The following is a 71512-nucleotide window of genomic DNA, read 5'->3' as shown; positions in this document are numbered from 1 at the left end:
AGATGTTTCCACCATGCTCCACCATGGAGGTACAGATATACTTCTTGCTGCTCTTCTCTCATGCCAATCTGGTAACTCACCACCTCTTATTTTCCTGCAAATCCTTTTAGAAATTCATTTTTAGGCAGGATTTGAACATTAAAGGGACTTTGTAAGCCGGAGAAGAGCAGGGGCCATAGCAAGGCTTTCAGCTAGGAACAGTAAGGGAGAACAATTATAACCAACAGTTAAGTGAGGCAGCAGTGGACATGGATTGAGAGCAGAGGATACAGGGTGATGGGAACAAGGGGGAGCTCCAGAACAATGAGAAAGGATGAACAGATACCCACCTCAAGGGTACAGGTACAAATGTGTGCAGCCTGAGGGACAACCAGAGTTTCTTGTGCTGTTACTACAGCACTGTTGGAATAGCAGACATGGTGGGAGCACTGTGATGGATGGATACAACCTCCTCAGGACAGACAAGGAAGGAAGGAAGACTGGAGGGGCTCTTTACATGAAGGAGCAGCTTGTATATTTGTGATGGTCATCTGATTGGGAGTGTGAGTCAGGATCAGAAAAGAAGCCACTAAGAGTGGCAAGGATGTGGCAGTGTATTGGCAGACCTGCCCACCAGGGTGATAAGGACAGTCAAGCACTTGAGCAGGTTGTGCAGAGAGGTTGTGCAGTCTCCATTCCTGGAGATTTTCAAGGCCCGACTAGATAAAGCCCTGAGAAACCTGGCCTAATCTCAGACCTGACACCACTTGCAGAGGAGGCTGGACTAGGTTTAGAGGTCTCTCCCAACCTGAATTATACCATGATCCAAAACCTAAAGGACAGAAGCCCAGGCAGGAACCGTAATTTTGAAACTGAGCCAGAGGAATAGAGCATCTGCTACCAGCCAAGAAGTCTCAGTTTTGTGACTGTGTTTTAGCCGCAAGCATCACAAACAGATGCTCATCCAGCAGTTGACTGTAGACCAAGGCTGCAGATGCCCAGGAATCTGCAGAGGAAAGATGGAGCAGAGGCAGTTGCAGCAGAACCTATTCCTGCAACTCCTGTGAGCACCAAACATCTAGGAAAAAAAAAACCAACCCTGTCAACAAATGTTAACTTGAAGTTAATGTCCCAGAGAACATTTTCTCAGGGCAAAGGAACTGTTAGATATTTTCAGCTTCCCTAACTAGTAAGAGCCAGGGAATGTGAGACTGCACTAAAAAGTATTCCCAGCAAGGGGAAGGGGCAGAGGGGCAAAAATGTGTTTAATTCACTTACGTTCCTTATATGTGGCCTCCCCAACAGTCCTAACCTACAATATAGCATATCAGCGCCAAGTTTTGAGAACTAAAACTTACTGCCTCCCTCTCGCCAAGACATTGTTTACATATCTTCAGACCATATGGACAAGTTCTCAAATCCAGACCATCACCATAGTCTTTTCTTGACAAATAGCCAACCCTTGTTTTTACTGACAGAACCATATTGATTGCTTCTAGCCATCTTCCATGCAATAAGACTGCTGCCCTCAGGAAATTATAATCACGCCATCTCTCTTGATTCGCTAAGTACACTCCCTCAAATGTTGGTCCTCTGCTGTCTGGTTCTCTCTCCCCAGGTAGCTCCAATTCCACCAGTGTCACACAGCTCTTCTCGCAGTCATAGCTCACACTATAGGGAAGCTTGCGGTCCGCTCTCCCTCCCAGCTACCAGCCTTCCCTACAAAAGCTGCCGGTCAGGCTTATTTGGATCACTAGAGCAGCTGCTCCTCCAAGTCTCCAGGCTTCGCCCCACAGCTGGCCTCCAGCTCCCTGGACTTGCAGACATCTGAAACGATCACCTGTCTATTTCCATTGCTGCAATGCTGCTTTTGGCTTCTTTCTGTTCTTTTCAGAAACGGGCCTGCAGCCATGGCAAAAGTTCAGAATTATTCCCAAAAGCGACTGGCAGTCTAAACAGAGAAGTGATGCTGAAAGGTGCTGCACGGACAGGACCCATGTTCTGCTCAGCCTTTGAAGGACTAGGCAGCTTGAACGCCTGCACACATTTACAAATGAAGCGTGTGCTTCAGCACAGCTCAACTGTATAAGCAAAATGCAAAGTTTATTGCTATTTGACTAAAAGCATCCTGTGTATACGTGCTGAAATTCTTATAAAATCTTTCCTACCTGTGATGGAGTGAACCGCTGTGAATATAATGCAAGTAGGAATACACTGCCACAGTTTTGCTGTGTGCTTCTGGCTCCAATAAGCCATTTCCTTATTATTGCTCTGCAGTATTGCCCATTTTGTTTAGCTGGAAAAGAAGAAAACTGAGAAATACTCAAGTACTGCCCTGATTTAGGTAGAATCCTGCCCAGGACTTAGGTAGAAAATAAAGTTTGAAATTCAAGGCTCAATCTCAAAGCAGTTAATACAAGAATTAATTCCTGTGACCCAGATAATGACTATGTTAATCATTATTTGAGAAAACATTTATGACTCAGAAATGGACACGTATTATTTTAAACTCCAAATAAACCAATACGGAATCGATCTGTAAGGTCTTTCTGCCACTCAAGTCTCACCCTTTAGTTAGAAAGTGCTTTTCCTTGCCCAGTTTTTACGAGTACTTTGGAAGCATGCATTAAAGCCCACAGTATCTCCAACAAATAATACCTCAGGGAAAAGAGAAAACACACTTTTAAACTGTTTGGACTAAACCATTAGAAAGTCTACACATAATCATAGACCCCTGCAACATTAAAGAATCTACAAATCCTGAAAATGAAACAGTAATCATAAACATCGATGCTGCATCTGTATGATAATCTCTCTGAGTTAACGGAAATTCTGTACAAGAAATTACTGTAATAATAAAGACTACAGCATGTAGAGTGGTTATCACTGTTGCCATTTAATTTTAATGCATGAGCGGCTTTCGGGTAGAATACTCACAATTTTACCCGGAAAATCTATCTGACATTTGCATGCTCTCCATTTCCCTTCTGACTTCCTTCCTGCCCTCCCCTCGCCCTCTTCCTCTCAAAACACTCTTTTGTGGCAGATGGATAGGGAACTCAATGCTTTAAGTCAACAAGAAGCATTGACTCTCACTGGTCCAACTGATCTTGAAGGGGAACAGCCATCATTCTGCTGAATAACTGAAGAACACGGCAAGAATGGGAACAGGACTCCAGTACGATATATGATTTCTTAAGGATCTCTGCAGATGAAAGATCTCTCTGCAAGGGATAGCATGAGGAGGGCTTTGGTGTCACCTAGTACACAGCAACTTTGAGGAAAGTGATGACGCAAGAAGAGCACGCAAAAAGCCCTGCCTGAACCTGAAATACAGGTCTAAAGTGAAGGCTAAATGAAGAACACGAGTGCACAGGCAAGCGTGGGTGGGAACCAGTCCTATAGGTACAGAAAACAAAGGAGAGTTGACTGAAGAAACCTGAGATCAGGTGGCAAACAAAAGAGCAAAACCACTTTTACAACACAAAACAGTTGCACTACCCTTGGAGAGAGATACTTTATGAAACTGCAAACCCTACTATCTACTTCCATTCTCTTTATTTTGTCTTGGCACTATCTACATGAATGGAAAACAACTGCAAAAATAGATCATGCACTTAGGTTTTATGGGCTTCCAGAACATGATTGGAATGGAAGCAATGGTTCTAACACATTCATCTTATTTCAAACTGTGGTTCCACTGAAAGCTGGTTGTTTCTTGAGCTTTTATTTAGCATATCACTTGTATTTTAGCCAACAGAATTCCCAAAGGCTTTTTCCCATGCTGCTTCTGTCTTCCCATGTCCAACTGAAGGCTACTTCCAAAACGCACCTGTAAAACTTGCATTTGAATGCTCTTCATTCATAATACAGATGGAAAAATGAAGAGCAAGGAGAAAAACGTACAGAAAGAATGCAGACCTGTACAAAAAGCATCACGATGGAAAACAGAGGTCATTTATCTCTCCATTTCACCATAATAGAAATACTAAAAGTAATGTTCTTCGTAATGTGTGTCACATTCAATTCCTAAAACAGAATATTGTGTTTCTGTGCTGAAAAGTCACTTTCCCACTGCTTTTTGTAGACTGTTCGCACTGTTTAACTTTAAAGAGTCCAAGAGGCTTCTGATTGTTTCACTTCCTATTCCTTTCATCCTATTCTTCATCTTGCTGGCATTACTTTTTCCAAATGGTATCAGTAGAGCTGCCAGTCCCCAAGGCTCTTTCTTGATCGTTTGCTGAGTTTTATCTTCATTCTGTAAAATCCAGGCACTTTCTCTGGCCACAGCTACAAATTTCTCCAGCTGTGGCTGATTAACATTCTTGCTGATATTAAGGTCTTGTTCAAAGGGATTCCAGATATAAAGAGGAGACGACTCAGGTTTATTTACTTCCTTTCCCTGCAGACAGTGCAAAGAAAAAGCCAAAGTTGCATACATGCATTATAGGGTGAGGAAATAACAAATCATTTGAGTTATTACATTAGCATTAAAAGTATTTTGACCTAGTAGAGAACTTTTTGCAAAAACAACAGTCATTATCAATCAAGTTAATTTTCCTGTCAACCTGACTGTATGACTCCTGTTCGCTGCGGTGGTTTGCCTTACCACATTCAGCTTACATTTTCTTCAAGGCAGAGAACACACAACTACAGCTTAGCCTGTCTTTTTGGCCCTTTTCCCATTTGCTTTTCCACAAACCTCAGACCTCACTCATTGCAACCTCCTACTCCTATCTCCATTTGTGTATGGCCAGAACAAGCATGTCATATTAACCTGCATGTAAGCCCAGTTTGATAAACTACTACATGCACTTAAACTGTTCAAACCATTCCCCTCACAGTGCTCATTAAGAGGTAGCATAACAAAACAAGATTACTGCCTTGGCTGAAATTCCTCCCAGTTCAGTCTGTCTTTTCAGTACATAGCTATTGAGGTCATGGTCCACTTTCGGGCACTTGCTCCAGTATAACGCAAGCTGTTGACAACTGTGTATTTACTATTTAAATGCACTTCCACGTCAGTCCTTATCAGTGGCACTTAGCTGAGCTGCTTTGTATCACAGAACCTCTTCACATCTTCCACCGCAAGCTCTAGCAGGAACCTACCAGCTACTGCTGGTCCAGGAAGTGTCCACACACATGCTACATGCGCTTGCCCCATGGCCAGAGGACTCACTGATTAAACAGGAAAACACCAGCAGCACAGACACTTCCTCTGACTAGCTCAGGCTCCAGCACGTGCATTATTTTTGCTTGTCTTTTGTAAGGCTTAATGGCAAACAAAAGTTCTCCAGCTTAATGAATCAGTTTCTAGGATGAACCCACAGCAGCAAAAAGAGCTCCTATGTCAGTAATCCATGGTGCCAAGTAGGAAACAGAACACAAACGAGAGTGCCCGCACAGCAACACAGCACTGACACCCCCCACCCTGTCAACAGTCCAGCAGGAACAGGTGTGAGTTAAGGTAGTTACATTTATATATATTTTTCTATTATACTTGCATACAGACACACATAGCAATAAATAGCATGACTTAAACATATAAAGTAAAACAAAGTGATAGCACAGAACAATCACGTTATCTGTCACGCTTACTGAGTTGTAAGTACGCTTGCTGTGGGCTGATACGAACTGCAGTAGGACACTCAAGTGCCAAAAGCAAGTTTCAGAACTCAGCTGGAAGTTTTAATGCAGACACTGTTTGGGTCTGCACTCCCAACTTTCATGCAAAGCCTGTTCATATAGAAGGTTTGTCACAGACTTTTGCTATGCCATATATCATGACATTTTAAGTTTTCCTCTCACAGAAGCAAAACAGCTTCTACTTTTAAAAACTGCCACTTTTTTTTTTTTACAGGATTTTCAAGAAAAACATACAGACTTAACATCAGAGTTTGTGCTTTCCATCATATCCAAGTAATGACACTGTAAATGTTCTTAACAGTGCTGTAAGTGATTAGGCTGTGAGAGGAAAACTCTCTTCCTTAACAGAAATGAGTCAGTTTCTGGATGCAACCAATTTACGTGTACATCATATGTACAATTAAAAACGACAGAAATTGTTGCTTAGCATTTGCAGTTTGTCAAAAAGCAAACAGATAAATTCAATGGATAATGATGAGAGATTAAAACTCATTTACCTTTCGAAGGTTTAAGGAATTCCTTCTGAAATCAAAGTTTCCAAAAAATTCAAAAAAATCACCCAACAATACATCTAAGGGAAAGGAAAACAACAGCCATCAGTAACATTAAGGAAAAGTTTATATTCAATACGCTCGTGAAAATATAAAAGAAAAAAAGTTGATTAAGATTTACCTACCAAGTGTTTCTGTATTTTTTGTAGGTTTAATCTTGCTTAAATCAGTAACAAATGAGCAATCATATCCTCCAATTACATGTTTGTCCTTTTCATCTGGAATAAAAATCGCAGGCATATTTTGAAGTGATAAACAACAAAACACCACTGCATATAATAAAATTCAGATAACAGACATGACTGAATTCAATAATGCTATCATATTAAGTAAATCAAATTAGGAGTTCACAACTGAACTTTCAGGTTAAGACTCAAATTAAGTGGCTAAAGGTTTTAAAAAAAAAAGGTCTATGGACAGGTAAAGCAAAAGAGCATGAGTAAATGGTGTATTTTCAAAAGCCTACAGGAATAAGGTATATGACATCTTTGTATCTCTGAAGTTACTTATTTTCAATAACAAGCCAGATATCTCTGCATACAGAGCTTTATTATACGCAAAACAACACAAATCTCTGAGGTTAATACCTACAAGAAGGTTTCCAAAAAATTAGACTCAGGGTCCACTGTCTTTTTCTGAAAAACTTAAAGAGAATTAAGAATACTCTTGTAAAATTTCAGGGCAGATGTTTTGTTTACTGTATAAAAATTCTGTAGAATTCTGATAGAAATGTTTAAAAGGATATTAAAGTAACCGAGCACAGACCTTTTTCTCCACTCAAAGCACTCAAAGCTTCCAAGGATGCATATCAATAAGCAGAAGGCATGAGTGAGGAATCAAGAACTTGGGGTGTCAGTTTCTACGCTTTTGTAAGATTTACTGAAGATAATACACCCTGAAAGCTATGTATGAAAGAGCCAGAACAGCTTGTTTGCAAAGATAAAAGAATTACTTGCAGATGGCCTGAACCGTCTGTCTCAAGGATATTACAAATCGTAAGGAAAAAATAAAGCCTTTCTTTTAAACATTTGGTATCTATAAAACAATACACACATCGCATCAATCCGCACGAAATCCTTAACCACTGCAGACATTTAAGACCCTACAAGTCTTCTAAAAAAACCAAAAAACAAAACAAAAACAAAAAACGGTCGAGCAAATAAATGACTTTTAATTACCTGAGGCATAGAACAAGCCTAACTCCTCTAAATAGAATTTAGTATTGTATTGAAAATGCATTATTTTCACAAATAAACTCCAACAAGTAAAACCCGTATATTCCATCAAACTTAAGGTACACATAATATGCATTGGTATTGGAGACCATAAAGAAATTTCTTGGGTTTATTCATCATTTTAGAGGAAACAAATGTGAAAGTCACTTCAATAAACACATAAAGAGCTGCCCTTACCTGCCAGTTCTTTAAGCTGGTCTAGTGTTGGAATGATGGGTGGTGATCTCCTTTGCAGAAAGAACATGACCATCATAGTCAGAGAGAAATTTGTAATCCAGGTACCAGGAACACTATTTGTAAGCCCATGAACACGGGCCCAACATCGTACACTGAACACCAGTGCCCTTACACGGGGATCCAGACAGCCATAGATATACAAGAGTTCTGAACTTTTTATAGCAATGCTGAAGAAGAAATGAAAAGTGAAAGACATGTAAATGCAGTGCTTGTTGTTCAGCCCTAAATCATCAGTTTTAAGAGAAAATGGTATAAAAAAACCCCCAAAACAACAAAACCCAAACAACTTCTGTGCATTTTAAAAAGTAGAAGAGAATGCCTTAAATTGTCCAGGATGAAATCCCTGGTGGTCTTCCATACTAAGAAGGATGCAGTTAAACAATAATACTGCATTTGCACTGTTTCCTTGTTCCACTTCACAGTGGGAGGAAAAACAATCAACCAGCCAAAGCACCGCCATCACTCAGGTGTGAGGCTGTGCAGAATCAAAGTGAAAAACATCATTTAGCCACAACTTCCTGAGGTACTTTAGATAATATCCCTATCCTAGTATATAACAACAACAACAACAAAATCTAGAACTTCTTTTGCAACTTTAAAAAGTAATAAAATACACGAAGTACAGACACATAATGAAATCTACAAAACAAGTCAGTTTGGTAACTTTCAAATTACTAATGTTTGGTCCTGCTGAAAAAAACCACACAATCTGGAAGGTTAAAGGTTTTCAGATGGATCAGTTCTTGATCTGCATCACCATATAGTTGTGTAAATATCCATGTCATGTACAAATGAGAGGGCAAAAAAAAAAGCTGAAAAAAAAATGGAAGCATAGTGTGAGAGCAAAACTTATATTGGTGTCAGTTTTAGTCTAATGTGCTTGTTGAACTACAGCTGCAGGAGTTTTTACTCTCACTCTTGCACTGAATTCTTCTAAAAATCCACCATAGCATTTCAGGGAAGTTTACCACGTCAAAGTTTTGTAACACCTGGACTTCTAAAATTTCAGCTGTGAAGTGCTTCCTTGTGTGCAGAGGTTTGTTATTACACCAAATGACAACAAAACAACACACACAGTCCCAAACAGCCAAACCATCAGCAGAGAATTACAAGGAATTTTGCACAGAACTGCATGCTGACTTTCAGTGTGGCTGCATATACAAAATAACTTTATGTTCAGTACTGCTTTAACAACTGCTGATTATTCTGAAAGAGAACTTTGGGTAATTTACAAAATTCAGTCTAGGATCTGATGTTATTTGATGTAGACAAATCAGAAAATCTGCTCTAAAAGTTGTATCAAAAGTATTCTGAAATAATAATTCATATTTTACTATTCCCTAACAGCAATGAAAAGGGTTAGTAAATCATTTTCGATTATGTATCCTTATGGCAGGGCTACGGATGTATACTGGATTGACGTAGGTATTTCTTAATGAAGTGACAATAAAAAAAAGCATATGCTTTACTATTAACTAAATGACAGCAAGCTGGAAGTGGAAAAGCAGTTGCAAAGAGAGGTATTTCTAAGAAGCTTGCTCCCTCTATTGGGCACTGCTGCTAAAGGTCCTAAGCGACGGGAACACTTCAGATTCTGTTTTCTGATGCAGTGAGTTAATTCAGTATTCAAGATACCTTGCCAGTAAACAGGTGTACACAGGCTCTTAAGAATTAAAAATGACTCCAAAACTCCTAGAAGCTCAGTCACTAAGAATTAACACAGTGGAGCTGCTTAATCTGAAAAGCAATCAAAAGAAGGCTGTGCATGCCCATATACAGAAACGGAAGTAATGACTAACGAACGCTGCCTTCTTTCAATTCCTTATAAGCCAAACTTATTGTATAGAGTGGTTTTCAAGTCTTCAGTTTCAGCTAGCAAGTATTTCTTATGCTGGAGAAAGACATCTTAAGCACATTAAAACCTAAGCTCTAGAAGTAAAAACCATCAATTGTTAAGAACATAGAAAGGAGCAGATGAAACAGTTTTCATCACAGGTTTTCAGAACATAAGTACATTAGCATTCTTCCTAAGGTTTTTAAAACCAGGTCTCACCTGTTGCTGACTGACAGATCACACTGGAATCCTGTTGCTTGATGGGAAAATTTCACCAGCGGGCAGCGAGCATTGAGTATCTTCTGTATGCCTATACATCCAGGACCAAAATTATCAAGGCAATCACCAATCACAGAAAGAATTTTCTGAGTTGCTAATCTTTCAGATGGTAATCTTTTCATCTGATATTCCATTTCAAAGGGACCTTTTTTCTAACAGAAAATTTTAAAAGTAAACTGTTAGTTCTGTAACTAAAGAGATATTTAAGAATACTTCTGAAAGACTACAGCAATTTGCAAAGGAGTTCGTACAATTAGAGACTGAAAGACAAGAATGATTCAAGTCAGCCCGCAGAACTTGAAAGAGGTAAAAACATATTGCTTTCTCTTTTATATTATTTTTCAGTGATTCAGTTCTTACAGGTTAATAGTGATCAACTTACTGTAAAGTTACTTGTTCAGATGAGGGTATAATACTACACCTCACCATTGCCTAAAACAAGTAATTCTGGAATCCCCAAGAGAGCATACATGCTCTGACTGAAAAAAGGAGCATACAATTAAATAAAGAAGGGGCAAAACACAACCAAACCACCATTAATATAAAAAATCAGTAATTCCATTTCGAATCTTCAAAGAACAATGTGTTATTAGTGAATCAAGTATCAATGTAAAGGAAAATGTCTTTTTCACTTAAAAAAAATAGCATGCAAATTACTTAACCCTTCAAAATGAAGATAAAAAAATGTAAACTTAAAATCATCCTTAAAATCACATACAGTTTTTCTGGCAAATAAAAAAAAAATGTGAGGATGTATTCTGACATCAGAAGTTAATTTTCTTGTAGGTCTTTGTATTTTGAATTGTCATATTTGTAGTTTATACCTCAATAAAATAACTTCATACCTATGATATCTCTTTTTAGTCTTTCTCTGTCTTTAAGCCTCAGCTAATTCTACTTGCCAATCCAACACTTGGCACTAACTTATCCTCCCCCTTGGAACATGTCATAGGTGAACGCATACTATACACACAGCATTACACAGTGACCTAACTAGTCCTCTAAAACACACAGACAGGTGAAACAATTCAGAAGTTATGGACCTTGCAACCTTTCCCAGAAACCCACTTTGGGTGCTGAATTTGAGTCACTCTGGCAATCCCTGAGGTGACTGTTCCTGCTCTCCTCTTGCCAACAGTTTTCCAGCCAGCACATGTGTTTGGACATACCAGGATAGAGGTCCCTGATGCCCTGTGTAGCTGCATATTACAACAGAGCTGGCTCAAAGTGGAAGGAGCCTCTAACTATCAACATTGAGACAGGTAACACAAAGGAAAAAAATGCAGCCTCGGCCAACACATAGGCGTGCTGGTGTTCAGACCTTTGTGACAAAAATCACAACATGCCTTCTCAGACAGCATCTCAATATCTCTCAAAAGCTGAATGAAGACTTTTTTGTAATGATAAAACAGACACTTAATAATTGGTAGGATCTTCATTCATAGCTTTGGTGCCAGCTGAGCGGGATGAAGTACTGATACGCTTGAACCAACCCTGTGGTTCTCCCCCTATTCTTGCCATGTTACTGAAAACAGCAAATGTACATAAACTAGTACTTTGAGGTAAACTGACATATTACCCTAAGCAAGAAGCAAAACTGGTTTAATGCAAAACCTGTTATTCTAAAAATATCACAGAACACTGTTTTAAGTCATTTACTAATCTCCCAAAGTGCCCGCATGTCAAAAACCACCGCATTTGTCATCAAACTCCACTCTTGGTAAAGAATGCTCCCACTTTCGCTACTTTTAGAATTCACTATTAGTAATCAGTTTACGATAAGACTCAAAAAATGTTATTTAATGTAAATAGGTGCTGAAATGCCTGGTCCTCCTCCATTGCTGGTAACTTCTGAAAAGCTGCAACAGAGAAGAAATCAGAAGATAGCTTTCCTACTTCTGCTGTATCTATCACCTTACAACTACAGCTACCTCTCCTTGTCTTCCCTTGTTCTAAGGTAGTTAACTTAGGTACACTAGTAATACAATTTGCCTGGGAGAATATCATTATCCCTATCAATTACACTGTCAACTATATAAGACTTTTGCCTTCCTCAGCAGCATTGTCTGTTACCTACCACAGGAGATACACCCAACATCTTATTTTCCTACTGTACTGGGTTTACGTGGCAAGGTTTTAGTAGTGGGGGGGGATGCAGAGGTAGCTTCTGCAAGACAACATCAAAAGCTGGTCCTCACGCTGGACAATTTCAGCTGGTACCCCGTGGGACGCACCCACATAGAAGCAGCTCTTGAAGAGCTGCAGCCCATAGCAGGGACCCCATGCTGGAGCAGGGGAACAGCATCAGGAGGAAGAAGCAGCAGAGATAAAGTGTTATGAACTGACCACAACCCCCATTCCTCAACCCCCTGTGCCTCTTCGGGGGAGGAGGTAGAAGCGATGGGAGTGGAGTTGAGCTTGGGAAGAGGGGGCAGTGCTGGGAAGGTGCCTTTTTTTTTTGAAAAAAATTCTCACTATCCCACTGTGTTATTCACTGGCAATAAATTATCTTAATCTTCCCCAGGTTGAGTCTGTTTTGCCTGTGATGGTAATTGGTAAGTGATCTCCCTGTCTTTATCCACAAGCTTTTTCACCTTATTTTATCCCCTTATCCTGCTGAAGAGGGGGGAGTCAGAGAGCAACTGAGCAGGCAGCTGGAGGCCAGCCAGTGTTAATCCACCACACCTACAAAGCACAAAGCTTTCTAGGTGCTGGCACCTCAGTCTCCCGTTTTGACAATGCCTGAACACAGACACAAGAGTTGCACTAATGGTTTTTATACTCTTTACAGGCCCATACTCTAACATACCTTATTGTTGTAAATACCTTCACGACAATGCTGATTTGCCCATGTTTTAATACTACAAAATTTCAACAAAACCAAGATGATCATCATCTTTAGTGCATGAAGACTGCTTGCATGCAAGACAAAAGCCTCGTTGCACCATACAGAGTATAAGTGTGCCACACCGCCTATTAACCTATCATGTAACCTAAAGACACACACATCAGACAGCATCCCTGATGGCTTTTGCTGCAGCATCCCCACGATTATAAGTCTGTCAACCATCTACAAGTAATGACAACTGCTAGTAATCCCATCAATCACCAAATAGCTCTTCAGTTCAAAATAGAACTTCTGTTTCTACACAGTCTGAATATCAGAGAAAACAGCTAGTTACAAGGCATGCTATGAAAATAGACATATTTGAAAGATTTTTCCCTCAAAATTTAAGACACTACTTTACTGTTTAAATGTAAAGGGTTCCTACATGATCCTACTCTTCAGCTGACATATTTGCTTCCATTGTGTTTGATCACTGCAATACTAAAAACTGTGTAAGTTTGAAGGGATATTTCTTTAAAAATAAAGCATATGGAAATATAAAAATTGTACAGAAAAGCTGAGCAAACTTCAATCTTCAAAAGCTTAAGCCCATTGTAATTTTATGTTTTTTAATGGAAAACAAAGCTAGTTTTCCCCACACTATCTGTTGTCATACAAATAAAAAGTTTTCAAAACTCCAGAATCACCTAACTTAAGGTCTGACATTGCTGAAGTCAATTTCAGAGGATGAGGGTTTTTTTCACAGTGAAACTCACCATGACAGTACAAAGTCTACATAAACCCAAATAATTTTCTTCCTATTGGAAGAAAGATCTCTTTTATTTAGGCTTTTGAAAGTCTTCAAGTCCAAACACTCAAACTTGTCCACAATCTATAGTATGAACTCATGTCAAGCTTAAATATAAAAAACCTGATTCCTGTATGTGAAACAGCACACGGGTGCTCTGGTGAAGAAATCCAACAGACTGAAGATGCACAGCATAATCTTACCATTTTTGTAGCATGCTTTTGTGTATCATAGAAGTCCAGAAACATGTCCACATCACATCCCAGTTTGCCAAAGGTGTTGACTGAAGAGCCAAATGGCTTAACCGTGCTGTCTGGAAAATATGCACGTGCAAAATCCCGAACCAGAGAACAAGCCAGATATCGGAGCTTGATATTTTCTTCTGTAAGCTGATACTCATTCAGTAGCATGTACATCTGACTGCTTATCTAATTAAGAAAATAAACATTGTAAAAATACAGTGATCCATCTTCTATCCACTAACATATTTTCATTTACTTAACATCACTGCAACTAGAAGGTTTTTTTTCAATCTCAGGCGGGTTTACTTCATACAGAAAAAATATTTTGACAATTAAAATGAGTAATTTTTTGTTTCAATGTAGGAGAATCATTCACACAAAATTCTAACAGGAGTTACTTTTTTTTTAAAAAAGTGCTTTATAAGTTGTGCATGACCACTTGCAAATCTGAAATGGATATGGTTCATTCTTAATTGAGAGAGATCTAGAAACCTCTACTTACACTGTCTGCATGACAAAGCTTTGGAATAAGGTCTTTCACTGGAATGTGAAACTGAGGAGAGAGGTGAACTGGTGTGCCTCCAGCAGCTTGACTCACTGGGTTTTTCAGCGTGAAAGTAAAAAGTCTAGATTTAAATGGGACAACATGATGCTCTGCAGCACTTGGGACTCCAACAGCATCCTGCAGTGAGTCTATACTGTTCTTTTCTGAAAATTCTATTAAAGCATGGATACCCTAAAACATTAAGAATGGAAACAGAAAGCGTTAGATAAATGCATACAAGCCCTGAACTGATTGCACTGATATTATTCAGATGTTCTTGGGAATACTGAGACAGTTTAATATGACAGTCCTGAAACTGAATGCCAGCTTCTGTACCTCAACACTTTTTAGATACTTTTTCACAAGAGGTCAAAAATATTTAAGATATGCTATTCTTGGCAGTAAGCACTAAACATAAAAGTTGTAAAATCTATCTTCATAAAAGCAATGCTCAATTTAGCTCTATTGTTAGAACAACTAACAATGCTATAAAAGTTTCAAAGATATACTGCAAATCTAGTTGCCAGCTATCTCTTAGATGAGGTGTTTTTTAGCTGACTTATGAATAAAATTCTGTTGCTCAGCAGCTTGTAAACATTAACAAAGATAAAAAGTAATTTAATATACTAATTATATATAATTTGCTAAACTTGCATTTATAAGGCCTCGACCAAATATTGCTACTTTTTTTTGTCTAAGTCTAGATTTTAGTTTACCTTGTTAATTACTTACACGATTTTCAAAAAAGAAATGACTCTTAATGTTTCCATGACTGGATAAATACTGCAATAGCTTTTTTTCGTTGAGTTTTTGTGGGCACTTAATTAAAACGGTCCGTTCTGCTTGCTCTGATCGTTCTGTTTGAACCTCGGTGAATGTCTTCTTTCTGGTACTGACTTCAGCATCTGTGAGAAGAAATGAACATCAAGGTTTTTCTTTATTAACAGAAAGATTTAAAACTGATTTTAGTACACTTAATCTCTTCCTCTGGATTAAATAATTGAACAAAGGTTTGCCCTCACTCTCTAAAAGGGTTACAGCAAAAAAAAAAAACAATCAAGAATGAATGAAAGACACAAACATAAGTGTATTTCACTCACAAATCCACACATTTGTAAGAACAAAGAATAGGAAATGTAGGAAGAAAACAATACTGATTTCCCCTGATGCTACAGGAGGCTTGATACAATCTTTGCTTTTCTTTGATTTGCTGTTCACCATCAAAAAACATCACACAGAGTCAGACTCTACATACAAGTCTGGAAATACCAGCTAAGGTATGAGGCAGCGCTAGACCTGTGACAAGCTGCAGATAAAAAAAAAATACGCTCTCGGCTACCACAAAACCAGCACTTTCACCTTCGGAACAATTTGACACTTGCTTATTTTTACAACTCATCACCTTCTTTTACAGTAAACGCCTACTCAAAATTTTCATTTAATACTATACTTTCAGCTACTCTACTACAATAAACCCACAGATCAGTCACATATCATCACACTACTGGCAATCTATATTGTTGCTGACACCCACAGAACTGACATGGAAATGAGACATGCTGGAACATCCAGAAACACAGAAACTTTCTTCTTGATTATGTAGAGCCAAAGGGACCATGTCCCGAATTTGAAATCGTAATCACCTCCCTGCACAACTCTCAAACTAATCCACTGACCGCATCACCACAGCCTGTGAAGCTGCTCCCTGTTAATATTGCCATTCTCAATTCAGACTGCGAAGCTGAAGAACAAAGAGTTATTTCTCTGCAGCTACTATCTGCTACAGAAGGATTCAACATAGAGCTCTTTATTCTATGGTTTTGATTTTGAGGAACCCAAGGCATACAGTGGTCTGAAGAAAAAATTAACTATTATCTAAAGACACTTTTTAGCATTTATTATTTTCAAAAAATCTTTCATTTTACAAATTTACTGTACTCTCACACAGGCTTGTAAGTAATAAATACCCATAGCTTTATTTTATTTTAACACTGCCCTCTGCATGCTGATGGTAATGTGTTTACACTGTCATGAAGCAAACCAGGTGAGACTAACGACCCAATTTATACAGCAAAACAGGAATGACTAAATGAAATCTGGAATAATTCCTTAATATGGCTGCATATTTATTAGTACAAGAGTGTGAACAGCAGAAGACTGTTGGTTTTGTGAAACTGTGACAATATAGCCTGATCTTCTCCTCAAGAAAAGCTTGCTACCTAATGTTCTTCAAGCTCTGAAGCACAAACATATGCAGCAGCACAGACCTCAGGCTCACAAATGCTTTAGCTGTGAGTTACACGGCACACCCAGATCACAGCACATGGGTGATGGACCATGCTCACCAGTTCCCGGCTTCTGCCGAAAACACGGCATCAATCTAACAGCTTTTTATAGGGGTCCCTCAGCATAACCACAGAATCACAGAATGTCAGGGATTGGAAGGGGCCTCGAAAGATCATCTAGTCCAATCCCCCTGCTGGAGCAGGAACACCCAGATGAGGTTACACAGGAAGGCGTGGGTTTTGAATGTCTCCAGAGAAGGAGACTCCACAACCTCCCTGGGCAGCCTGTTCCAGTGTCTGTCACCGTCACTGAGAATAAGTTTCTTCTCATATTTAAGTGGAACCTCCTGTATTCCAGTTTGTATCCATTGCCCCATGTCCTATCATTGGTTGTCCCTGAGAAGAGCCTGGCTCCATCCTCCTGACACTCACCCTTTACATATTTATAAACATTAATGAGGTCACTCCTCAGTCTCCTACAAGCTAAAGAGACCCAGCTCCCTCAGCCTTTCCTCATAACGGAGATGCTCCACTCCACATAATTACTGTCACTTCGTTTGCCTCTGGCTGATCTCTACCTTACCGGTCCCCTGGGCTGCCCGCGGGCGCTGTGCCCGTCGGTGTCCTCGGCAGGGGCTCCCCGGGCCCTGAGGGACCCTCACGCCCAGGACGCCAGTAAGGCCCAGGCGGCTCTCCCGGAGCAGAACCGCGGGCGGCAAGCGCGACAGGCGGCCGCTCCGCTCCCCAGGCCCCCGCCTGACCTCACCGCCCCGGGAGAAACAGCCGGGCCGAACCGGCCCCACGCGGCAGCCAGGCCACGAGGGAAACCCCCTACCTTCACCCGCCTCCTCGGCGCCGGCTACCTGCGGCGCCCTCTGCACCGCGGCGCCGGAGAAGCCGAGCTGGGCCTGCCCGCGGGCCGCGCAGCCGCCCCCCGCCGCCGCCGGGCCGGGGAGGGGCAGGCGGCCCCGCAGCAGAGACAGCGCCCGCCCGCCCGTGCGGTGCGCCATTGCCGGGCCGCGCAGCGCCGGCCACAGCCTCTGCGCAGGCGCCGTGCGCCGCGTTCGACGGCAGCCGGTGAGGCTCAGGCTTCCTCTGCCTGGCGCGGAAGGTCGGCAGCACGGCGTTTGCCGGGCTGGGAAGGGCCGCTGGTGCCCCTGGGGCACGTGAGAGCGGGCAAATCCAACCGGCCATCCCAGCCCGGGATGCGGGTGCAGGCGGCCGTCTGTTCTGGGCAGAGGGAACAAACCGAGCTGCCCAGGTGAGGCCCCAAGTGTGCGGGGCCGGCAGCTGCCTGCCCGGTGTGAGGGAGTGCGGAGCGGCCTGGCCCTGCTGCATGGCCGCCTCCCAGGCCTGCGGCTGCCCCGCTGTGAGCCCCGCCGGCTGCGGGCAGGAGGGGCAGGGTGCGTGCGGAACATGGACCGTAATAAAACGGGTGGCAGGTCCCACGCCAGGGAGGCACAAGCAGGGTCACTGTGGAGACCACGTTCTGCAGCGGCTGGGCACAGAGCTGCAGGGCACCCAGCAAGTTGTCATTGTCCTGCTGTGTGGTTCCCTGGATGGGGAGTGGAGAAGGCATCATTTTCTTTAGTATTTAAAACCAGTAATTCACGTAAAAATTGTGAGTACATCTGTAGGGTATGTTAGGGGCCATGTGGCTGCTTGGTGTGTTAGTATGTCTTCACTGCCAAGCTGCACACTTGGTAGCCTCTGGGTGAGTCAGGGTTTGTAGGCAATTATTGTAACTTTATTATCCTTGTATTGTATCCCAGAATGATCTGGAAGACAGAGAGTAGATTCCTTTTACAATACTACATTTCAGTTTATGTTGTATGTACACATGCCAGGGAGCAGAAACGTGTTTTCTCTGTCTCTTCACGGTAAGTACGCAAGTTTCCTGTGGAATCCTATGATCTATCCTTCTTAAATTCATTGATGTGGGGAGAAACTCCTCTTTTTCCCTTTGAAGCTGGTCTAAAAGAGGAAAATGGTTTCATTAAAATTAGTTGTGGGTTTAGGAAAACTAATAACCCAAGCCAGTTCCTGAAAGAGGATACCTAAGGTATCCTGGCATGAGAGCTGCTAATGCATTAAGGGTGTGTTACTCAGCCTTAACCTCCCACTTTCAAGGTGCTGCCAATTCCACCCTCTCCTAGGCCTGGACTCTCTCCTTTTTACCTCTTCTCCCGTAGCCTACCTTCTTCCTAAATCCCTTTTGCCTTCCTCATTTTTTTCTTCCTTTAATCATCTTAAACTTTTTTGCATTTTTTTACAGGTGTTTCTTAGCAAATGAACCAAATAGTGCAATTGAACAAGGTGAAGCTCAGTGAAGAAGACACATATTTCTTTATGAAGGTTTTCTAATGTCATCTGTGTATTTTTGAGAAGAAGTCATGTGTGATCAGAGGTTAACCCTCCTAGCAGAGTTCCATGTACTGAGTTACAATGCTAAGGAAAACAAAATCAGGTAGTGAGTCTTTCTGAATCCCTGCACGTTTCACGCTGTCATTTGTGCCATGCTTTGGACAATTTTGCTACATAGGTAGCAAACATGTAACTTTTAACATGTAACATGTAAGTCAACAGCTAAGTCAATGTGTTTGGATAAGGTAAACATGAGAGGAATTGTGTGTTCTGGTAATGAACACTGAGGCCTAAGGCAAGTCCTGAAACTTCATAATGAAAGTTTTACCATTGACTTCAGTAAGCAAATAGTTATTATAGAGAAGATAATACAACAGACAATACAACTTGTGTCTCTTGAGATATGGAGACAGGCTGGAGCCATCAGCTCTTAGTGCCGCAGGAAATGGTTTTGGTTATCAAGAGGTGCCGTTTCTCTTCTTAAAAACTAATTCACTGAAGTGGAGCTATTGGGCAGCACAGTCCTGCAGAAGTTACTGCCTTTTGGATGAGAAATAAAATGTAATCCTGCCCAATTTTAGTGCTTAGCAAACTCATGCTACTGTAACGCAGAGTATTTTGATCCTACTGCCACTAACAAATCCTTCACATTGTTGTCCTAAATTCCTCCGGAGTTTCAGCTGAACTTCTGTTCTGATAATGTTCAAACTACGAGTGTGCAGGAGGCTGCTGGGCTCCCCTCTGGATGCGGATGCTGCCCACGGAGACACGAAGGGGTTCACCGACGCCACGAGCCAGCGACACGCAGTTGCCGTCGGGAGGTGCCACGGCCGGAGAGGTGCCAGGTCCGAGGAGAGAGGCAGAGCTGGGGCTGCGCTTGGCCCGGGGCAGCCCGGCACCGGCTCCCACCTTCCGGGAAACCGAAACAGAAACCTCGGCCGGAGCCGCCCCGGTCCCCCGCCCCCGGCGAGGGGCGGGCGGCGCCACCTGCGCCCTTCCCCGCCTCCGGGAGTTTCCCGCAGCTCCCGGCCGGGCGGCCCCGGTGCTGGTTGCATGCGGACGGACGGACGGACGGACGCGCTGCACGGCCTCTCCCGGCGCCCTGCGGGTAAGCGGGGCCGGGCGGTGAGGGGAGCGGGCAGGGTGGGCGCTGGGGGCAGCACGGCTGCCCGACGGGGCGGCGAGGGACGGAGGTACCGGGGCTGCAGCTGAGGGGGCTCCGGCCGCCCTTGCCCCCGCCCCGTCTATCTCCAGCACCTGCGCTGGCCCCGTGGGGCTTGCGGGGCAGAGTGGGCACGGAACACCCCTCAGCTGCGCTCTGGGGTGGCTTGTTGTGTTCCCCAAGTGGAAATCTGACGTGATGGAGAGATTGAAATTGTTGCAGTTTCTTGTCCCTTAACAGCAGAACTTTATTTTTCAGAGCGACTGTGCTTTTCAAGATCTGGCAATAACTTTTGTTCAAAGCACATAAGGATTTATATATGTATATATATATATTTGTTTATTTTTTTTTTAAATCACGGTTGGACAATTACTTTCCACTTAGACCCAGAAAATTATTCCCTAAAAGCAGCACAAGGAATCTTTATTATGGGGGTGTGATTGTGTTGAGCCATTCTGTGCAGTTTTTGGTTAGTTTTGTTCTTTTTTAAAAAAAATTATATTGTATTTTTGTTTGGTTGTTTTGATTTGTTGATCCTTGACACAACAAAATCCCACAGGGGCTCACAAGTCTGCTATCCAGTTGCTCTTATTTTGATAAGGTGGATATAAGGATGCTCTCCAGCAGCACACCTCTCAGAAAAAGAAGTTTAAAGAAAAGCTATTCGTGATGAATAGAGAAATAAACTCTTGGCTTGCAAATTACTCATGTGATGATGTTGAAATAATGGCAGAACTGGAGAGTCTTGTGCTTTAGCAGCTGTTTTAAGTGCTTACATTTAGTTTTACTTTTCCACCATAGGTAACCAGTTTTTTAACTGAGAATATAAGTAAAACATACTTAGTGATGTAATTTCTTCATTTAACTGAATTGTATACTATGATTTAGAACATTACTTAGGTGCTCACCACAGATACTATTAGAGGTTTTTAGGGGAAAAAAAAGGGATTCCCTGTTGTTAACTGGACACCTTTTTGCCAGTGGTGGAAATAAAATATATAATTTGCTGTGTAATTTTAAAAATCAGCTTTAAAGAGACTAGACACTGCTCATTATGTGAACATTTAGTGTTTAGAATTTGCTAGATGTACGGAAAAATGAAGGGTCTGCAGCTTTCCTCAAGCACTAACAGCACAGAACTGAGAATATACAGGTTATTGGCACTTTTTCTTGTCATTCAGAGCTTTTTGATAGTAGTGAAACTGTTGAGGGCGTTATTGGTATTGTCCTGTAGTTTCAGAACATTTTGAGGAACAGAGCAGAGCTGGTACTTACAGAAAGCTGCATTTGGTCTAAACTGTACAGTTGCTTTATGCATTGAAACATTAGCAGAGAGCGAATTAGTTTAATCATGGTACGAACTTGTCTCTATCCACAGAAGACTAGAGCATCTGGAGGCTTGTGTTTTTCTTCAGAAAGTCCCTGAGGACTAGTTTCTGACTTTACCTGGCTTCTCACATACAGTCTCTCAGTTCCTTTTATGACTGGACTGTTTCTTTTCTCTCTACCCCCCTTAATTCAGCACCAGAAAAAGCAACAAATAAAAGTCTTGCTGTGGGGAAACATAGACGTTTCCTTTATAATAAAGAGTAAACAATTTTAGCGGCCTTTAGCTTGGGCATAGAACAGGAAGGTGGGATGATAGGGGTTAGAAAACACCCTCAGCATCTTGTAAATCTTGTGTAGGTTGGGAAAACCTGACCTCTCAGCACCTGGGTACAGAGTCTGGGTGCTCCCTGCTCGAGTAGTGCTGGCGACCACAGCATTCCTACTTGCCTGCTCTAATGCTAGGGGTCCTCTCAGGTTGGTTGAGGCTGGGTGAACTGGTGTAGAATGCTGGTGAAAGTCACTGTGTCCATCCTGTGGGGGTGGAGGGACATGGTGCTGCTCCGCCACTGTCACCCAGGGTTTGAAAAGGGCACTGCAGTCTGTCCCCTTGCCTTTTCCTGTGCTGTGGCTGCTGAGCTGTCCTGTCCTGCCTTTCGAATTCGCAGCACGTGGGCTGAGTTTCTTTGCCCAGTGAGCCACGTCATTTTACTCGGTTTTGTTCAGCGCTAGAGCTGACGTAAATACTCCAGCCCATGAGAAATATGTGCTGTAAAGCTTCCACGTCCGTGTGGGGAGGGTAAGAAAGATTATGATCATAACCAAAAACTGTACCTGGGTAAACGGCATTGCTTCATGGCCTCAGGGAACTGCTGCTTGTCCTTGAGACAGATCATGCTTGCTTCTTTTCTTCTTTCTTTTTTATGTATCTTTTGGTCTGGTTGTTATCTTTTGCCCAAAATAGATAGTTGCAGTGGATTATGGAAAAGGGAAGTGAGAGCTCTCTAAATAAGGGCATACTCAGTTCTGCGAGGGGCAAAGGAGATCCTTCTACCTTCTTTGCTATTAAAAAGTATGAGGCAGAAGCAACAAAACCTGAGACCTAATCATGGAAAACTTATTTTTCGCTACTGCTTGAAAGTCTGAATGATCATATAGTAGCTTGATTCTTTTTTGGTCTGTCATCTTTTTTTCTTTGCAAAAAAACCCCTGTTATCTCAGCCTTGTGGTTAATAGTGGTTTGGTTTTTTGTTTTTTGGTTTTTGTTTTTTGGTTTTTTTTTCCATGAAGCCTGTGAAGCAAATGATCATATGAGTATAAACCAGTCTTTCTGCTTGAGCTGGTCTGCCACGGCTTTATTTGTTTTGCTTTTTTAATAGACTGCTACAGAACGGTGTGAAATTGTCATCAGTGGTAAATACGGGTTCAAGAAACATGACGTCTTTAGGGATTATACTGAGACGTTTTTGATGGTTTTGTGTGATGCAACTAGGATAAATACAAGGTAAGTGCTCCTAGACATTTACATGTTGAAAACTATTTGTGTGAGTATTTTAGTGACTGACCATGCACATGCGTTAACTTGAATAGAGTAACTCTCTGGCTTAAAGTAGGAACCTGGGATGGGAAAGGGCTGCTTGGGATGTCAAATCCAGTTTCTAGTAGTGAAAGTCCATTTCAGCAAAATGGTCAAGATTGATCTTAAAAAGTGTTTGTTAGGAATAGTGAGGGTAGAACAAATTGCTGAAAACTGCTTGAAAAGCTCATTGCTTTTATGATAGCTCAGTTTCTGACTTTCTTCTGAAACTGGTGACAATTTCAGTTCAAATTTAGTTCTGGTCAGTTATTTGCAAAAAACAGATGGGTTGTGTATCTCATGTGGTGACTTACTTGTGCTTTATGCAATGATACTAACAGATGCTTATTAGTAGTGGAATGATCTTGCTCCATGACCTTCTTTCTGGACACATCACATAAATTGCTCATAAAAACTTGGGGATAAAGTAATTTAGTATGTTTATAGCTCTTTGTAATTTATTTCCAGATAATGAATTCCTTCATTTGTCTTGAGGGTGCTCCTTTGTTTTTACATATCCAGCAAAATATAACTAGTTTGTGCTTCCATACTGTGCCCGTTCCTCTAACAAAAACCACTGTCAAAGTAAAGTCCATGAATGAATGACAGGGGAGGTTTCTCTTCACCCAGTCTTCCAATTATGATCATAATACAAATTAATGATTTAAAATGTAACTGTACAATCATGAATTGTCTATCACCCTGATCACTTCTTTTCATTCTTAGTTTGCTAAAACAAATTTAGGTGAAAAGATTTTTCAGGTTTGTTTGTCTCTTTTTTTTTTCAGGAGTGGTTTTGCAAAGTGGACAGTAATGGAGTATATGAGCACGGGTAGTGATAGCAAAGAGGAGATTGACTTGTTGCTAACTAATTTAAATATGTCGGAGGTGATAGACATAATGGAAAACCTTTATCCAGGTGGAGACCTTGAAGTCTATGAAGACAGCTTAATTACAATGTGTGAAGAGGCAAATCAAAATGAAGAACGTGCGGAATCTTTACTGTTTTGTGAAAGGGAGGTTTCTTTTATGTCCTCTGTCAAATATGGGACCGTCGAAGACCTTCTTGCTTTTGCAAATCAGGTGTCTAACACTGCAAAACCATTTAAAGGATGCAGACAGCAAGAATCTGGAATCCTCTTGAATATGGTATGTCTCTTTTATTTTTACTTGAAAATTAGTAGACCTTAGTAGTTGAAAGTTATTAATGATTTTAATCAAAGAAGATCACCCCCAGTCCCAGGAGTAACAGCCAGGCTGTTGTTCCCTGTGCAAACCTGGGACTGGAGGGGTTCTCTGAGGTCATCAAGTCTAGTCCTTGCAGTATCCAGCAGCTATGGAGAAAGGGCTTTTGTTCAGAAAGATCCACTCTATGTTGCCTGTTGGTATCCCTGGAGATTAGAAAACATTTCCCAGCACTGAATACAAACCTAAGACATGGAGTAAAAAACAAAAGGCACAACTATGATGGCTTACAGGTTTGGGAGACAGGGTTTTCCAGTGCCTTGTGTTCAGGCAGTAAAAAGAGTTTATCATGCAAAATTCACAAATAAAGGTCTAGGATCTATTTTGCTATAGTTACTGAATTCACTGTAATGGCATGAAATGTGAAAAGTAGTAATGTAAGGAGAAGAAAAATATAGTATCAACTGTGACTTTCAGAATTGCAATATTTTGTAATATCACACTGCTAAATTCAAGTATAGATGTGTTGTTCTGAGATACATTTATTGGTGTTCTACAAGCATCTGTAGGTATTAGTTTTATTTGACTTGTATTTAAAATCAGTTGCTCTGGAAACAACCAGATGTGAAATGGAAGTTTGTTCATATATGTTTGTGTCGCTGCTTTATTTTCTTAAGACGTGCCACATCTATCATCTTAAATATCTTGCATGTAATAGGTTTTATACGTGAACATTGATTGCTTGAGGCTTAACTGGTTACTCGGGTGTGAAATAGCACAGGGTATTGTTTTATTCTGATTTGGGGGGAGCATTGCAGTATTGCAAAAGTCACTTTTTAAACTCTGACATTGAAATTACATTTACTAATATTAAATGTTTCCTATACTTAGGGTAGACACTGTTCTTACATACTCACGGCTGTTTTGCTTGCGTATTATTTCTATAGATGCATACAATTGGTATGAACCAGGTACTATTAGGTACATGTGATCCTATTAAGCAACTGAGGATTGGAGTTGGGCCTTACCTATACATGCATTTCAGCATGTGCAACTACACTGTAAATATCTACAGCATTTTAGTTTGGAGCAGGAGTGTTTCTGATTGCCTGTTGACCCCCTCTGATTGCACCGTGGCTTATGTCACGAAGGGTCTTGGAGTGCTGGATCTGCAAGCCTTGTTTCTTTCCTTGAAACTAAACTGGAAGGATGCATTGCAGCCACAAAAGAGGATTCACGGCACAGGACCAGGCTAGGAACTAGTCCCAAAAGCCTCCTGAAAACGTGAATAGCATGGCGATTGTTGCTCTCTTGCTCTGCAAATCCATTCCACTTGAGTCTGCGTTACTCTCCAGGACAGGTACAACCCACGTGGATTAGTTAGTCTCAACCCCTTGACATGCTGAAGTGCGTAGGTGAGATGTAGGGATTGCTACAGGCTTTATTTTGGTTCTGATAAGTAAAGGGGAGGCTCATTCTGCATATTTTAAGCAAAATACTTTTTATTAAAAGACACACACCCCCAACAGTGAAGAACTTATTCTCCTCAAAATTAAGAACTTTGAATAATTAACTTTATTTCATGTAGATACTAGTCAAAAATGACAGTTTTAGCAGTCAAGAAGGTACTTTCCTAATTGAAAAACATGTAGTTAAAGTACAGAAAGACTACGTGCATTACATCTTAAAAAGAAATATAAACCAAATAATCTTCCTAATATGCTGTTATCTTAAAAAGGGTAGCTGAAGAACTGGGTACGTGAGGCCATGTGACAGTCATGAAGTGATAAATATCCTTGATCTGCTTTTATTTATCTTCAAAAGTAGCAGTAAACAGGCTAATGATATTCCAGATGCTGAGAATAGTGTATATCCCTGAATTAATTAGAAGCATGTTCACAGGAAACATAACTTAGTCTTTAGCTGAGAGAATATTAAGAGACTGAAGACATAAAATCAAACCTCAAGCAGTACTCACGTGGCTGTAGTTAGGAGCTTGGTGTCACTCTGTCGTGTGCAGAGTTGGGGAGCTGTTCCGCAGGTAGATTTAGAGCAAGATACTGACTTAGATGTTCTGAATTGCTTCTTGGAGGACCTCTCCTCACTTTGTTGACAGTATAGAGAACCAAAGCTCCCAACGTTACCACCTAAAGCAGACAGCGTGACTCACGCTTTTTTTTTGAACTAGAAGAATGTGGCTGATAAAATCACGGCAGACTTCTTCGGCCTTTTACTAAGCAGCAGAAACTCCGATACAAGATAAAAAAAAAATCAAAACGTGTTCCTCTAGCAGTACATGTGATATTAGGAAATGCTGAAACTCTTGCTCACGTTGTATAAGATAGCATGTGAGTAACAGGTATGTGGCATAACAAGTTAGCAGATTACAGGAAGGGCAAACGTGCAGGTGAATTTAATAAGAAGAGGTGGGTAACTTCATTAACCCAGCTGCTGTTGTTGTTGTTTCAAGACAGTTAATTGCAACTTACACTTCATAAGTTAGTCACTGGAGAGAAATGTGAATGCCTGGGCTGTGAATGAATGCCACGCCTCGCATGCTGTTCCCATTTGGTGTTTCTAAATAAAGACTGCTGAACAGATCACGTGTATTGGGCACATATATAAGCAATGTATTTTTTTTTTTTTGGCTTGAAGTACCTTTAACTTCATTGTGATTTTTTTTTTTTTTTAATTAACTCCACAGATCACACCCAAGAATGGGCGCTATCAAATTGACTCGGATGTGCTCCTGTTTCCATGGAAGCTGACTTACAGGAACATTGGGTCTGATTTTATTCCTCGTGGAGCTTTTGGGAAGGTGTACCTAGCGCAAGATAGAGAAACCAAGAAACGAATGGCATGCAAACTGGTATGTTAGTTCAGTAGTTTAATCTCTGAGCAAATATTGTATGACATAATACATACACTGTACTTTCAAATATGACTGCATCAAATTCCACTGTTAGGCTGGTGATGGTCTTGGTTTTCTCAGCTTACACAAGGCAGGAAAAATGCATGGTTTTAACTGTTAACTTGTTTTAATTTTTTGGCTCTGGGACTTCAAAAGTTTCTGCATTTTGAAAGTATCTGGAAGTGTGTGTAACTGCCATGTGGGCAGGCCTGTGGTGGAGCGGGGGTAGAAGAGTTTCTACTTCTCCTGATGTGCTTGAGGTGGTAAGATATCAGCATGAGGTCACATCCCTGCTGAAGGCGAGAGCAAAACTCTGTGGCTGCAGATGACTTTAGCATCTCGTCCTTTAACTGGGGTCCTTAGACTTAAGTTTTCTTTACTCCAGTGCCATTAATGTCCAACTCTAATTGTGTTTTGGGCACTGACAGAGTTTAAGGTTGTGATGTCTTAAGAAAACTGCTGAGCATTGCCCTATTTCTATGCAAGCCAACATTTTCTTTCAACTTCACCATTCAGCATGCTATTCTGAATTGAGCAGTAAATATTTAGGGCCAGTTAAAGCTCAACTGAGGCATTGCTCGATGTCCCTCAGCTCGTGAATACTGGGGGACACCGGTAATACTTCTGTTTGAGAAAGAGTTGGGGAGGCAGCTGTATGTCCTTCCCTTGCAGCCAGTGTATCCACATGGGGATAGATTTAGTTTACTGTTTCTGCATAAACCACTGTAGAATTAAAGCATCCTAATGTCTCTGAAAATGCAAACAGTATGTCTCATTGCAGTAAAAATATTAGTCTCTTATTTGGTTCACAGCCACAAGTCTGAGGGAAAGAGAGTAAAAAGAGTGGTAGTAGCCTTTCCATGTGTAAGCAAACACTGCTTTTATTGTCTTAGCAGTCTGCTGTCAGTACTTTTTAAAGAAATAGTGCTGCCAGGTGCTCACTTTAAAGCAAGCTTCATTTCTTGTAAGCCATAAAACAGTGCTGATAAGGATTGAATTGAGGTCAGTAATGGTCCTGAGCATGGTTAGTCTGCAGAGTGTGCTGTGTGCTGCAAGCACTGATCCACATGTGAAACGGCTGTGTAGTTCTGGTAGAGCTGAGGAGACTGCACAAAGCTAGTGGAAGAAGCAGAGGGATTTTTATGTCCTTCACCAGGAAGTTTGCATAGAGCTTTTGCGTAACTACTGGATTTTGACGGGAATAGCTCTTGCTACATTGCTTTTTCTGGAAGATTGTGCTTTTTATTTGGGCATGATTCCAAAAACTCTCTCAAGTTTAAACAAGTTGTGTCTCAAGTGGAAACAAAGAACAAGTTATAGAATCAAAATAAAGCTCTGTATTTTAACAAGTGGATAGGAGTGCTTTGTTTCCTTCTTCCATTTAAATCTATAAGATAACTAATGTTAGTACGGATAACCTGTTTTTTTAACTGCTTTTCTGTGATCTTGTTTCAATGTCTTAGGTCCCAGTGGAGCAGTTCAAACCATCGGATGTTGAAATACAGGCATGTTTCCGTCATGAAAACATTGCTGAATTATACGGTGCTATTCTGTGGGATGAAACAATCCATCTTTTTATGGAAGCTGGAGAGGGAGGATCTGTCATGGAAAAGCTGGAGAGTTGTGGTCCAATGAGAGAATTTGAAATAATTTGGGTGACAAAGCATATTCTGAAAGGACTTGACTTTCTCCACTCCAAGAGGATTATCCACCACGATATCAAACGTATGTGTGTGTGATACCTTGGGGTGGTTTCTGGTCCAGGCTGGGCTGGGGTTCTGGTGGGGAGCCTGGGGCTTACCTGGGGCGTGTGGCCTCACATCTCTGGGAGGGAGGGATGGATAATGCTCGGCAAGGTCAGGTTCTGGAGGTAAGAGATATTTACCCAATTTATTAATTCACTTCAGTGGAGAGGATGATTCGAAAGTCATAGTTCATTTGGCTTTCTTGAGTAATTCAATTTGAAATAAAAGGCTAAAGAAAATAGGTAAAACTATGAGTCTGTGTTAAGCCAGAATTTTCCTTCTTTCTATGTAAATTCATCCTAAGTGCTTCCGTGCCCACCTTATGCTTGCACCTTCTTTTAGGTTTTATGTCTCTGCATGGCTGTTCCTCAGTTTGAGCCACTTTGGAACTAAATACGTAATTTGTACTGGTTTTTTTTCTTTCAACAGTTACGGCAAATTTTAGTACGTATTTGCTTTTAAAAAGTCCTAGGTATTGGCATATATAAATAATCAAGACATTTTGATATTAAACCTAACTTTACTACATTAATATTAAATGGTTTAACATGTTAATGCATTACATTAAGTTTAATATTAAATAATGTTTTCCCCAGCACCTCCTCCCGCTGCAGACAGATAAATTTTGCCTTTCTAGTAACAGTGCTTCTAATGAAGACATTTATCTTCTATGAGTTAATTTTTGCTAAACTTGAGGGTTTGAAATAGAAATATTCAAACTGAAGTGTTATAATAAATAGTTGACAGAAGATGATTATCAGGAGTTGCTAAATTTTTATCTCAGTTTGGCTTTTTTGTTTGTTTTTTTTTTTACTAAATGTGGATCAGTACTTTAGTTGTAAGTCTTTGAGATTCTTACAACTATTAAACTGCTTAATTTTCCCTTGTGCTTTCTTGCTTGTAGTGTCTTGCCCATGGATTTGTTGTAATTGACAGTAACAATGACATTAATTAAGAGGTTTAAAAACCAAGCCAGTCAAAACCCAGCCCACTACATCTAGATAGCAGATAGGAGAACCAGCTCATTGTGAATGTGGTGGCTGTGAGTGTGTTTTGCTTTTTCCAGCATTTTTCTATGTTACTAGATGCAGGGCAGGAGCTGAGGTGGCTTCCTGGGGCTGCTGGCCTCCAGGGCTGATATTTTCCCTTGCCAGGCAGAATCTATAGAAAAGACTGTTTCCAAAACATGTCCGATTTCTTCCTCACTGCACCAGCCACTGTTGAGCCTCTGTCCATCTGATGCAGGAGGAGAAGGGGATTTTACTGAAAGACTCCCCTGAGTCAAGAAAGGGAGGAGGAGGATTTTCTGTTGGCTTTTAGGAGCAGTTCAGTGCTGCCACTCATTTTAAACCCTGTTTGGAAATCGGTTAAATCATAAGGTGGGAGGAACACTAGTCCAAACCCAGCCAAAGCTGGGCCTTGGTGCAGTCCCAAACAGGCAGCAGAGCTTGCTGTGCTGTGGCAATGTGGCCCTCTGCACTGTCCTTTATGTAGTGTTTAAAATCTATATCTTCAAAGATATCCTGAAATTACAGATTTATTTACGTAGTTTTGTAGCACTGGTAAGAAGGTGGCTGTGTGCAGGTTTGCCTCAGGAACTGGTACTGTGGAAATCAAACCTGTATCTTCCCACTGGATAGTCATGATTGGCACTGTCAAGACTGAAAATGACCCACAGTTTCCTTTGGGAGAAAATGTGTTTCTGTTGTCTGAGTTGGAGACTTCATTTGTCCATGTCTTCTGAAACAGCAAACAAGAATTTGTTCTGAAACAGCAAACAGAGTCCTACCTTCATAAATACAACTGCAAAGACAGCCTTTGAGTACCAAGTTGTGCCTTGGACAGAATTTTATGAAGGAAAGTGAATTAAGCTCCTAGATACTTCTGCAATCCTGTGGGAGTTTGAAGCTCTTCACCTTTTATTACTTTTGCAGCCATAGTCTGCCTGTTGTCATCACGCTGAGCCACTCTTGCTGACCAGTGCAGGACACTGGTGCAACTGCTGTGGAGGGGCCTCAGTTACACTCTACTTCTGTCTTCATTTAAATCATTAGTGTAGAGAAACCTCTTGGTGACCAACAGTTATGTTGTTTGCAGACAGACCTGCACAGCAGGCCCTTCACCTTGGAGACCATTAATCTTCAAGCCTCGCTGTACTAGAGGTGCCTGCCAGTCTTCTACCTTCCTCCCTTACCCTCAGACATTTTCTCTCATATTTTTTTTTTTAAGCTAGGAAAATGACCAAACGTTGACTCTTATTTTGTGTCAACCACTCTAGTTTTATTTTTAAGATAAGTTTTAAAATTGGACCTAATCACTAGCAGACCTGTTTTGGCTAGGAGAAGGACTGTGTCAGCTATAGGGACTGGTTGTGCTAATCCGTTTCAGGCTAACAGCCAAATGAAACAGGCATTGTAAAAGAAATGCCCCCAGCATGATAGAAACTTAAATGCTGTCGTTTGTGTTTTTCTTTTAGCAAGCAACATTGTCTTTATGTCAACTAAGGCTGTTCTGGTGGATTTTGGCCTAAGTGTTCAAATGACTGAAGACATTTACTATCCCAAAGACCTTAGAGGAACTGAGGTAAGAAGCTGAAGTGACAAAAGCCCTCAGTGTTATTCTGATGGTTGTGATGCTTAGGCTGAAATTTGGAGCTTGAGGGTAGAACCTTGAGCAAAAAAGTATTATAAAAACTTATCAAAAAGTTGCAAACAAGCATTAATATAATCTCAATTAGATTTTTATTTTCAACTTGTTGAATGGAGAATCAGATGTTACACTTCAAAAGCTGTGTCACCTCCTCTGCAGTCCTGTTTGTTAGTGACTGTTAAATCCAAAGTCAGAGAAACTGGGATTCACTGAAGTCAAGAAACAGTGCTCTGAGGAGGGCTGTTTGCAGTGAATCAGCTGCTGGTCAGGGACACTTCAGACTGGAATTTGGTTCTTTGCTCTAGCAAAGATTTTTTCTGAGATATCAGCTAGAGACTGGGGTGACCTGCTCAACACAGCAGTTTGATTCCTCCTGTGAAACTGCAGAAACTACAGACCTTTGGGTTTTGTCCCTTAGTATTTCTAAGCTCTGTTCCCCATCCCCACGTAACCCTCTTGTCCTTTGGAGGTTATGTATGGCATGGCTGATGATTATCTGGTAAACTACTTAGGCATTACAGGGACGGAGGTGAGTGTCTTCAGTGACTTTGGCTCTGAACATGCACAGAGGTCCTGCATGCCACTTGGGCTACACCCACGCTGAGGTGTTTCCAGGGCTGGAGCTTTAGCAAACAGCCAAGCAGCAACAATTAGCTTGGGTAGCTGCTGCCAATGTGGCTTTGCAGGCTCTCTGTTGCTGGAGGAGGTTCTTTACAGGAAACGCTTCAGCCAAAATGTCGGTGCTTACCATTTGGATAGTCTTCTGCAGCATAGGCATGTGTTTAGAGGACATACTTGTATAACTGACAAAGAGCATTTCACTCCTTGGAGGGGTACGGTAAACCAAGATTTCACAGAAAGTCAGACTTGTTTATTTGTTTTCAAGATATTTGGGAAAATACTTGAAGATTTGTTTGCACTGTCTTTCTAGTCAGGGGAATTAAGAGCTTAAAATGCTTACTGTACTGGAGGCAACATGCTTTCTGGCATATGATGTACCTGATTTGTGGGTTTATTTATTTTGGTTTGGGTTGTTTGAGGGATTTTTGTGTGCTGTGTTAATGAGAATAACAAAAATGGTGGAAATGGGCTAGAAGCCCTTGTAGGGTATTTCCTAAGAATGGAGATGTGTGTAAACAGGAAATTTCCAGGTTTGTGGACCGGACTAGTGCTGATTTGCTCCTGGCTGTTGGAGAACAGGCCAAGTTCATGTTAGTAAGAACAACTGCAAAAAACACTTAGTTCTTCATTTAGTAGGAAGAAAGTTGTCCCACACTACTGAGCACCTGCAGTCATGTCCTCAGAAAAACGATAATCCCCACAGCCCTGAAACACTGCGGTGCTTGGTGTTTGCTGTCTCAGGGAACACGTAGCCTGTCCTTGGAACTGGCAATCCTGCCATTCTGCTGCAGCATTGCAGGCCAGAAGTAAGGTTGCAGAGGGAGTGCTGGAAAAGAAGGCTTTCAAATAGCAGTCAAAGACTTATAGGAACATCGTGAATGCTGGTCTATAGATTTTCCTGCACACAGTCTTCTTCCAAGGCATATTCTTCTCCACCCTGCCCATGTTTAGCCTTGTGGGGTGCATAGTTCAGTCACCCACAGGTGCCCTCCGTAGTCTTTGATAGCACTGGCTTTCTTGATGTTTTTCAAAGTAAGATCTTGACCCTTCAGAGTCTGAAAGTACTGAATCTTATTTGTTTGAATAATCACAATTCTGGGCAGAATGATTGAAAGATATAGCTAAATTTTGTTTAGTTGGTGTAGCATGAAAAGTCTGGGGTTTCTGAAGAGTGTGTGTATGACACATGCAGCACAATATACCATGGTTGTGATGAAACTACTCTGCAGGAAATACTCTTTCTAGGCATTTGCTACATTTTCTGTTAGCCTTCTGTCACCTGGTTAAAATGTTATCTTCAGTTAAAACCATTTGAGGGGAGGAAAAAGTTACCTGCTAAGGTTTATGGAATGTGGAAGGTGTGATTCATTTGTAGTAATGCTAAACTAAAACTAGCACAGCACAAAGAAGGGGACTGGTTTTAACTGGGTTGTGTCTCTCGTCTGACTGGCAGACAAGTGCCAGCCCAGTAGCAGGAAAGAGTGGGAATGGAAAGGTAACTGGGGCTTTAGCTGCCTCATTTGGTGGCAACAGAGACTTAGGCCAGTCTAAATCAGTTTGAAATCACAGCTTTGGTGCACATCTCATTTTTAATGTTTTGTCCCTGTGCAATCAAGATGCACCTTGACCATTTTCATACTTTCATGACTTTAACTGCAGACAGGTTCTTGCTCCAGCATCCTTTTTTTTTCTCAAGAATGTAGCTGCTTTTTGTTTATATAGATCTCACTCAAGTTGCACTGTATTTCCTAATGACAGTTTTTTAACAAAAGTAGAAATTCTGTTCTTTGCTCCTAATGAGACTTAGAGGTGGCGGGTGCAGGCACACTTACTCTATCTTAGCCCCGAGGAAGTCAATGGATGGGAGTATGTAGCAACTGTAGACACCTGCTGAACCTTTGCACACACTTCTGATCTGAAGCACTGTTTGCAAATATGGTATGTGATTTACTGGGAAATATTCCTTGGAATTTGTATGAGCCCTACAGTTGTTCTCAGTGTGTGGTAATAAGTCGTCAAACTATGCAGAGATTACTTAACTTCCTGCTCCTGTGTCAGTTCATGGCTTTTAATGTGATTCTTTGTGGCAGGATGACTTGAAATAATTGAATTCTGCTTGGCTACTTTAGAGGGAAGTTGGATGAGGGAAAAGTAGAAACAAGAAGCAAGCAGGGTAGCTTGTTAACTAAGTGTGTTGTGTGTTGTGTGCTGTGCCCACGTTGTGTTGAAAGCAGCTCCCTCGGTCGGTGGTGGCAGAGCCGTGTGGGCAGCTCCTGTCTGGCGCAGGTTGTGGCTCCTGAGCCCTGCCCCTCCGAGTCTCCTCCAGCTGCATTCGGAGCTGGCAGGAGCTTCCCACCAGATCCTTCTTCAGAATCTTGCCAAATCCAAATGTGAAGTGTTTGGATGGATACTATATTTTAGATTAGAAGATATTAGAATTTTTGGTTTAAAGAAAGGATGGAAGAGGGATGCTTGCCTTAATAGCTGCTCTGGGGGTAACCTGGTGGAAAGGGCACCCAGCAGGACTTAAGAAACCTGCCTTGTTAATTTGTGCATTGCCTTAGACCTGGCTTGTTATTCAGCATGCCATTTCTTAGGGTAATGCCCCAACATGCAGATTATCGGATAAGGGGGTGAGAGGAGAAGAGTAAGGAAGACAGGAGGGTGTATATCTCCCGGTTCTGCCCAGTGGAGCATCCATTGTAAGAAGGTCTGAGGACTGGACCCCCAGCCAAGTGGCTGGCAGTGGGCTCGCCCTCTCTCCGTAGTCTGGTGCACACCCATGTTACTCAAGCAGAATGGAGCAGTCCCAGCAGCACCCAGCAAAGCAAACTGGCAATTGAGGCACCTCCTTTTGCTGTGGAGGGAAGAGGTTCCTGCTACCCAGCTGAACAAAGCAGAGCCATGACTTGAAGCTCAGCTTCTCACAGCTCAACCAAGTCCCCTAGCCACTGAGCTGTGGCTGTCTGGTGAGGGCAAACCTGGAGTATGAGGTGCCAGACTAGAAAATCCCTGTGGTTGTGGGAATGTACAGAACAAAAAGTATGTTCCCCAGCTGGTGCTTGATCTTTAGGCTGCAGGTACTAGTGGGATGCATCCTTTTAGAGAGAAGTTTCCCAGATCACAAAATGTCACAATTGGTCTTTGCTTGTTTTATTCCTCTATTGATTAATCTTTTTTTGACTGTTCTTCACAGATTTACATGAGCCCTGAAGTTATCCTCTGCAGAGGCCACACAACAAAAGCAGACATCTACAGCATGGGAGCTACTATTATTCATATGCAAACTGGCATCCCACCCTGGGTGAACCGATATCCTCGTTCTGCATATCCGTCCTACCTCTATATTGTAAGTGTCCTTCCTTAGCAAAGCCTTAGTTCGGTTTCAGTTGAAAGGTTTCTTGTACTTCTGTTGGGAAAGCTCCAGTCATATAAAAACTATCATAATATTTGTCAGAGAGATGGTATCATCCTTTTTGCTGCAGTGAAGGGAGGGAAGAAGTGGGTTTTGATCACTTAGGGGAGGACAGAGGCTGAGATGGAGTCCTCTGTGGTTTGTGTTACAACTTACAGGCCTTGGATTTACTGCAAGGGTGGAGTTCAACAGTCTGAAACTTGATTGAAGCAAGCCCATCTGTGTTCAGCTATTCTCTTCTGCTTAGAAGTTGCAGCTAAACTGGAGCCTGGCAAATATGATTCTCTGGTTCATCCCCATGTAGTACAGAAACCTGGTGAATTTGCATTGCATCAGATTTTAGGGTTGCTTGGAGTTGCTTTGAGTTTTTAAATTTATTATAAAATCTGATTTTTAAAAGAGGTAGATTTTGTGCAGTTACATCATCTGTTCTAATTGATCAGCCCAGCTTAGGGAGGTGATGAGCTGTAAGTGGGGAATTCCCTGACCACTCATGTGGTTATTTGTGACTTCCTCTTCCATGGTTTCTGGAATAACTGTTTCAATTGTCTTTTTTATTTCAACAGATACATAAGCAAGCTCCTCCCTTAGAGGACATTGCTGAAGACTGCAGCACTTCCATGCGAGAATTGCTAGAAGCAGCTCTAGAAAGGAATCCTAATCATAGGCTGTCTGCAGCAGACTTACTGAAACATGAAGCGTTACACCCACCCCCAGAGGAGCAGCCACGGTGCCAGAGTTTGGACTCTGCATTGTTTGAAAGGAAAAGACTCCTCGCAAGGAAGGAGCTGCAGTTGCCAGAAAACATTACAGGTAACGCTCTCAAGTTTACTTACTTTGCACTGTGCAGACTTGGTGTCAAAACTGAGTGTTTAGAAACAAATGAAACTCAAGAAGCTTCTGGAAAGAGACCAATAAAAATCCCAATCAGATGAGATCAGGCCCAGAGCTCATTAAGTGTTATGTAAAACACCCATTGACTTCAACAGGGGAGGAACTTAGCCTGAATTCTGCAGCTCTGGGAGGGCTCATGAAAAAGCCCTGGCAGTCATTCAGGGCAGTTCCTCATGAAGTATAGGTTGCTGTCCAAAATTGCCTTAATTTACCACAGCACTAGAGGTGTTTTATTGATACTAGTAATTTGTTAAAAACAACAAATCCAACAACCACCACCACCAAATCCAACACTTTTTGCCTCCTTAAAGCAAAAGACACAAAAAAAATAAATGTAATGTTGCTGAGTGTCAACAGTACAAGCCCTTTGTTTTAAAACCATAAATGACTGTACGATAGAACATGGCTCCCATTGTGCATTAATAAGTGCTTTATGAAGGATAACACATGAACCAGTTAGAAAACTCAATGTGTCCTCAGATAATATTAAGCGCAAGGGAGATATAGTGCCAGCAACCTGCTAGGAGACTTTAAAATGCTTTTCTTCTGTCTCTAAAATATGTGAGGTGGATCCTGCCAAAGGCATTTAAAAACTGATCCCAGACAAGTGATGATTGTGGTAGATATTTGAAAAGATATCTGTGCAAAGTCTTGGGTGCTATAATGCATAATTGTTGCAACAAATCCACTTAACATTTAAATCAGTCACAGCCTTTGCATCCCGAATGGCATTGCTCCTTCTGAATTTTGCCTTGTGGGTGTATAATACTTTGACCAGCCCAGGCCATCTGAATCAATTCTTTTGAAGATGAAAAAATATTGGACCATTAAAGAGGAACTTTAGTTTAGGTGCTTGAGATTCCATGACAATCATTATACAAGTACTCACGGGAGTTCTGCTGTTGCACACCAGGTCTGGTTTCTTCAGACCTTGATTGAAAATAAAAAAGTCCGAGAGTGATGGTCCCATATTTGTTCTGTATTTTCACACCCAGTGACACAAAGAGGATGTCATCTGTTTAGATTAAAATTCCCCTGTAATGAGGGGAATTCTCAGCTGGCAGAAAGCAGCTCTTTGGTTGGGTTTTTTCTTGCACTAAACTCTCTTTTGGTACTGTGGCTCAGGGGATGAGGAAGCTCTGCCTAGCTGTCCCAGCTGATGGAGGTTGAACACACTTGCTGTTTGCAGTAGCAAACTGCTTACTGTTCTTTTCCCTAGAGTTGTGGTTTGATTTAGTATATTTTATTTTATATGCGGTTGATGTTATACTGTCCTTAAAAATGAAGCTTTCTAAACCACAGATAAATACAATCAAATATTAGGCAAATTATTCCAGTAATGTCTGCAACTGTGAAACTGAACTAATGTAGCAATTTGTGCAATAAGGACATGTTTTGTCTCTTTCCTCTTTAGATTCCTCATTGTGTACTGGGAGCATGGAAGAGTCAGACCTGCTGAAGAGGCAAAGATCGCTCTACATAGACTTCGGAGCTCTAGCTGGTTACTTCAATATAGTTAGGGGACCACCAGCCTTAGAATACGACTGACTCAGTAACATTGTGTTTCAGCAGGCCAGAAATGGACCTCTACCTCTTAAAACTTGATTTTTAAGACGATTTTCAAATTTGTACATAAAAATATTGCCATTGTAGGCTGTAAAATGTGAATAGTGTTTCACTGTACAGATGATTAAGCTAAACCCTTAGGGGCTCTGATAAGCTGATCCCAAGCAACGATATTCATGTGTCTGCTGGTTGACCAACAAGAAGATGGCAAAAAGAACACTGCTGGGAACATCTTAATCCAGGATATCTTCCTGTGCTGGGTCTTGCACTTTTATAAAACTTGTAATATATGCTTGCAAATACTGCCATAAAAAAAAAAAAGAAGTTGAGTATGTGGGCTGTAAGAGTTAAGTCTCTCTGAGCTGTCCTTAAAAAACCCTTCCAAAAAAAGAAGTCTTTGATTTAACTGAAGACTGGTTCAGTCTTGTTCTGTCTTTGAGACCTGGCGAGACTGTGGTCATTCTTAACAGAAATCAGGGCCTCCCTTAAGCTGAGCTAATTTCTATCAGCTATCTCTGGAGCATCCCTTGGTTTCAGATGTGTTTTAACTTTGCATCTTCCCTGGGCTGTCAGAGCTAAGCAGCGTGCTGTTACCCTTCTCTGTGGGCGTAGGGACTCCTTTACTAGCCGTATTGGTGACCTTTGGGAACAGCTCAGCAAGCCTGCCCTGACAAAGCACAGCAGTGACTGCTACCTATGTTGCAGCTACTGCAAGGGTATCTTGGGTGGTTTTCAAGGGCAGAACCAATGTTATTCCCTGTTGGTAACAGTGGGCAGGCTCCAGACTCTTGCTTTTTAATACTTTAAGATTGTACATGTGTATAATTGCTGTGAGTGCTATGGTTTGGAAAGCGTGTCATTAATGACAAGCTGTGTTTATGTTCCTATGGAAATGGAATTCTGTTGTTCTTGCTGTGCCTCATACATTTGAAACATGATGTTTTGGATGATAGTAAAACTATGTAAACTGCATAGTTCTGTACATCCCATCGGATGAGAACGTAAACTTTTATAAAACTCTCTTTAATGCTTAGGATGACCCTTCATAAGCATTTGTGTTAAAATGGCATACTATGTATGTTGTACACTGAATCTTTTCTGAAGCCCAGTCTCTTTTTCATATGTCTAATATTTAATGCTGTTTCTAACACGTGACCTTAAAAAGATGATTTCTAGTTTGATACTGATATGGTCAATTGAATAAATCCAGCTCAGTGCCTTGAGACGTGGTCACTCTGTTCTTTCATCTTGCAAAACCGTGCGGGGCTGTGACCGTATCTGGGCCAACCTCCCCTACCATGGTCCAGGTACTCTGCGCACATCATTTGATTTACTGGGGAGTTGAGTCAAGGTCATTGCTGATGGATTTTGGACTTTGGTAACAGACAATGAGTGTCTCTGACAAAATCTCATTCTTAGACCCCAACACGCCTCAACTGTGTGGATGTTGCACAGTGGTTGTATACAACACACAGCACTTCAGGCCTGATGTTAATTGTTGAAAAAATCCTTCTGGGAATAACCCACTTGCTCCAATACTTTGTGCTAAATCTCTAGATGACTGGCTGCTTTGGTGAGAGCTGCGTAGGGGAGGCCTCTTTGTATCAATACTGGCTGTAGTGATCAGGATATTCAGGGATCAGAATTTCAGTGTGACTGACTTAAAGAAAATGTGACCTAATGATCTGGATGCTCACCTTGGCATTGAGAGAACTGGGTTCAATTTTTTTGTCTTCTACTGAAGGCTTTTGATCTTTAATGAAATATGCAGAATTAGTAGGAAGCTGCTTTTCAGGTAACTGGAGGTGGGCTTAAAATCTCTTCCTCAGTTTCCCTTCTATAAAATCAAGGTATTTATCCCCACCAAATAGTGACTAGATGTTATGCAAATACATGAAGTCCATGTAGGAATGGAAGGCTGCTATTGCTTGAAAAATGTTACACTGATTTTACTTTTATTTTTTTTCTTCAATGCCATCCTCTCCCCCACTCAGTTAAATGACGTAATGTGGAAATCTTTACATGACGATAAGCTCACTATTTAATATTCATTCTTAGTATATGGCTGTTATGTGTCTTCACACTACACAAGTAATAAGTGAACTGCTTGTCTAAAGTAATTATGGAATATGTATTGACAAAGATGATAAGGTTCGTCTGAGTGAACCAATAGCTCTGTATAGGTACATCCACAGGTCTGAACAGGATGGTGCTTTGTGGTAAATATCACTTCAGAGGACCAGTGCACAGTCAACAAAGAGCTGCTCAGGTGCACCAAACACCAGGCATTGCCACCAGCTCTGTGAGACTTCTAACAGCTGAGGACTGTTTTACAGGTGAGCCTGGGGCTGCAGCTCAGCAGGGCTTTCTCTCTGGAGCAACACATCGTATCCCAAGCACATCACATCCCTCACGCCTGTCCCACAGCAGCTCACCCCTGCACTGTGCAGGTTCACCGGTTTGTGGCACCGCCTGGGAAATTAGGTCAGGGGAGTGAACTGGGTTAGAAATAACCTGGGAGGGGGGAGATTGTTTCTCTAATCCGGTTGCCTGATCAGCTGTGCACTTGGAGCAATCAAGACTGGAGGGGAGGGGGAGGGGAAGAGAAGGGGTGGTGGGAAAACCCTGCCAGCACAGGGCTCAGGGGGATGGCCCCTCTCTGCTGAGCTGTGGGATTTTGCAAACCGTTTGCCTCCGTGTTGATTTCTGGTGTGCGGTTTCATTTTCTCTTGGGGGAATGCTGAGACTGATACTAATTGCAAAGGAAAGTGCAAGTGTGCGGAGAAACGCACTGTTTGCAGTAGCTGATGAAATTGGAGAGCCGGAGGTACCTTTTCTCCTCCTGGCCTTAGCAGGTTTCTTGTGCTCAGATCAGCCTGCGATCCTGAGCCCACCACCATGCTTCTCCACAGGGCTCCTTAGTGTGAGCAGCCTGCGGCAGGGTTAGAGATCATTTGAAGATGTGCTGAGCTCCTCATGCTGTTTGTGAAGGAAGATCAGGTTTAGGTCATGCCTTTGAAACAACATCGGGGAAAAGAGAGAAGTCGAAGCCTGTTTTTTTTCCATTTGCCTGTAGCTGCTGCATTGCTGCATCTTTGTGCTCCCTGGCCCCCTTTCTTTCTCCCACGCCTCCAGCAAGGTTACACTTGCTGCCTGGCTTCTGCAGGTTTCTTAACTCCTTCTAAAATCAGGCCCTCTTTCTTCTAATCCTGCAAAAATGTCAGTGGGTAGAAGAGACTTGGAAGACAAACTGGAAGTGGAAATAAGTATTTGCTTGCCTGTGAGTCAAATGAGCTTCCATGTTAACCCAAGCGGAGGTTTGAAAGAGCCTGCAGTAGAAGTATAGAGCAGTTTGCCATGCCCTTGGCTGAGCACTAGCCCCTTCATTGACATCTTGGGCAAACCAAAGTGTTGCTCTTCTGCCTAAATGGCAGAAGCAAAGAGGCAGCTGGGGAAGGGACACTGGAGGTCTGACCACTGGAGCCACTGAGAAGACTGAACGGAATGGTTGGAAAGGGCTGGGGAGCAGGAGCTGCATGGTTCTGTGCATGGCCAAAACTGGAAGGGTGTGTACAGCTGGGGGCAGTTTTCCTTGGGGCTGTACCAGTGGCTTCCAAGGCAGGCTCAGGCACTGCAGGCAAGGACTTTGTTTCCTATGCTTTGCTTTGTATCCCATGCCCAGGCAGGAAGGACTTTGTACATTCCCAGTAAATGAGCTCCAAAGCACTATCTGAAGCCTGAGCATCCATTTCTTACAGAGTAGGCCCAGCAAGGTCCATGTCTAAAACTGTCACCGTCCTAAGCTAATCATTTGCGTAATGGGAAAACAAGTCATTTACAAACAGTGTGTGCTGGCCAAACTCAGCAACGCCCCAAAAAAATCCAGCTGGACCTTGGGAGTGGCTCACTAGGTCCCATGGGCATACTCATGCTGCTTCAGGCTGGCCACCAGCAACAGCCTTGCCGACTGATACTGGGGCAGGGTGACTCACTGGGGAGGAGGCGAGCTGCTGCCACAGCCACGAGCCTTTGCTCACCTGCACCCCACACCTCCCGCGCGAGACAGCCCCACGTGCCACCCGAGCAGTGGTGTGACACGGCTGCAGGGTCAGTCTGAGCTGTGTCCAGGAGCAGGTGGGCTGGTCTAGAGAGAGGCTGTCAGAGGGAGGAGAGACAGGGGCGCTTCAGAGTGAAGTGCGAGAGACAAGACGGCTGTGCATAGCCGATACTTGTCAAAGCTGCATGCAACAGCAGCAGCACAGTCACCCATAAATGTGGTCTCCAGTGTGAATCTTGTTCCAACAGGAGCCAGGCACCATGGGGACCAAGGCTGCGCTTTATGGCATGCAAGAGGTGGCAACACCAGATCACCAGAGATGCTGGCAAAGGGTCCCACAAAGGGATGTGTTCAAAAAATTGTCCGACCTCCCCGTGCAATGATGTACTGTCTAACTGGCTCCCTGCCCGCCCTGCAGACCTGCTGTGGAGGGACATGTATGCTGCAACCATGTGGTTTTGAGTGTAGGTGGTTTTGAAGGAACAGAAAACCTGGTTTCACTGTCTCAGCCAGAGTTAGCCAAAAGCTGTTTTCATGTATGCACTAGGTTATTTTCAGGGAAAGCTGAAGCATTTTCTGTGTATGGAAAGATTTTTTCAAGTAAACAAGGAGTACCCTTTGAAGTTAGGTTGGCTCTTCTACAGAAATATAAAAACATATTTGGCTGCAGCACATCAATAATTTGCCAAAACAATTTGCCAAAACAGCCACTTTTGAGGGAAGGAAAATTACACAAATAATCTTAAAAATGTTCAGGAAGGTCTGTCTCACTTTGTGCACTGCTTCAAGCCACTGCTACCCCAGCTAGGTTTTGTTTTCCAGCCTTGCAGGAAGACTCTGGTATTAACTGTGGCATCTTCTTTTAGCCTCCCCTGTAGTGTTTGTGAAGAAGTGCAGATTTGATCAGAAGTCAGAAATCACCTGGAAGGAGGAGGCCTCCAGGTGTGTCTCTGAGTGTGCGTATCTTAAAGAGAAGTGTGGTATTTCTTCCTGCACCCCATGAAATTTGTAAATGGGACCAAAAGATTCCTTTTTTCCGTGATGAAGGGGTGGGTGTGACTTCCAGGACTAATTTGTCGGATGGACACTCAGGCAGCATTGCACATTCAGGCACCCGAAGCCAGAATTAATGCCCAGCAGCGGGTCCATGCACACTTTGTGTTCTGGCACACCAGAGGACAGGGGGGACCATCCATAAAACCCCTCCATAAGCAGATCTTGGGCAAGAGCCGCTTTTTACACATGCCTCCAGACCCCTTGTGAGGATATGTGGGAGATGAAACCAGGAACTCCTCTGGCAATGATCAGCAACAGAGACCTTTCATCCCTCAGCTGCCTGAGGAAAGAAGGAAAATTCTGGATTTAGGCAAGGAAATGTGGTGCTCCTTGCAAACTTCATCTAACTCCAGCTGTTGTAAACTGGAATTTGCCTTTAACATTTTGCATGCCGTCTTTCATATTTCACTAGATACTATTCTTCTAGATTTTGCAATAGTGATGATTACAGTACTTCATTGTGCTTTTTTAATCACAAAAAGTCTTATTTATATTTAGGAAGGAGTTTTAGTGAACTGGATAGTGCTGCTATGTGAAATGTCATCGTGGCAGAGCGAAGCTTCCCGCAGGAGCAATTAGTACCAGAAGCCATGAAGACAGATAGTCTTCTCCCAAATAATATTGTTGGTGTTGTATTTGCAGATGTTGTCTCAGGCAACATCACCCATGCCCCTGAAAGATTTTGAAATGAGGTGAGGTTAGACACCAGGGAAACATGTCCCGCTATTAAATATCGGCCTGTTGAGATGACTCATTTTTGTCACCCTCCCCGCTGGGTGCTCCTCTCCCAAGTCCCATGAGGCTGTGACTATTCAGCTGAAGTCATGCACTCACAACGACATAACAGTTTCAGGCCAGAGTTTGAAAATGTGAGCAATGAACCAAGCACATAAGATTGCACGCACAATTTCAAGTCTAATTTATGAGGTCAGTTGCCTTAAGTTTGTAAATTGGCATTTTTACAGATACAGGGACATGTTTTCAAAGCTTGAATGGGACAAACCAAATAACCATGTGACTTTGCAGTCTGCCCTGCATGGAGGAGGGTTTGGACTAGAGATGTCTCCTGCTCCATGTGGACCTGAACCTTGAGGGGTGCCAGGTGGCAAGAGAGAGCTGAGCCACGCTGCAGCCTGTTGCCCCCTGACCGTGGTTTGGGTGGAGAGCAGAGGCTGCACACAAAGACAGCCACAAAAAGGCGAACCTTGTCTCCCTGCAGCATCTGTCTGCACCGCTACCTCTCTGCTGTCCTGGAGCAATGGGACTCTTCCTCTATTTGCTCACCTCACCTCCCTTCCCAGCCTTGCAAGGTATCACGAATGGCTTTTATAATTTCTACCTCCTAATGACACAGTGTCTTTCAGTCTCTGTCACTACAGCTGTCCCAGGTTATTCCTCATGCCTGGGGGAAACTGCAGAAGAAATCCTTGTTTCCCCCATCCAGGCAACTTTGGATGTGCTGCCGGGCGCTGTTCCCTCCTGCTTCCTTCCTGCCTGATTCAGTCATCTGTCCGGTCTCCTCTAGGATCACTGAGAGAGAGACTACTGTGTCTTTCTGAGCAGTAAAGCCCACCAAAGCACTAATGCTGTGATATGAGGGTTACTATCTTCTCTCCTGCCGGCCCCTGCGAGGGGAGGTTTTATTGGGAGAGGACCCAGGCAGAAAGCCTGGAAGGATACAAGCCATTAGCAGGAGATAATACTTAACATAGCTGCACAGTCACCAGAACATGCTGAAGAGCAGAGCTGCCTGTACACTGCACTTGCTCCAAGTCAGCCTGCTGGCAGTGCTGGGCTGGCTCGGATGTCAGAAACTTTGGGAAGATGATGGCTGTGGGAATGGGCCCTGTGCTGCACACCAGCTGGTGCTGAGCATGGCACCCAGTGTGTCTCCTGCAGGAGCACCAGCCTACTGCTGTAATATAGAGTGGAAAGATTAAAGATTATTTCCACTTTCCCAATGACGTCAGTGCCTCCACTTCATCTCCTCTCAGGACATGAGACAGTAAATCCAAAGCTGTTCCACTGCCAACTCATGAGTCAAAGCCACAGGGTGATGCATGCACCAACAGGGCACCAGGGCTGCAGAAGCTACCAGAGACATGGGATGTAGTTCCACCCTATTAATATGCTTAGTGCATTTATCCATAACATGCACACAAGTTTCTCTTTTCTTCAAAGTGAGTCTCTTCCAGGCCTTTACCTAGCACACACCTGTCTGTTTTGCAGGACACTAGCTAAAAGCTCGCTCTCCGCACCTTGCTGAGCAGCCTGATGTTTCTGAGTTTAAAACCCTGCTCTCCTGTAAGTAAAAGAACAGACTGGTTTGTGCCACCATGCCCTCAGGCACCCTAGGACACTTGCAGCTTTGGTCGGCTGATGCTTTCATGCCCCTTGCCTTGTGCCTGCCCAAGTCCCTTGCAGGCTATATGGAGCAACCCAGCTAGCAAAACAGGAGAGCTGCCAGCACTCAGCAAGCCTGCCCCAGCCCCAGCCACTGCAGCCAAGCTGTCTCCTGTCACTCAGACACTTGAGCTCTGAGCTACTTATTTATGAAAGGGTCCTTCTAACTATCTCCGGTAGCATAGTCCCAGACATGCACTTCAGAAACCCCATATGGAGTACGTCTGTCTTGTATCTGCTGGGACAACAGGCAGTCACGTATATTTAAGGAGCTACATTACTGTTAGTGATGAGCTTAACATAGCTCTTCATCCCAGGGTGGTGCACGCAGGATTATTCCCAACCTCCACAACTCCCACGGACTCAGTCCTGGTGTGTAGCTGACTCCTGGTGTCACGCTGCTGACTGTGTGGGCATGCTGCCAGGGACAAGATCTTCCTGTATTTGTCCCAGTTAGTAATGATTTCTCAGCCATGTGCGTTGGAGCCCTCAGCTTATTTCCTTGCTGTTGAGAGCCAAGCACAGTATAATGTTTATTTATCTGTGCCTGCAACTTGTCTCACCTTTCACAGGGTGTGGGAAGGAAAGGCTGGCATCTGGAGAGCAGCGTGTCCACACGCCCCGTGCAAGGCAGAGCTCACAGCTGCCTCGCTCAGGGAGAGGAATGTCGTGGCCCCTGGGATCGCAGAAGGGAATGCGGCTCCCCCTGGTTAGGGCTTGGCATTTTGGCAATGGCATGCTTGCTGTCTTGTGCCTTCCTCTGCTGTGGTTCCCCAGCCCTTGAGGTGCTTTCCACAGTGAGGTTTTGTGGAGTTCCTGTGGGGACAGTGAAGATGCCCCAGGGATCAGACATTGATGCAGACCAGCACGGGCAGAAGGGAAAGCTCTAGTGTGGGGCAAAATGAACAGAGTGAACGCATGAGGTAGAGAGAGGAAATGGTTCAGAAACCTTAGAACTGAAAGAGGTAGTTACCATCTTGTCTAACTCTTTGCATAACACAAGCTAAGGGACACCTCACAGAAACTCCACCAGCTCCTCTGTCCTGCCCTGCTCCCTGGAGCAGAAGGGCTGGAAACAAGCTGATGAAGTGCTTCAGAAATATGAGAAGACTCGAGTGCCACAGCTGTGTGATACCATCTGTGAAAAGTGGTCTCACAGTTGTGAGCTATGTGGATTTCTGCTGCAAGCTGAGGGTGCAGCAGGGCTGCTGAGTGGGGCTGGCAGCGTGTGCTCTGTGAGTGTCCCCAGGCTGGGCCACCTGCAGCAGAGGGTCCTCTCCCGTCTCTGCTGGTGGCAGTGGGAAGTGCTATATTGGAAGGACACAGCAGCTGGCTGCTGTCTCTGGCCCATCCCGTGCTCCCAGCATGGTGGTAGCCACCCCAGGAGGCACATCCTTGCCTACACCTTCACCTGCTGATCCAGTGTCTTCATGCCTTTGCAATTCCAGACCCACTCCGCTCTCCTCCTCTTCCTGCACAGATCAATGAGCCCCAGACTTTTTCCCCTTCCCTCCTGGGCTGCTGCTTGCTGCCCCGATGGTCTTTGGTGCCCTCCTGGCAGCCGGCGGGTGCTGCATGTGCTCGCTGAGTCACCCTGAGAGCACCCATGGGCACCATTGGTATTCCCCTGCCCACCTCCCCCGTGACTCACCCGCCTGCCCTCCAGCCATCTCCGGACACCACAAGCCTGTGTGCAGGCAGGGAATGGGAGGTGACCCCCCTAGGTGGGGCTCTGCTTCCATTTTGCACCCCATTAACAACTTTATTGGAAAAGTCTGTCTTAGGCTGATGTTTCCTTATGCACTAGATCAGTGCAGAAATGAGCTGGCAGTGGGGAAAGTTTACTTTAAAAACCACTTTCAGACTTAATCTGTATGCAGAGAAAAGCTCTTTTTCCGTTACATTTTCAGGTGCCTTTCTGCACTCTGGTAAGTTTAGGGTAGTTTTATTTTCAGCCCTTGAAGGGGATTTCCTGAGAGCTTAAAAGGAGGAAGGTGTCTGGAGCCAGATCCAAAAAAGGACATAGGAACTGAAGTCTAGCACCTGATCAGCTGATGGCAGCCCTTGATCATGTCTACAGGCTCTCTATTTACTTTTTATTTATTCCCAGACTTCCCTAGAAACTGGAGGAAAACTAGAACTAAGGAGAAACTAAGAGGATGTAGTAAAAATATTGCCATGGAAAATGTCTGTCCAGTTGTGCTGTTTTTTGCAACACCCCCAGGCACTGGTGCATCATGCAGCAGACCTTGCACAAAAGAGGAAGACTTCCTTCTCCATTTAACCCACACTTTGCTGTTTGTTTTGATGTCCTTTAACTGATTTGGTTTGCCCCATGACTGCTCTCACTTTCCCCTTGCACTCTGAAATTTCCAAGGCATGACCTCAGCTGCCCAGCCCCTTTTCCAAGCCTCTGTAGGCTCCTGCTTACACCTGAAACCCTTACTCAGCTACTAACTCACCCCATTAGGGACAGAGCCTTTCCACACCTTCCTTCACTTGAGGAGTGTTTCTAGAAACAGCTTCTGCATCTTCTTCCCAGTGGAGGTTTAGATAATGTACAGCCCATCAGCATGTCAGCCCTTACGCCTGGACAGGGAATTGACCTGCCAGTCAAAAGCCCATTCCCTGATGCTCTGGCTACCAAAGCTTTGTGTTTTTTCTCTCCTGTGTGCATCTGTCATTTAATCAGACACCTCTTGGGCATGTGACAGCTGCCCATCCTACACCTGGTAGATGTGGGCAGGTGTGCCGCAGTTGTGTGGTGGGCACATGGCTGGTTTGGGAACGGGGAGGGACGTCACACGCAGGCCCTGCACCTTGGCACATCAACCCTACATGGAAAAATCTGCTGGCCTCTGAAATTCTCATTGTTACCCACTCTCTAATGATACTTGAAGAGTGCTATCACAGTGCAAATTTCACCTTAAGGAATATACAACAGATTCCTAAAACTGCCCAGCTAGTCCTTCTTTAGGACCAGTTCAACAAACTGATTTTTAGACAGATTAAATTATTTTCTTTCTTTCTCCTGAAGTGAAGAAAGCTTTCCACCACCTCCCCAATACTATTCTGTTTCCTGATCGCTATTGACGCTACAACCCTGAGTGACTTTCTTACTGCTGTTATCTCCATACTAGCTGATTTCATATCTTTCACTGGTGTATCAAGATACTCCTGCATTTTATTACCTGAGCTGCCTGCATTTGTGTATGATCCTCTTGATTTCCTGCTTGGTTTGTTGTTGTTGTTGTGGGTTTTTTTTGTCTTGTTGGTTTGTTTGCTTGCTTTTGTTGTTGTTGTTTGTTCGTGAGGGTTTTGGTTTGGTTTTTCCTTCTTTGTGTTTGATATCACCATATTTCTTAGCAGAAACAGGCACATTTCTCTCATTTACTGTAATGTTTCCTTAATAACTGTCCTTATCAGCATGACTACTTCCTTTCTCCTTGATGCACATTCTCCTACCCTCTAGACTTCTTGTATCTCCTACTCTATCTTAATTTTCTCTTCCTGTCTAGTAAGACTAGACACAGCAAGCAAGGTTCTTCCAACTGTTGAAACCTGGAGCTGAATGGGAAATTGCTTGGACAATACGCTGTAAGCTGCAAGAACAACTCCCTGCCCAGGTTGTTGTTTGGGGGATTTTCTCATGTGCATGTGTGTGTTTTGTGTGTATGTTTTTTTGTTTTTGTTTTTTCCTAACTTGAAGTATTGACTAGGATCAGCTCGGCCAGATCTGGACCCCAAAGGTCAGTGTTTCAGCTACATAGATTCCATGCTTTGAATGTCTCCCTCGGATTGTCCTTAGAGCACAAAGTCTTGAAACATCTCTTCATTTTCACTGCGCAGCCAGGACTTTGCACTCCTTCTCTGTGCCAGAAAACTCCACTGGACATCACCTAAAACTTCTTCATACTAAGCATCTTCCATCACCTGCTGTAGCTGTGCTGTCCTGTTCCAGTATGAATTGCTCACAGTCATTTGGTCTAACAAAGAAAAACCCATAGGCTTTCACTGCTCCCAGATCATCTTTGCAGTTTCAAGTCTTCACTTGGTGTCATTGCTCTTGGCAAACAGGTTTGCTCTGCAGAGAAACTTGTCATCCTCCCTCATAAGAAATATACAGGTAGATAAATGGATCTGGATCTCATCTCTCCATCCTGACCAGATTTTTTTTCTGATATCTCCTTGTACTTCATAGGTTTCTGGTTCCAGATCATCTCTACTACACAGCAGCGTCATACACACCCAGTGCTGATTAAAAGCAACAACAAAACCAGAGGGCTTGGCTTTTATGCCAACACTTCTCTTGATATCTGAGTAATTGAAGAAATCTGTAGCTGTTGTAAGACCTGGTCATCCTCATGTATTGTTGGTCCATGGCAGGAGGACGACTGGAAAAGGCAGGTGATCTGGTGAAGCATGGCTACACCTTGGGCTGAGGGACTCCAGCATCATTCTCAGCTCTGCCGCTGCCTCTCTGGGTGGCTAAGGCCAAATCTGCACAAAAAAGTGACTATGAAAAAGAGACAGTTACTACTTCTATCAAAATATGACCACTTGCTGAAGGAAAATTGAGAAAATATTACCTGCTTAAGGAAACACGATAGCTGGGGTCTATTCCAGAAACAGAGCATAAGCTTGGGTAATTAAGGTAAGGCCTTGTGTTCAGATTATCTGTTGTTTCTCAGTTATTACTTTGGCAAAATTAAAATTTTGCAGTTATTTTGAGACCTTCCGACAGGAATTTTGACTGAACAGCAAAACATTGTTACTCATTTTTTACAACATTTTCTGCTTGGCAAAACTGGAACTGAGCTGCGGATGCTGATACCAAGTGGGTATTGCAGAGGGAGGAGAAAGTATGTGGTTGGTTCACAGGGATAAGCAAGTGTCAAAATTGGATTTTTCCTTTAGCTAAGTACAAACCGAATTATCTCATAATGCCCCTGTTTTGTTTCGAAAACCTCCTGACTTTGCTTGAATCTAAAATACCCTGAGAACAGCTTTTCTTGCTGCTTTTTGCTTCTGCTTTCGGTGGTAACTTGAAACCAGAAGCTCCAGCACACACAAATGGTGGTGACGGGAGAAAGTGAATTACGTTTACTCCTTTGAACTACCAATCAAAAAAAAAAAGCTAAAACTTCCCAGATGGATCTGAGCTTTCGATGGAGCCTGAAGGGAGGAGACTGGTGTGACCGCAGTTGTTACTGCCAGGGCATGGGCTGAGGGCCAGGTTATCTGCCTCCAGCCTGGCTTGGGGTTGCCAATCGAGATGCAGGGATTAAATATTAATCACTGGCATGGATTATGAATGGCTAAAACACAGCTTTGGAACTTGTGGGAATTTCCTTTTCCCTTTTTTCCAGGCACGCATATCCTTCAGGGCGAAATTCCCAGGGAAATAACCCCACCAGGACCTTGCTTTGGCTGAAGACAGAGGGTGGTACGTTTGATCCCAAGCCGCTTGTTTTGGCAGAAAACTCCTTGCTAGCTCAACCTGAGGCCCATCAGGGTAAGCAGGGGTTTGTGAGAGGTTTCCACTGGTAGGAGAGATAGGTGATGCAATTCCAGCCTTCCCTCAGACAACTCTCTGCAACCTCAGACAGAGCCTGGCAGCACCCTTGGCCCTGGCAGCAGCCAAGCCCAGCTGGTGGAAGAATTTTCAGTGAACCAGCTCCTGCCTTTTGAGGCAGCCCTGTGCCCTTGTAACCACAGCAGGTGTTCCAAGGGCTTTGCCCTCCATCTCCTCGATGGTCCCCCCACCAATGGCTCCATCTCGCGCCCAACCCTCATGCTGACTGTCTGTGCCTTTGCTCGCTCCCCTCCCGGGTTGCTCCTGCCTCCCCACTCCTGATACCAGTCTAAGTGGTGTGTTGGGAAGGACACAATGTGTTTTCATCCTATCCTCTTTCTGTAACACCACCTTAGAAACACAGAAATGTGGTTTAAATGGCTTCTGCGATGTTCCAGGATTTCCAGCACTTCACCATATCACAGTTGGATGTTTGGTGGGCACTATTGCACCAAGATTGCCAAGATAAATTAAAAATGGTACTACAAAACCACATAAAACTCTCTCAAATGGTCCGACAGCATGTTTTCTGCAAGGCTTATGAACAGTAGCAGAGGGTAGGGCAGGTATAAGTTTGGGTTTCCACTTCTGGGGTAAAACAGAGCAACTATTGGGGCTGTCACCTGTGAGTACCCACCTTACTCAAAGCCATGCTGATATCAACCTGATAATAAAAGCATATGCCAGGTTGTCTGCCCTGGCACAGCAGACGCTTACCAATGCATTTCCCCAGGGTGCAGGGCAGTGTCCCACCTACTTAGCCTTGCAGTGGTTAAGCAGAGTTTGCAGGGGCAATGCAGCTCCACCAAGAGAATATTTTTCCTGAAAATGACCCAACTGTGACTGGAAGGGTGGCTTCGCAGCTGGGGTGGGAGCTCCACAGCCCTGGTGCAACTCCCTCCTCTGCTGCAGGCTCTCAGGACACTTGTGGGTTACTCCTCCTGCTAATGCCTTGGTGCCCATCTGTGCTTTCCTGCTCACAAAGCCTTGGAGAAGATGAAAACTTGGAAGGCTGTGTATATAGACCCTCTGCTCTCTGTCTGAGAGTTAGTAGTTGGAAACCAAAAGACTGTCATCTAGACCATGGCCTCTTCTATCTGTCTGTCTGTCTATCCATCTTTCTATCTGCCTGTCCATCTACCTGTCTATCTATTTATCTCACAGGGTTCAATTTCATTCAGATTATGTGATGTGGGGCTGCAGGCTATTAAAAAAAGACATGGCATTTAGAAAGTGGTAAGAGAAGCCTATGTCAGGCAAAGTGCTTCTGCCCTTGGTTTCACCCTGGCACTGGGAGGACTCGGTTTCATGCTGCAGAGAGGCCACCAGGCCCTGCCTGTGCCTGTGTTTGTCCTTGAAATCTGGGGCACAGGCACGTATAAAGGCTGCCAAAATATGCCTCTGCAAGCCTATGAAGATGATGTTGAAGATGATGTGCTATAGGGACTGGAGAAGCAGAGGACAAGTTTCAATGCCCCAACAGGTCCTCCTGTCCCTGCTGTGAGGCAGACGGATGTCATCACTTTTGGGATGCCATCGCTGCTCCCCTAGCAGAGCACAGTATGTGTCAGCAGAGCAAAAGGGCAAAAAGAAAGTGAGTAACAGACATTCTCAGCCCTGAAAAAGTCAGTAATACTCCAAAGCAGTTTCATTAATTAAGCCCCTTTGTGACTTCACAGTTTTGCATCATGGGCCAGAAAACACCAACAATTTGCTCAACCTCTTTTTTAAATTCGGCTGTAAATGAAACTCTGTGCAAGCCGAGTGACAGCAATGAATCATACTGATCATTTATACAGAAAAACAAGTTAATCATGTTTGCAGCATATAATAAGGTGATACGTGTCCCACAGCTTCCCCAGGGAGTAGCTTAACACATAGAATGGCAAGCTTCTTTGCAAAAGACTTTTATTCTATATTAAGTTGAATTTTTTTTTTCTTGGCCTCTCTTCTTTTTGCCTCTTTTTTTTATTTTTTTTTCTCTCTTCCCCTTTTTGCATAGATTAAAACTAAACCTAAGCCTGAGCGCAGGATGGGGGTATGTTGGGGCACTGCTGTGGGGATGGCTGACTGGTGCTGCAGCCTGGAAGTAGATCTCCAGCACTTTTTTTCTGAACGACACAGTAAATACTGCTCTGGGCACCTCAGTGTTATTATTCTGGTTGGTTGACCAGGCTCAGGTTACTCAACCATACTCAGGAGCTGCAGCAGATGCAATAGGATGTGAGTATTTGCATTGCCCCATTGGCAGACAGAGGCCCTCCAGCTGTACAACCTGTCTCTGTAGCTCCAGCCCAGCATACAGGATTCTTGCTTGAAACAAAGGTTAAGTATAGTATAATGAGTATAATATGGCTTATTGCCCCTCTGGGAGGGAAAGGGGGTGATGGCTGGAGCTAAAGAGGCCCATCAGCAGCCCAAGCTATACTATAGTTTCTGCCCGATAGGGTGAGGCATAGGTGGAGGAAGTTAGACTATCATTCTGGCACTGTACAAAGCAGAATTAACAAAATATTTAAGCTTTCCTGCTCTCTCTGACGTTTCTGCAGCTTAAGTGGACTGCATGGGCAGTGCTACCAAAATCAGCCTCATGCCTCCTGGTGTGGAGAGCAGTTTTGGGGAGCTAAAACCCGAACCACATCCCTTAGCCTTGTGCGAATCCTAAGGAGACTCCAGCTCGGTTTGAAAACTTCGATCGCCATCTAGTGATGTCCCTGCCAGAGCCACATTTTCGGGAGCTGCACGGCAGGATCCCAAAACGAGATGGGGAAAACAGAAAGACCAGCTGAAAGCGGGGCAATTGCAACCGCTTCCCCCTCGCTGGGCTGTTGTTGTTTGTTATTTTTGTATTATACCAGCTCCCTGCTGTCCTCTGGGAATGCCGTGTGTCCCAAATGTGGCTGAGCCTGCACAGCTGGCTAGGAAGGCACAAGGGTTCTGTGCTACCAGTGGGTGCAATGCCTGGGCCCCGCAGACAGTGCCTGTCACCTTGTCACTCTCTGCTCTGCTGGCAGCCATCAGCTGCCAGGGAACATTAGCCAGCGTTCACCTACCGAGGGACAGGATTTCAGCAACGCTCAGTTGAAATCCCCAACCACAGTGTGGTCTCCCTTTTGTTTCACAGGTTAAATTAGGAATATAAATGCCCTAGTAATTTGTTGTTACAAGCATTTTCTGAGCAGTTCAGCTTTACTGCCACAAAATATAAGAAAAATAGTCCTCAGACGCAAGAATTAATGTGATGCCGAGAAGAAACATGAACCATAGAGCACATCAATGCCCTTTATGCAAAAATAAACTCATTAAGCTGTTCAACAGAAAATAGAAAGCACTTGTCAATTGAGTAATGACGTAAATTTAATCCACTGTAGCTGAATTTTCCTAAACAGAAAACTTTTAAGAGATGACCCAGGATTTTTGTGCAAAGGAGCAGCAGGATCCAGATTCACAAGATAAAAAATTAAATACATACACACAAAAAGTTAAATAACAGCATTACTAGCTCAGTGGCTCTGTCCTTCTATGCAGCCTTGCAGCAGCCACAGGTTGCAAGCTTGCCTGGCACGATTCACACAGGTGTTCCTGCTGCAAAGCTGGAACAAGTAGCTCTTCCCCCTTCCCCATGCACTTATTCCCATCCCTGGGCAGGATATGTCTCCCTCTCACTCTTGCCTGGGACTGGGTCTGACTTAAACATATCGTGATAGCATTGAACAAATTTGGGACTGAGCAGACAGGGATGGGGAACCCATGTAGGGATCCCAGCCCTGCAGCAGCATGCTGTGGAAGAACACCCTGACAACTGTGTCTGGCATTCCTTTCCATTTTAGAGCCCAGTTCATTTTTCTTTTAATTCTGCTCTTCTTCCATTCCGTTCTCGTCCTTCTTTTTCCCCATGGATACCCAAGCGCAGCTGTGGGTGCTTATTGGTGCTGGTGGCCGGGTGGCACTGGGAGCTCTCTGGGCACATCCGCGGTGCTGCTGTGCAAATGCCACCAGCACTTTCCGGTCTCTGCGCCTCTGCTGATATGCAACATTTCTACTTCTCCCTCTGGTTCTTGGTCTCACTTTCATCCAAATGACTTCTCCCCTTTAACAACATCACCCAGAATTTCACCAGACGTGACTCATCCCCGGTTGTTCCCTCTCTGCATGGCATGGGAGGAAGCAGGTATTTGCTCTTGCAGGCAGAGACCAGAGCAACCACAGCACGTTTCTGGTGCTTGGGGCCCCTCGGGACTGCACAGGCATCACATTGGTGGCCTCGGTGATGTGGCTGCAGAGGTCTGGGCTGGCTTTTCTGTTGTGTGAGGGACTGCCCTACTTTCAACTGCTTTCCAGCTCCCAGGCTGTGTCCAGCCTGTTTGCCTGTGTCTCTGCCCTCTCCTCTGCTCACCTCACCTCAGGGGTTCCCACCTTGTGCCATGTCCAGACTCAGGCGGTTTCTCCTCTGCAGCGGTGGTCTGGCTTTTGTTGTAATATGCTGTTCTCTGAGCAGCCTTCTCGTGTTACCCAAGGATTTTCTGATTTTACCAAGATTTTTTTCCCCGACACCTGACTGCCTCACGGTTTCTGGTGCACAGAGACAGAACTAATCAGCACATACCCATAAAACCACCCAAGGAAGGGAGGTTTTACATTTGCTAGGTTTCTTTAATGTCTTTTTAAAATAAAAGTGCGTGCTTTTCTAAGGGGGGGCAAGGTTGGTAAAGCAGTGCAATGAATGATGCACATTAAACTCTGGGAGGGGGAAAATATAAAATACAATCAACATTTTGTTTAATGGCTAAGGCTTGGAAGATGTTTATTGGTGTTTCACCTCACAGCTGGAGCTGCTGCTCTTTCCTAATAGTATCAGCACTGGAAAGAACATTTATGGAACCACATTGTATAACCAAATGGGAAGTAGTGGGTTTTTCTTCTTGCCTTGGGAGTATCCACAAGCTTTATGTTGAGGTTTTCTTGGACTTTCCAGTGAGGTCATTCATGGTAGAAGGCAAAGGACAAAAACATATAAGTGGGGATAAAGATAAATAAACTGAGGGAAGTAACATTTAAAAACAGGGAGAGATACAAAGAACTATAGAATTAGGAATTCGCCATTACCAGAACTGAACTGGTTTTATTTATTTATGTTTTCATCCTGGTCAGAATTTTAGAACAAAGTCTTTTGGATTTTCTGAGCTCATGCATCACTTTTAGTTAGTATTTCAGAAAATAGGTTCATGGCCAAAAAATGCCCACTATGTGCAGGGGATTTCCAGTGCATTTCAAGCCAGCAGTGCAGAAGGGTTAAAAGAAGGTAGCTTCACATGCCAAACCCACAAGCCATTTATCACCAAAATCTCATTTTGAAATCTCTCAAAACACAAATGTTAGCCATCATTGTTTTGCTCAAAGAGGTCAAAAGCTTGGACATGGTGTATTAATTCTGAAATACATGGGGAAAAAACCCTACAGACCAAAAATTATTCAGGATCCCTCCTCCAACATTTGGCAAATGATCTCCAAATATGAGAAAATACCCTCCCCCTGCCAATTAGCTGCTTCCGGAGAATTTGTGGTCAGAAAAAAATAATTTTCTGAGTCCTTCTTGAGTACTGATTGAATTGTTTTGCTAAGGAGACAACTGAGCTGTCCCAGGCTCTTCCACTCCTGACACTGAAAAACAGTCTAAGTATTCCCTCTGCTTGCAGAAGACCTGAGCTGTGCAGGCATCTCACAGGGTTTCAGTGCTTTCTCGTGCTGTGATATAGCTGTTGGTTAGAGCACATGCCCTAGCAGAGGATGGAAAGGCTGAAAAACAGCATAGGAAATTGGTCTGACTTCTCTCACTAATGGTCCACACCGTGGTCCCTGCTCTGCACCCATCCTGTAGCGGAGCCGTGATGTGCAGCGTGGGCCACTCCTTCCACGCGTGGGGGACAGGAGTGCGAGCAGTACCTGGGGACCCTTCCTGGAGGCCCTTGCAAAAATCCTGCTGTAGCCAAGCAGTTCTTCGTGGTCAGACAACAGGAGGAAAAGTGTTGCACCACTTGAGACTTCTGAGTTTTCAAAAGACTTCTCCAGTAAGGAGAGAATTTTAAACAGAGCACTTGTTCTCAAACTCGAAATGTGTTACAAAGGAAAAGTAGCATACAGTGGGTTTTGAGCAAACATGAAGACGTCCAAGCTCCTTTAAATGGAATTTGTTGAATGAATTGGTGTTCTGTAACGAAAGCCAGCCAGTAAGGATAAATTAAGTCAATACTTGTGCTCATGGCTCAGATGGAAAGATAATAGCGCAGCAGGAATCAGAACTTATCCCATCCAGTCATCATTATCACTATCCAGCCACCCAAACATCACCTTGTTTGCACAGTCAGATACAGTCTATACAACTCTGATAACCTGTTTACATCTTGTTGTAGTTTAACCCGGCAAGCAGCTAAACCCCACACAGGCAGTTGCTCCCCTCATGGGATGAGGGAGAGAATTGGGAAAATAAAGGTAAACCTCATGGGTTACAATAACCACAGTTTAATAATACTAATAGAATATACAAAACAAGTGATGCACAATGCAACTGGTCACCATTTCTCAAACCAGTATGCAGCCAGTTCCCAAGTAGCGGTTCCCCCATTCATCTTTCCCCAAAATATGCACTGAGCATGATGTCATATGGTATTCAACACCCCCTTGGCCAGTTTGGGTGAGTTGTCCTGGCTGTGCCCCCTCTCAGCTTCTTGTGCATCTGGCACAGTGTGGGAAGCTGAGAAATCCCTCACTGCTTAGCAACAACCAAAACATCAGTGTGTTATCCACGTTATTCTCATTCTAAATCCAAAACATGGCAGCACACGAGCCACTAGGAAGAAAATTAACTCTACCTCAACCAAAACTGGGACACATGTTAAAGAGGAGCTATGGGTTTCCCAGAAGCTCGTATCACTTCCTTGACAACGGTGCAAGGACTTAAATATAAATGCAACATACCCTGCTATCTCCTGCCTTCATCTGCAGACAGGATCATGCAGGCTGAGCGGAACCATTTTCTGCCACCATCTTTGCTTTTGTTGGCAAAGGGTTCCTGTTCCAGGTGAAGAGAAATGATACAGCAAGGAGAAGATTAGCTGCCTTCTCTGAAAAAAACTCATTAGTTTCTAAAAAATGGACAGGAGGTTACTCCCTGCCTGGTTATAATACATCTTACTTCGGCCTGAAAATTAAAAACTGCACTTTGGCTGCTCTGCTCTGTATACACCACAGTCCTTATTAAATAACATTTGACTGTAAAGGATCTGGAAAATCAAATGGACTTTACAACTAGCTGATTGAGATAGCGGAAACTACACAAAGATAAGCACTTTCATGTTTCAATAGCAACAGGAAGACCTATAAAAATAGTCAGCACTACACAAAGTCATTTTCTTTAAGTACAAACCACTGGTCCTGTCTTCTACAAGCCTGGAGCTTGTATCTCAATAAAAGTCATACACAAAATACTTACCATCGGCAACTTGGCCAAAGCTTTAGCTCACAGTATTTTCTGATTAAAAGAGTCTTTAGTCACTTGCAGTTTTCTCCATTTTCCTCACTATTAATAATTCTTGTAACTCTGTTGGTTTAAGGACCTCCAAGTCTGTCATTAGTAGCTGAATCCAGAAGAGGCTCTTAAATCTGTGGAAGATTTTACAAACTTTATCTGGCTAAATCTTTCAGACTGACAATTCCTGAGCTTTGGTGAAAAAGTGGTCAGTTTTTTTCATAATATGAGAAGAAATAGCTTACTTCTATTTAGGACCAAGGGAAAATCATACATTTCCCATTAAGATTTTTGTTTGGGACTGAAGTGGGGGTGAGCTGGCACTGGGAGGATGGAAGGCTCTGCAGTGGTTTTCATACTGGATCTTGCGGGAACAGCGTAGTGACATTTTCTGCATAGGCAAGCTCACCTTGGTTTGGGAACTGGGTTTGTGAGAATGCTTGTGTGCCACTCCTATACGTGTATGCATTTACAAAGTTAGACACTGCTAATGCTTTCATTAAAAAAACTTTTATAAATCTCTAACTCAAATTAATTCATTTTGGAGTTAAAATAAAACTTAGTGTCTCTGATCTAATATATACCAGCAAAAAACTTTCTATCGTGTGTGACTGTAAAGTGAAAGTCCTCAAACAGGGAAATTCGTTATTATATTTAAAGACATTTAAAGCCTCCATTAAAACTCTTTACACAACTTCACTTCCTCTTTAAATAACAGTACTTATCTATGTACATTGTAGCAATGCTAAAGCTTGCGAATTACCCCAAATTCTGCAATAACTTCTTTTTTTTTTTTTTTTAATTCCCTAACTCTTGGAGTCAGCAAATATTTATGAAAATGTTGCTTTTCACTAAAAATAGCCCAGTCCCAGCAGCTGCAAGATAACGTCTGCTGCTGTGAAGTCTGTGTGCCTTAAGTCATCAGAGGCCAGAAAGTGTCTCCTTTGTCTCCGTATGTGTGCTGGGAAACGCTGTGGTCTCTAAGCTGGTGCCAGGCGCTGCAGAGAGGCAAGGCTCACCCCTGGCTTTGCAGCACCCCAGCTCAGTGCCCAGCTCCCACCTGCATTTCGTGGATGTCACCATGTTTCCACATTTCCATGCTGTTTACTCTCTTCACATTCTGCTTGGGGATTTCCGAACACGGCTCCACTCTCACCTGGGCACCACCTCCCTCCCCTTCCCCATCATTGTTCCAGGAGGTTTTGGAGATGAGGAGGGGCCCTTCCCCTCCGACTCCCAGGTTTGCCCAGGGGTGAGTTTGGGATGGGTGCCCGTGTGCGGCCCCCAGCAATGCTGCCGTGCTGCGGCAGTCAGAGCAGCCCCGGAGGCCGTTCCTGTGGCAGGCGCGGATTTAAAGAACCGGGTTACACAGGGCAATTGGAGGGGTTTGTTCCCTCATGCCGGGGATGGTTTGCATCGTCTGGAGTGCCCAGGCCCTTGAGCCGCGGCGATGGCGCAGGCAGCCGCCCGCCTGCCCTGCCCAGCTGGTCCCAGCACACCCAAAGGAGCCCCGGGGACTCCGCAGCCCCCCGGCCAGCCGTGCCCCGCCGAGCCCCACCCCGGCCGCTCCCCGCAGCGGCTGCCGGCAGGTGGCGGCGCAGCCCCGGCCGGGGAAGCCGTCCCTTCGCACCGCGCTGCTCCGCCCCGGCTCGGGGGAGCGGTCCGGGCAGACGCTGCCGTGCCCGAGGGAGCTGCGGCGCCCGGGAGGGCGGGTTGGCTGCGGGTGCTCCTTTTCCACGTGTGAGCGCACGGGCTGGGCGGGCAGGGGAGGCACCGAAAATACGCGGCTGGACGAACGGAGGAGTATTTAATGTGCTGGCTGAAACGGGCCAAGAGAGATAAGTGTCAGATCTGATAGCATTTATGGAGAAAGAGCCCCACACAGCACACAGCCTCATTTTTATTAGCTGCATTTGCATGGCAGGAGATAGGCAGTGTTGGCTAAAGAATACAGCAGAGACAGGGATCTCCCCGAGCCCGAGGCTTTCTGTTGATTTAATATGTGATCTTGGATGAGCTATTTAAACTTCGCATGCTTGCTCCTCGCTGTGTGATTCTGGGTACAGTGGGCTTTACCGTGGTAGCCTTCCACCCACACCAGCCCGAAGGCAATGGGCTGTGGCGAGCTGGGATTCCTCAGGACTGTTTGTCACTGGAGGTGAGGGGACGACCCCCACAAGGTCTGCTTGACCAATCCTGCATCGCTTGGGGTAGTTTTCTTCACTCCTTTTTTCTTCTGCCCCTCCTTCTGTCTAAGAATGTGGCCATAGGGGCAATGTAAAAGTATTTCTATGCTAAATAATTGGTGCTTTATGGGAAGTACACAGTGTCCTGTAATATGCAGCTATGGAATAATGCGACTGACTCGTAAGAGTTCATCATTAAAAAAAGGGTGGATTTTTTTTTCTTTTTCCATTCTAATGCTATACGTCTTCATATGGATCTAGTTTATCCACATTTAAGCCCTCTTGGAAACCTGATATATGCTTGGCTTCAATGAAATCATGAAGCAGTAAGTGCCAGAGATAATGTGATGTAAAAAAATCCTGTCTTTTGTTCATTTTAACACTATCCTTAAACGTATAACTTTTCCATTTCATTGAGTTACGCAGTTCCAGTGTTTCCCACTGCTCTTTTTCTACCTCTGTCATCATTTTCATTTCCTGTCTTTCAGCTCCCGCTATCTCTGCATCACTTCTTGCGAAAGATTGACCAGAGCTGAACAAATTATTCTTGTCAGGGTAGACTTGGTACTTATTAAACATTTTCAAACCCTTTTTCATTGCCTTTAAGTGAACTATGACTATATGTACTATACAAGTTTTCAACTTGTCAGTATTAAGTCATTTTCATCAGTCTTGGGACAAAATCCCCAACCCCTTGAAGTCAAAAGACACTCTGCCACTAACAGAGGGAAGTTTATGTCAGGCTTTATGGGTGCTATTCAGCTCACAGCTGAATGTAGGGGTCTTAGTTTGTGAGGTGAAGCACTGCTGTGCTGCAGAGGAAGAGGCAGATTTAACAAGGACCATAAGCATGTCATGATACTGCAGACACTATCGTGCTGTGAAGTGAGTAGAGCCAGAGCTGTGGCAAGGGCAGGTTGACAGGCATCAAGAGAAGCAAATACGTGACTTCATCCCTCTTTGCCACATGCAGTGGAAGTTCAAGTCCTGCTGTCGTCGTGCTCTGTGAAGAGTGTTGACACCTGCCTTTAAAGTGCTGGCACAACTCGCAGAGACACAGTGACCACTGCAGATGGTGGCTTGGCGGCTCAGGTCTGCGCGGCATGGAGGGACAGCGTCAATCAGCACTGGAAAACTGGCACGGATTTTTCTGGCCTGGGGGGATCCAGCTCAGCAGTGTACTTGGTCTGGACAAGAGCAGGTGTCTAGACTTTGTGCCATGCCTTTAGGAGTTCTGATGGATATAAGAATAATCTGGCATGTTTTTAAGGGGAGAAAATGCCCAAGACAAAGCTGTTCCTTTACTCAAGGATATGAGAGGAGACACTTTTATAACCATAAGAGTAATCCTAAACAAATCCTGAAACTTTAATGGGAGTCATTTTAGCCTATTTCCTGTAATTTGTAATATTTATTTTGATATATGTTCAGAAAGTTTATGTAATATTTTTCATGCATGAGCTACTTTTGGCAAAATACAGACATCTTCACATGCATACAAATTTGCTATTATGATTGGCCAAGCTTTAATAAATGATATGTAATAACAAATACTGGCCATGTGTTTGGAACATGGATGTGCCAGGACCATGTTACCCAGTGCTCCAGGATGGAAATATCTGCTTATTGCAGATGACCTGACCTCAGCTGACCTGTGACCGCTGCAGAAATCAGTCTGACCTCTGGCCCTGCTTTTTACCCAGAAAGCTTTTCCCGACTGTACAGGATTGCAGCTTTAAGGGTCAGATTCCTCACTTGTATCCTTGTCGTATACCCCATGTCTGTCATTTTTCCTGTGGCTGTGTGAGAGCATCGTATTCTGCCTTTGAATATTTGTTGTATAACGTGAAAGCCACAAGCAAACAGGGCCAGAAATTGATCTCGCTATCAATCATGTAATAACAGGGAAACTCTCATCAGATATAGTAATTCTGAATTGTAGTATGGATCTGAATCCAGCTTGTTATGTCCACTAGCAAGAGTGATTAATTCCTGCAGTTAATTAAAAATAGTGCAGGAAAAAAAAGAAAAAGAAAAAAAAAATGAAAGCTGGAATTAGGTAAGAAATATTTTAAAAAGGGAGTTCTTGTAGTACCTCCTTGTGTACCCATGAGAAAGCAGTGCCCTGTCTTAAATAAATACGAAAATTGCTCAGTATTATGTACATGCCTTCACAAAGATTAAACTTTTGAAATGAAAATGGTTTTCTTAAAATATGAGAGAAAACATTTCAGTGCTTGATGTCCTCAGTCTGCTGGGCGCCCTTCTCCAAGGGAGCTACTCACTCCCTTGGTGGCCCCAGCCATGCCAGGGCTTTCCCCCTCACAAGGTGTTTGAAACTTGCCTGGTCTGAATGGAAGGATTTTACATCTTGCTGGCTGCTGACCTGCAGAAGGTCTCCTTGGCCATCGCTGCTGAGCCTGATGAGCCCACCCCCCACCCCACACACTGTGCCAGCCCAGCAGCTGCTGCTTGTGGGGATGCTCAGTTTGCAAAAAACAGGAGTTACCAAACTACACCTGAACTAACCCTGCTCTTTCAGGGCACATCTATACACCAAGTAAACCAAATTGAACTCAGATTAGAGTAGAAAGCATATTGGCTTCCAGGTGATTTTAAACCACACGCCTAGCACATTGCAGGGTGGTGCATCACCCAAGCATTGCCTCCTCAGAAGCAGCGGCTGCTGTGCACACAGGGTTGGTTGGCAGAGCCATGCTCTGGGCAGTTATAATACATTATTTTTTAGCACCATCTAGTGGGTAGACAGGCCCTCCTACACATGTCACCTTAGGAGACTGTTTTCCCCTTACTTCGAGTTTAACAAATAATAAAAGCTTGCACTTGACCTCTACTCTTTTTTCCATTCATTCCTTACCAGCATTGTTTCATGAAACAATGGACTGATATATGAACAAGCAATCTGTCCCATCCCTGCAGGCGCAGGGCTGCTGAAGAGCACAGGAAGATCTCATTTTAGCATCAGTCCTTCAGAGAATTTGACTGGACAGGCTCTGAAAGAAACTGAACGTTTTGTAAGAAATAAATATGTTTGACAAAGCTGCTACTGATCTGATTTTGCTGCCTGAAATACACAGGACAAGCCAGCTGTAAGCAGATATTAAAAAAGAAAAAGGAAAACATTAATTTTCTATTATTTGTAATGTGGCTGTCACACACAGAAAATGTGCCAGGATTTTCTTGGCAATTGTTTCATCCCTTGTTTTAAAACATGCAAATAGTAAACAGAGAACAGATAAGGTTCAGCCACAGCTGATGGGAATATATGAAAAGAGGCAGTGAACAGCAAGACTTCCTAAAGCCCTTAAGCACTCTAACTGAAACTGAGTTTGTACATTGTGTTCAACTCAACCAACCTTTAAGCTAAGCTTTGACATAATTTTTGCTGTCAGTATATGTAGGAGAACCAGAACAACAGGTGCCTTTCAGCAAAAGCTCAGTCCGGATCCTGCTCTGCCTACTCCAAACATGAATGAAGAACAAATCTGTTTGTTTCCATCCAAGGCAGGGATGCAAATTTAGGTGCTGTCTGCAGACATATAAGTATTTGCTTGCTGAGCAGCGCTCCTCATGGCACAGGGCTCTAAACACAGATGCTCCAGTCCCAAGTGCACACTGCTGAAGCTTTACTTGCTGTAGTAGACTTGTACCTTATTCACTCAGACTGGGATCAGATTTGGCCACTGGATTTCAAAGAGATTTGGGATAAGCCTATCTTTTGTGTTTACACAGTTTTTTTCTGTGAAACACTTGCATTTTTTGTTATAGATGCCTATTGTAATTGCACAACAACTAATGCCTTTTTTCATGTGCGTTCTTGCAGATCTTCTGGCATGCAACTCTTACGTTGGCTTCTGGGGAACTGTTTCCAATTCTTGCCAACTGAGAGGAGAATTCAACCACTGTATGTAAACATATATTGTAAATCTCTCGTGCGAGAACCATTTGCAGAATGATAGAGAACACAGTAAAGGGGATTTGGCTGGATTTGGCATTGTGCTCATCTGCCAGCACCACTCAGACACTCCTCCAAATGTTACCTACCAGCTGTGGGTAACATGCAGTCACCTCCATGCTCCTCCATCTGAATTCCAGGGGGAAAGCTGTTAAAGAGGTTTCCAGCAGGACAGAAGTGGTGGAAGTCCCTGTGTGAGTGACTCCATCTCTGGGGAGGTTCTCTGGGGACTACTGGAGCTTTCCCTTCAGTGAGGGCTTTCCCTGGCCAGGCTGTCGGCTCCTTTGGGTCTGCCCAAACCTCTGCTTGGATTTCCCAGAGGCTCATTTTTCTGTACCTTATTTCAGGTTTTCCCAGGCACAGAAGATCCAGTCTCCAGGCTTTGGCTGAGTGGTTTTTCTTTGCAAGCAGAACGGCACCCAGTTTGCACAGTGCTGATGTAAACGTCAACCTCAAATAATTAGTGCATGTGGTCAGTTAATCATCTCACTGGCTCCAGGTGGAAACAAGCCAAGACATTTCTGTAGTAGTGAGGCCATTACATTTGCCCTTTATTTGCATTGGATGTTTAAATATTTCTGTATCCCAGTCACAGTTTCCCCCAACAGTTCTTAGGAGTGTTATACATGTTCTGGATGGAGCTGAGCAGAAAATATTTTTAGCTAATATATAAATTCACAGCAATTGAATCAATTTGGGTCAAGTTTGATAAATCATTTTGACAAAAAGTGGGGAGAAGGCCTGGAAAGCATCTTGATATTTTGTTTTAAAATGATATTTTCATTTTGAAATCAGGATGTATTTAAAAATTAAAAAAATCAAATCAGTCCCAAATACTCCTTTCCAGTTGGCAGTTGAAAAAAAAAAAACTGTTTTTCACCCAATTCTGTTGGAGAGTTTGACAGTGCTTGGTGATCTAGTAAGCCTGTATTAGTAGGAAAATAAATACTTTTGGATTATTTCTGGTTGACCCTATAATGGCTTCCCACTCAGGACTGTTGCAAAAGGTTCTGAAAGCAATGCTCTTGTAATATGTGTAGTACCTCTAAAGAAATTGTTATGCACGTGACTGTCACTTCAAGCCCTACTTTTGAGGGCTGAGAAATCACTGCAGCAAGATGAGAACATCAGTAAGATGGGAGGCAGGATCCTTTGTAGGTAACATCTCTGATAGTTTCTTGGCCAGGAATTTTTGGTGCCAGTGTTCATATGATGATTCTCCATCTCAGCTCTCACCACAGGCTCAATCCCATCCTGACTGAGGAACATTGCGATGAAGTTTGTCAGGTCATGCCCTTTTTTTACACCCTTGCTGATGCATAACCATCAGGTTTCAACAGGAGTACTGATAATGCTCGTAACATGCTTGTAGCATATGGGACAGATGAAACAAGAAGGTAAAATGTAGTTGACGTAGGGGTGTTGCTCTGTAGCAGCCAGGGACAGTCATTTCCTGCACTCCCATTAGCATTGCTCATTCACATCTGATAGATGACACAGTGTTGTCAGTGCTTTGGTTGGCTTATGCCTGCTCAAGAGTGCGATGTGTATAAATAACCTCCCAACATACATACATACATATATATATTTAGTCTATGATAAATATTTAATTGTGAATAAATGCTCTGACAATTTTAATCCATCCTTTGCTTTTGTTTTGACTTCTGTTTGCTTGTTTATTATTCATAAGCATTTGCTGAATAGCACAGACAAACCATTTTCAGACTATGAGTTTTCTGGGAATCATTCAGTTCAGCTATTCACTATTCATCTTTTGTGGTAGAAGACTGGCTACTTAAACCACACAGTGGTTTTCCTCTAATTCCTAACTGTGTATTTATAAACAGTAAAATAAAGACAGACGAATTGTGAATGCTTTTCTTTGATTGTGGAGATCCTTGTTTGCCTGCCTGTGTGGGCATACATCCCAAGAACAGCATTGTCCAGAACTGTGTGCATCCGTACAAACACACAGAAATTTGAGCTTTGGGGAAAGGTCTATGAACATAAAGGGGCACAGCGTGTTTCGGGACATTGAAGCCACGATGTATGTATATTGATGGGATATAGCTGTTCTCATGTTTGCATTACAACACAGAATAACTCTGCTTGTTCTCATCCCCAAGGCTTTAGTCTTGCCTGCTACCTTTTTGTGCATGCATATATACCCCTCTTCGTCACAGGGATGTTTGTTTGGGTGGCTTCTACCTATAGCATCTGCATCCCTGGGTAAGACCATGAGGCCAACATTGAAAGTTGTAAAAAAAAAATATAGAGAGAGTCAGGAGTTTTAATCATTGAAATTCATCTGAATAAGGAAAAAAGTCTTGTTCCCCACTGAGGTGAAAGAGGGAGGAGGCTGCCCTCCGGCACACTTGTGTTTTGTCAGGCAGGTTAGGATCTGTGTTTGGCTGAGAACCAGGAGAGGAGGGAACCAGGTTGTGAGATCTCGCCTCTCCATGTGTTTGGTAGCTCCAGCGCTATCACCCAGGGATGATCCTACCAAGAATGGTGTACATGTAATTGCTGCTCATGGAGAAGAAAGTGCCTAGAATAACAGTGCTTGTGCGACACCTTTGTGATCTGATTCTGGGCACTATTTAGAAGACCATTCAGGCATCAGTGCTCGATGTTTAAGGGTGGGCTCCATCTTCTGTATCACTGGATTCCCTCTGTGCTTAGCAGGGCATCTCAGGAGGATAACAGATCACCTCTGAGAGTGATGATTTCCCCCTGTGGACCACAAGGATCAAAGTTTACTGATGTTTACCTATACTTGTTCTTGCAATGCACGGAAGTCCTTGATGATCTATTGATGTATCTGGGAGGAGGTAACTATTCACTTTGTTCATTCACAGAGGAGTGTTGGCACCTTTGAGAAGTTTCTAATAGGTTGGCTGTTAGAAACCTGTCTAGTTTCACATGATAATGAGGTGTTTTCACAATCAGCTGGTTGTGATTCATGGAGATGAGGAGAAATTAGATGAATGACTGCCATGAGCTGAAATGATTTAACTTTTATTAGTATTTTCCAAGCAGAGATTTTTCTGGGGAGTGTTTATGTACTATCACCACTAGTAACGTGCTGCCCAAACAGACCATACTGGAAGCCACTGGGGCGTGTGAAAACTTTGTGTGTTTGGAGAATTTCAAAGTCAAATTATCCTGAAGTATCTATGGATTTTAGGGTAGCACAGCTAGGAATCTTGTGGATTGCATTTTTACATGTGCTTAAATTCTGCTTATGTGCTAGTTCTTGTGGCCATATTTTTTTTTTTATGTCTTGGGGCTAGACAACAGTGATATCCTGGGGCAGAGGATGATAGACTTACTTGCTGCCAATTAAGATATTCATTTTCTGTAATTTGTTTTTATTTGGTTCTGTCTATGTATCTATTTCAAAGTCATTGCAGAGGTCATCATCATCATAAATAAGCAGATTGAGAAAGGGGAGTTGCCATAGTGATGTGCTAAGCAAGTAGTGTTTGATCTAATCAGTTTGTATTTCAAGCATTACTAGGTCTGTAATTTAATAATAAAATAGTGAGTTGGACAGTGGATCCTGTTGATCAGGCATTGTTACTGCCACAGAGGGAAATCAACTCTGACCTTGGAGAACACAAGAAGTTAAACCCACTTTAGATAGCACCTTGCTCCTCCCAGAACTGCAAGTAAGTCAACAGTGATTCTTCCTCCTTAACCCACAATGTTTTCAGTGCCAGATGTCTGTGTTTTACAAAGCTGGTCATTCAGAGACAGCAATATGGAGACAGAGAGAGGTAAACGACTCATAAAGCCAAGGGCTGGACATTATGCTTAGTGCAGTGCCTGGCCCCATGTTGCACTGAAGACCAAGAGGGCTTCTCCTGTGCTTTGGGAGACCCCATGACCTGAGTGTTGTGGTCAGTCAGGGCCACAAGTATGAGGCGACAGCAAAGCAAGTGTTGACAAACAAGGGACATGTGCTTGCCATTCCTTCCCCAAAATGGTATCAGCATGTTAGTGGCTGCAGAGGAGAAGGGGAAGAGCTGCTGTAGACACGAGGAAAGAGAAACAACTTGAAATGTGGTAGGTTTCATGAAACATGAGAAAGAGTACAGAAATCACCAGGAAGCGTTATTAAATCGTGGGAAGAAACAAGAACCTTTACTTCCCAGGACAAGGACAAAATGCAACACCTTTGATAAAAGGTCTGAAAGTGTGAGGATAGAGCAGCACTAGAGATGTCAGACAAGGTTTCTTTCTTCATCTGCTGTGACTCCCAACCTGTTCTCCTGCCAAACAGAAAAGGGCCAGATCATTCAGCTGAAGTGAGGATTTTGTGCATGTGGAAATCTTCTGCTACCTCTACCAAGTAAGAAGAAGCTGGCACACTAAAAAACCCAAACATTTCTTTAGCCCACTTGGGATGAATGTCACAAGTTTTGAATGAGGTAGGCTGATGGACTGGGCTGCCCAGGAGTGGGGTATGTAGTGTCCCCTCTATAGACACGCATGAAGGTGGGTCCAACAACACTCTAACACTACGTCCGAAGTCTTCAGATGAGAACACTTATTCCTTTGCAGATGCATCGGTGAAAACTGTGACCGCACTGGCCAGTGAGCATGCCAGAGAGTTGTACTGAATTCCGCTTGCTCGTGTGATGAGGTACAAGTTTCCATTTTCTCTGTGCGATGTCTGTAAAGTCATAACCTTGCTAAAGAATTAAAAGAAAAAAATAAATAAAATATAGGCCTATTTTGTGTCCATGTGGGATTACTTCAACAGTCAGTTTTCAACCACAGTCAACAAAGTACCTTATGTTTATCAAGGCACATTTTTCCATTATATATACAGACTTTTTTTAAAAATATGAAAGGTCATTTTGAGGACCCACGATAGCATCCTGTTACATAGGCCCAACAGAATTTCTGGAAATGTTTAATTTGTGTACTGTGTTGAAAGCTCTCTCAAACAAAGTGTACATCATTTAATCTATTTATAGAACTCCTTGCTTCTCCTAAATATACTCTCATCCTTTCTCTCAGCTAAGAAAGCCTTAATTTCTTTAATAATCATTTTTTAGTATTTCATCCTGAGCATTACAGGATAGTCAAACTTGTTCAAACCAAAGAAGCATGTCTGAGATTTTCTGTCTTCTCTCTTTAATTTCTTTTGTGTGTGTATGTTATTTTGAAAAGGCTTTCTTGAGGACTTAGGAAAACACAAGGTCTATTTAAAAAAAAAAAAAAAGGGAAGACCAGACACGTTAAACTAAAAGACTTAATATACACCAGTTTCAGTCTGCTCTCATAGACTACAAAGCGTGAGGTCCAATACCCCCTTCAATGGTACCTGAGCAGTCTCCTTGGGAAGGCAGACTCGCTGCACCATGTCTGAGGGCAGAATTTGGACCCATGGTTTATTCTCAGCAATGGGCTCAACTCTGCTGTGGTGAGGTGAGGCCATAAAGAGAGGTAAGGAAAGGCTGCAGAATGGGATCTCGGCTCTGCTGGGTGTACTTCAAGAATTTAATTTGGCCATGGAAATATTCCCAGCACAGCAGTATTCTCCCTCATTAAAGAAGGGAATATCGCTGCAGCCCATAACCTCTGTAGGGGTGGAATTAACTTTTAAACTGAACACTGCATTTGGATAGGAAATGAGCTTAGTGGGGTCTGTGTGCTAAGGAACGTGTGTGCTTTGATTCAAATGCTCTTTCAAGTTTCAACCCATGCACAGAGTAATGATGGTCAAACACAGATCAGGAATTAATTACTGTGAAGTGGTTTCCAGTTTAAAAATATCCTTATTAATTTATCATTCCTTCTCTGGATGTCTTCTAGTGTCATATAATTGTGTCGGTTATTAAAATAATTATGGAAATGAACTGTGCAGGTTATTTTTCCAGATGTAGACCAAGAGAGGATCTTTCAAACTGCTTTGCATTGCTGGTGAGCAAGTTCATCGATGCAAGGCAGCATTTTGACCTGCAGCCATGCTGGTCTGCATGACCTCCCCGTGTGGGCAATCCTAAGCACAGCTGCAGCGAAGCTTCCATGGTCCTGCTCTGCAGGACTGCAGGATTTGGGGAGTCTGAGGGGGCTTACATCCAGAAGTCAAGCAAGGCTTTATTTTATTCTACTTTGCTTTTGGTTTCTTTTTCTTGCTTTCGTTCATGCTATGAAAAATAAAATAAAAGAAAAGCTTAAGATTTGGTTATATCTTCAGGTTAGTTTTAAACCTGATAGCAGTACAAATAAAAAGTTGAAGTTTAAATTTCAGCCTCTTTTTTGATCACTCATTCTTGCATAGTAATTTTTAATAATATACTCCAATGTTCTAATGTTGTCAAACAAACATGCTTCTCCTGAATAATTTATTTGAGAAAACTGAAGTAACATTTTCTGATATTTACTCTGTAATATTGGACGTCTGTGGTGAAGGGATAAATTGGAGTCCTGAAAATATTCTTTCAGCACTCACATAGCTTACTGGAACTGCAAGTACAATTTCTGCCAGTTAATACAGTTGAAGCATAACATTTTTATGACATTCCCAGTAGTTTAATATGTTTTCTTTCGAACTGAAATGTGGCTCATCTGCTAAATGAACCAAGACTTAACTTAATCTTTTCTGAAGTGTTTCTAAGTCCAGATCATTGTTCTTTTCTTTGGAGATTTCATGATTCTTAAGATGTTCCCAATTCTCATCAGATCTTTCATAGCAAAACCTGTCCAACTTTGATTTTACACATGTATAAAACATGATTAGTTTCAATTTCTGACTGAAGCATTTCCAATTACATACTTGGTCTGATTAGACCAAATTTTGCCTTTTTGCTGAAGAACGTAGTCTGGGTATATGTGTAAG

At 43.2% G+C, this 71512-nt stretch overlaps 2 protein-coding genes across 2 annotated transcripts; one reads left to right on the top strand and one right to left on the bottom strand.

Annotated features, from left to right (window-relative positions):
* Nucleotides 1–3434: 3434 nt before the first annotated feature.
* MTPAP (mitochondrial poly(A) polymerase) lies at nt 3435–17532 on the bottom strand. The gene is made up of 9 exons (XM_080339587.1): nt 17303–17532; nt 14915–15087; nt 14141–14374; nt 13600–13824; nt 9702–9913; nt 7589–7815; nt 6302–6394; nt 6123–6196; nt 3435–4381 (listed from the first exon to the last, which is right to left on the bottom strand). Exons 1-9 carry the CDS (start codon nt 17475–17477, stop codon nt 4043–4045), a joined length of 1752 nt encoding a protein of 583 aa, XP_080195713.1. The 5' UTR covers nt 17478–17532; the 3' UTR covers nt 3435–4042.
* A 2212-nt stretch (nt 17533–19744) lies between these two features.
* On the top strand, nt 19745–38972 carry MAP3K8 (mitogen-activated protein kinase kinase kinase 8). Its single transcript, XM_080340148.1, has 9 exons — nt 19745–19939; nt 22699–22823; nt 23684–24044; nt 26785–26949; nt 28455–28716; nt 31213–31319; nt 35203–35355; nt 35988–36234; nt 37730–38972. The coding sequence occupies exons 2-9, from the start codon at nt 22789–22791 to the stop codon at nt 37861–37863; spliced, it is 1464 nt and encodes a 487-aa protein (XP_080196274.1). The 5' UTR covers nt 19745–19939; nt 22699–22788; the 3' UTR covers nt 37864–38972.
* Nucleotides 38973–71512: the final 32540 nt, after the last annotated feature.

Source organism: Nesoenas mayeri (genome assembly GCF_963082525.1).
Source record: "Nesoenas mayeri genome assembly, chromosome: 2".
Lineage (NCBI taxonomy): Eukaryota > Metazoa > Chordata > Aves > Columbiformes > Columbidae > Nesoenas > Nesoenas mayeri.
The sequence above is the reverse complement of the archived record's forward strand: the minus strand, read 5'-3'. Positions and strand labels throughout refer to the sequence as shown.

Excerpts from the sequence above, each read along its gene's own strand:
- MTPAP (XM_080339587.1), bottom strand. The coding sequence starts at position 17,477 with ATGGCGCACCGCACGGGCGGGCGGGCGCTGTCTCTGCTGCGGGGCCGC. Across the intron at positions 9,914-13,599 it reads AAAAGCATGCTACAAAAATG|AAAAAAGGTCCCTTTGAAAT; the intron begins GTAAGATTATGC and ends ATTTTCTGTTAG. Across the intron at positions 4,382-6,122 it reads ATTCCTTAAACCTTCGAAAG|GGAAAGGAAGTAAATAAACC; the intron begins GTAAATGAGTTT and ends CACTGTCTGCAG.
- MAP3K8 (XM_080340148.1), top strand. The coding sequence starts at position 22,789 with ATGGTTTTGTGTGATGCAACTAGGATAAATACAAG. Across the intron at positions 26,950-28,454 it reads AACGAATGGCATGCAAACTG|GTCCCAGTGGAGCAGTTCAA; the intron begins GTATGTTAGTTC and ends TCAATGTCTTAG. Across the intron at positions 35,356-35,987 it reads ATCCGTCCTACCTCTATATT|ATACATAAGCAAGCTCCTCC; the intron begins GTAAGTGTCCTT and ends TTATTTCAACAG.